Source organism: Accipiter gentilis, chromosome 14, assembly GCF_929443795.1.
Source record: "Accipiter gentilis chromosome 14, bAccGen1.1, whole genome shotgun sequence".
In the NCBI taxonomy this organism is placed as follows: Eukaryota; Metazoa; Chordata; class Aves; order Accipitriformes; family Accipitridae; genus Astur; species Astur gentilis.
Window position 1 is genome coordinate 19,262,220 of NC_064893.1, and position 54,870 is coordinate 19,317,089.

The following is a 54,870-nucleotide window of genomic DNA, read 5'->3' on the forward strand; positions in this document are numbered from 1 at the left end:
TATTAATGGCTGATCCTGATTTACATAGAGTTTCCATCTTAATGGGCATCAAAATTGCCAGCAGGGCAACAGCACCACTTATGGTAATAGCAAGTAGTAAACAAGTCCTCAGCCTAAAGATGTCATAAACCAAAGTGTTAAACGGCCCTATAATTACAGCCTCTCCCACATCCAAATGAAACTTCATATTATTTTGCCAGTGGCCTTTTCATAAAGACAGAAAGCCTGACAAGCTGGAGTGAGGCATCTGAAGAAGCACTTAACTCTGATGCAGCCTAAATATTTTAGTAACGTGCTCTGTCCATTTGGAAGCACCACTCCCTGCATCTTCTTTGATTTATTGCATCAAAGCCTATGTAACTTGTATGATATTATGTGCACACCACATTAATATTCCTCTAGTATATGCCACAGCCACACTGAAAAGCACCCTTTCCCCCAAATAATTTCTGCCCCACCAGCTGTATTTGTGTTTATTAATAAACACACAGGCGATTGCCACACTACCACCTGGAAGCCACTGTTTATCCTATGCACAGGGGCTGGCTGGATGACACCCTGAGCCATGGCACAACACTCTTCCCTCTGGCAATGGGAGCTGCTCCCACTCGGCTCTCGACAGCCAGTTTTCTCAGCCCCTCTGTGGCGGGGCGTGCGGTGGCAACAACAATGTCACCTAGCTTCAGTGGGGCTTGCAATAACCTACGGCTATGTCAGGAGGCAGAGCAGCAAATGCTTGGGAGAAGACAGCCCCATCTGCCTCCCAAATCCACACCGGGGTGCTCAGCTGCCTAAAATGCTCTCAGAAACGGTAAGGAGGGTGATGACCGCTGCACCAAAAGCGTTTTTTTCACAACCAGCTCAGTTTTCATCCAGCTGGCTCTCCCAGCCACTGCTCTCGTGCCCATCAGTCCCTGGAGCAGCGATTCAGTCCCATTTACACCATCCTCTGCTCACCCCTTGTTTTGGTCTTTGCTATTCACAGCCATTGCAGGTCGAGAGACAGAAAGCTCTTTTGCGATGGACAGCTCAACTCTGTTGTAGGTAGCTACATTTTTTTCCATTAAAATATTGTACAAATGCTTAGTGGTGTGCAGGGAGTAGTTACCACGCTTCAATTAGTGCAATTAGTGCCCATAACGTTGCCTTCATGGAGTCTGCCTCCTCCATGGCCATGGTGGCAACACGCTCCCACCTTCCCAGCTCCCCTTCTGATGCCAGTGGAGAGACACCATATGGCTCTGCCTCTGTGTTGTCCCGTTTTTCTTTCAACTCACAATACTATATCTGTTTCAAAAACACTTCAGTCAACTTTTAGAACTCAATAACTGACTTTGATAGCAAAATTACTGTATATGGTAAATGACAGTGGTCTAGAACACTGTTAAATTTAAGTCTGGAAAATGAACTTTAATAAAATGCGCTCCAGTAATGTACTGTGACAGCTTTTAGTGAAATCAGCTCCAATAGTTTGATTCTCCCAGGAACACAGCGAGACATACTCCAGCAGCCTTGAGCCATGGAATAAGAAAGCAGACGGCTTTATGATAAATGGCCCCAGAAACCTAAATTACAGCTACAGCAAATCAACAGTATGTCGAAATTACTCGGTGGCTTTTTGTTGCCTCCAAGGAGCAGAGCTGCGGGCAGCTGCGCTGGTACACGAGTGTGTACTGACACCTAGTGGGACTGCCCCGGGTGAGGACCCTTGGGGTAAAGGGGGTTTATTAAAGAACATCAACAACGGCCAGCCCTCCCCGATGCTAAACACCAGCATGAGATGACACAGCATTGGGTCATTTGTGCCCCTTCCTCTCCTGCGAGCAAGCTCGTTTAGTTTTGTTTTCTACACGCTGCACCTTTGCCAGGCAAAGGACTGGCTTATCACTTCTGTTCTTACTTCTGCTCTCCCTGCCAGGGTCCCACCTCACTCCTCCTCACCCATGGGCACGCATGGGGGAGAAAGAGAAGGATTTACCACGGATCGATCAAAGTCTAAGGATGAAGGTGTAGAGAGAGCTCTGCCAATTGCTCTGATGTTAACATGCTGGTTAAACAGCAGAGTACTAAAATCAGTGTAATCAATCACACTGGCACTATGGACTCGGAAATCTTCCCTGATTTGAATCACAGCACCGATACTGCCAGACGACTCATTCCTCTTGCAGGAAACCAGGCTGCTGCAACCCTGGCTGCCTTGGAGCCAATCCTGCTCTGACACGGGGGAATACACCAGGATTCGAAGCCCGCCTCCAGAGCCGGAGGGTGACACGATGATATGGCTCCACGCACAGGCTTGGATGCTGGCGTCTCTGAAGCAGGTGCTGATGCGTCACACAAAACTTACCAAAAGCTGGATGTGAATTAGGGGGAGGAAGAGGATGAGGATGGTTTGTCAGGAGGAAGGCTTCCAGGCCAGGAATCTCCCAACTGCTTCACAAATACTCTGGGCCATTTTGAGTCTCACTTCTTGACAGGAATTGCACAGAGGCGGTGCCAGGAACCACCTCCTCTTCCCACACGGGACAAGCACCTTCCCGGGTAGTTGGAACCATCGCTGGTAACGCGTCACTACTACAAGAGCGTCACAGTATTTGTTATATTTATTTTCAGGTCTGAGAGTTACACCTCCAGTGCTGCCAGCTCCCCCAGTGCCTCCCGACCCGCCCAGGAGGCTCATTTCTGCCCTTGGGCGTGTCCCTCCTCCCCCGCTCCGTCCCTGCGACGGGAATTCACACCCTCCGGTGAAGTAAGGCAGGAACCTCTCCCCCTTCTGTAGGAGGCAGCTGCCGTTACTTCCAGCCCTGGCGGCAATTACCGCAGTAAGAGCCCCACTGCCTCGCCGCCATCGCCGCTGTCACCTCCCAGCCCCCCGGAAGCAGACGCGCAGCGCAGGGCGCTGCCGTCGGCGTGCGCATGCGCCGCCCGCTCCTGCCGCTCCCATTGGCTGGCGGCCGGGGGCGGGGCGGGGCGGCCGCCGGCGAGGCGGCGGCGGCGGCGGCGGGCGCGGCCATGCTGCGCTCGCTCGGCCCCTTGCTGTGCCTGTGGGCGCTGCGGCTGCCGGCGCTGCCGGCAGGCACCGGGGCGGCCGCCCGGGGACTGGACGTCGCTTCCTACCGGTGAGTGCGAGGCCGGGTAAGCGGGGCCGGGCGGGAGCGAGCGAGCCGGACCGGGGCTGAGCCGGGCTGTGCTTGTGCCTCAGGGAGCGGGTGCGCGCCATGTTCTACCACGCCTACGAGCACTACCTGGAGAGCGCCTTCCCCTACGACGAGCTGCGGCCGCTGACGTGCGACGGGCAGGACACCTGGGGCAGGTAGGGACCGTCCCCGCCACGGGGCATCGCCCCCGACTGCCGCGGGGCCGGGCCCGGGGCGCCCCGCTGCTGGGTGCCCTCGTCCGCCTCCGCCAGGCCTCACCTCGCCTCTCTCCTCGCACAGCTTCTCCCTCACGCTGATCGACGCCCTGGACACCCTGCTAGTGAGTACGAGCTGCCGCCCCCCGCCCCAGCCGGGGCTCGGCCCTGTGCCTGCCCGCGGCTGCAGCCCGGCCTTCAGCCCGCTCAAGGCCGCCTCGGCCTCCTTCTCCACAGCTGCTTTTTACGCGGTGGTGACAGCAAGTCATTTTATTGATTGACCAAGGAGCTTTTGCGTATCACTTTGCTCCGGCCCTGGGGGGCAGGTGGCCACGGCTCCCCGACTCTGACACCTTCTAACTCTGACATGAAGACCTCGAGTGTGTGAAGAAAACATTTTGAAATTAGGTGAAACTGTCAGTCGCCTCTTTAGTACTATTTGTAATTAATGATTTCACAAAATAGTAAGACAGAGCTAGGATTATCCCCTAACATTGAATTGTGCTTTTGTTTCCCTGTGAACTCTAGCCCTTATTCTCTGTTGTCCTGCTCCCCCTGCAGATCTTGGGAAATGTTTCCGAGTTTCAGCGAGTCGTCAATGTGCTGCAGGAGGGGGTGGATTTTGATATTGATGTCAATGCATCTGTCTTTGAAACTAACATTCGAGGTGAGGTGGGTTTTTCTGTGGCGTTCATGCTGGATTTCCTTCCTGTACGAGTCTCTGAACTGTACACAGAGGTAATGCAAGGGAGTGGTCAGAGTGAATTTGTAATGCAGTGTAACAGGACACATAAGCAAACAGAAAAATCCCAAACAAATGTCACTCCCTTTTTGTCTTTGCACATCACCTTTTTACTTCCTGCCTCAACACAAACAGAAGTCGACGTGGCAGTTTCGGTACTCTAGCACCAGGTTTTGAGCTTTGGAATAAACATCTCTTCCACTGAAACAGTACTAATAACATACAGTCTTTTTTTACATACTGTTTTGGAATAGAGATTATTAATTTCTTGCTTTAGCATCATGATGTGAAACTTGTCTTTTTCTTGTTGAAAATTGCGAAGGCCTTTGGAGTCTTGTAACCGGTTGAACATCTAACTGCTTCAGTGCCATCCAACTAAGAGACGCTGTCAGGGAACAAAACTGTTACTTATGCTTTTTTTGTTTCTCCTGTCAAATATTGCTGAGCCAGTTTTTTGCAGTGGTGTAATTTCTCTGTGTTTGTGCTTGTTATGTGACAGTAGACAAGCCTGTGAAAAGGGCTAATAACTCCCTGCCTCTGTCCATCATGCTGAAATTTTTTACTCTGGCCTAGACATTTTTCTCCAAGGTATTTAAGAAAGTACACTGTCTTACTTTACAGAAACATAGTATTAAGCTGTCTGGAAGAAATGAAACAGAATTCCTCTCACAGAGGTTTGTGTTCATTATACTGTTAGCTTCCTGACTGTCTGCAGGGCAGTGCAGGTGTAGTAGGGCAAGTAGGATATGATGCTTCTGAAATAATGGAAGAAATATATCTGCTACCCGTTGCAAACAGGCAGGAAGAAACAAACCACTCTTCCTTTGTGGCATATTGAATTAGGCTGTTAAGGATGAGCCACCTGACTTTTTCTTCCCTATGAACACTGCCTCTGCATCATGGTACATACACTGGTATCTGATTTCATTCCTCCCCACATTCTTTAATGGAATTCTTATGTGCACCTTCTAGTGGTGGGTGGTCTCCTCTCCGCTCACTTGCTATCAAAGAAGGCTGGTGTTGAAGTAGAAGTGGGCTGGCCATGCTCTGGACCTCTCCTGAGGATGGCGGAGGAAGCAGCTCGCAAACTCCTGCCGGGTGAGAACTTGTCTGGTTTCGGTCGCTGTGCCATGGTTCGTGACTGGTGTGTTTGATGACAATGGCACTGCTTGATGTGTAAACTCATAAAACAGTCCTGTGTTCCCTGAGCTGAAAGCATGTTTAGCTGGTGGTGAAAACTTTGTGAAGTGCATGATACCAGTTGTATGTATGCGTGCCAAGTGTTGTATGTGCTTAACACATCAGTTTGTTTGTTGCTTGTTGAGGGGAAATATATTTAATATAAATAAAGGCTGTGAAAGAGCAGTTTGTAAAGACAAGAAGATGCAGCCTTATCTACCCCTTTGTGCGCTGCTGCTGGGATGTGTGCCCTGATAGCATGGCACTGTTCCCTTGTGTGGTGTGCACCCTGGGCTGCCACTGAGTAGTCACAAGCTGAGGGTGTTTGCGCTTTGCTGACCAGTGCGTGTAGTTCCATTTTGACCACCCTGCTTGTCCTGTAAAAAAAGTAGGGATGCAGTCTGCTGCTCGGGGCAAGGTGGAAGAGATCTGCAATACATTCCCAGGACTGTGTGTAGCTTGGGGTACACTCTCTGCCCCTCACAGGGTCACACTCTGCTTCTCATTTCATTCCTTGCAGTTACTGCAATTGCTCCAGTCCCGCTTCTTGCCTGTGTGCAGTGGAATGTGAAGCACATGTTTGCTTGACAGTCTGTCAAACGAAACAGTGAACACTCATGTGAACCAAAAATACTACGTTTCAGCTTTTCAGACCCCAACTGGGATGCCATATGGAACAGTGAACTTGCTGCACGGAGTAAACCCTGGGGAGACCCCGGTTACCTGTACTGCTGGAATTGGTACATTTATAGTGGAATTTGCCACTTTAAGCCACCTTACTGGTGATCCAGTGTTTGAGGAAGTTGCCAGGAAGGCTTTGAAGGCACTGTGGAAAAATCGCTCAGATATTGGGCTGGTGAGTGAGGAATGGACTTTGAATTTGCTGCTTTTTCTGTAGTTTTGTGGATGGATAGATTCTAAGCATGGAAAAGCATAAACAGAGAGGAGATAGAACTAGATAAATAACCACAGTGCTAGTAACTGGGCTGAAGTCGTGCGTTTGACGTTGTTCCTGAACACCTGCAGCATCCACATCTCTGCTTTAGTGGTGCAACCCAACATTATGTCATTGTTCTGTTCCATAACAGATGTGGTTGGGAGACAAATGCCTTCCTCTGGGTATTGCAGTTTTTCTAACAGCAGCTGTAACAGATTAAATAAAAGGTCTGTCTGATGCCTGGTGTGGCAACAGCCTATGGAAGAGAATAAGAGCACAGCAAGTGCAACAAGATACTCCCAGCCCTCTACAGCTTTGGTGTTTGGGGAGTATCCAGAGCTAGAAGCATTATCTCTGCGTTCATTATCTTCTGGTCAGTCTTTCTTCAGTTAGTTTCTATAGTTGCTTTTTGAACCTATGTGAGCTCCTAGTGTTGCATATGTGAAGTGGAACAGATTTATTCATATGCTGTATAAAGAAGTGTTTCCTTTTGTTTGCTTTGGCATCTTGTTTATCTTTTTTGTTTATGCCCCTGGTCCTTGTTCAAGAAAGAAACTGAATAGCTGGGTTTTTTCATCTTTGTTAAGCAAGTCACACTTGTGTATTATATTCTCCATCATCTGGATCTCTTTCTAGGCTAGAGTCCCAGGTTTGAAGGATCTATTTAAATATTAGCATGGCAGCTCTCATGCCTTTGACATCCTTGGCCTCCATCTCTGTATCTGTGCCTCTACATCCTCCTCTGCTCTTTTGCAGGATGTGAATTAGGACCAGACACATCATGTTGAAATTCTGCATTTTTGCAGTAGCATAATGGTGTTTTGTTTTGGCCAGCGCAGCATTTATATTGGAAGCATAAAATTCCTAACTTATATTTTCTACAGTTTGTACTTCTCTGATAATGATAAATGTGTCTTGTGATGGAGAAAATGCTAGTTGGAATGGACATTGTGAATCTGTGAAATGGGCGGCCTGAAAAAAGGTCAAGAGTTTCTTGCGGTGGTGCGGGGATTTTTTGAATTATAATTTAGTAGATTAGCTTTATTTCTACTTAAACTTCCTCTTTCCTCCTCTCCTTGCTTCTTCCAGGTTGGTAACCACATTGATGTGATAACTGCTAAGTGGGTGGCCCAAGATGCTGGCATTGGGGCAGGAGTGGACTCCTACTTTGAATACCTTGTTAAAGGAGCCATTCTCCTGCAGGACAAAGAGCTGATGTCCATGTTTCTAGGTGAGTAGTTTGTTTTCTGTGTGAAGGGTCCCAGGAATGCCTCCTTGACTGCCCCTGTAAAAATTCTGCATGTGGGACTGTGGAAGAAGTTGAAGAATCTAACAGGGTACATTCAAGACTGTTCCTGAAGCATTTGCTGTAATGCTTTTGAACAATCTGTGATAACGAAGAGTTACCAAAGTGAGCATCCTGAGAAGTCATTCATTTGACATGGCTCAAGTGAAAAAGGGGCTTTTCTCATTCTTAAAAAAAAGGTCTTTTGTTGGATAACCTACCCATCTATGTTTCCTTATAGAATATAACAAAGCTATCAAAAATTACACAAAGTTTGATGACTGGTACCTCTGGGTTCAGATGTACAAAGGAACAGTGTCCATGCCTGTTTTTCAGTCCCTGGAGGCCTACTGGCCAGGCCTACAGGTAAGAGCTGTCATACCTGTAGCATGTGGTGATTTTGTTCATCTTGTCTTGTGTCGGTCTTTAATATTAAAGTTACAGCTACAACCCTCATCTGTGCTGGTTTAAAAGTTTGTTTGATCTCTGGTGAAATCTACAGTAGTCTGACCCTGCAGAAGAGCAGATGTTGACTTTATCTATGGTGTATAAAAAAAAAGTCTCCCATTAAGCATGATGGGAGGGCAGTTTTGTTGTAGCAAACTCCTCTGACAGTGATCTTGTAATCCAGATGGGGAACGTAAGGCAAAAGAGAATCACACCTCTTTTTCCACCACCTCATAGATGCTTTATTTGTGTGAATATTTTCCCATTGAGAGGTTTGCTTTCTCATCAGTACTTACATTTGGTCTGGGACTTTGTTAGCCCCACTGAAATAGGCTGGATGCTCTGATGGACTAGAAGAAATGTTGACTGAAGAAACCCAGCCTTCCGTTAACTAAAGATGAGAGGGACTTCATATTATTTAGGTGTGTGGAATGTGAGCCGACGGAAAGGTAGCACCTATCTCTTTAGTCCTACCTATTCTTAAGGCATCATTCCTAAATGTTACTTACACCATTCAGACCTGCTGAACAACTCGTTTTCTGTCACTATATCTTGCTTTGATTATAGCAGTATTATTGCATCAATTCCTATGCTGTTTCTTCTTCACCCAGATGTTGCTTTGCTAATTGTTTCCTCTTTCTCAGAGCCTAATTGGGGACGTACAGAATGCCATGCGAACCTTTCTCAACTATTATACTGTCTGGAAGCAGTTTGGTGGGCTGCCTGAGTTCTACAACATTCCCCAGGGCTATACGGTGGACAAGAGAGAAGGATATCCACTCAGACCTGGTAAGCAGAAATAAAATAAAAAGGGGCATGGAGTTCTGCTTTTGCTCTGGTGTTAAGAATAGCAAGATCAAACGTAAGCAACACCTGCCCCCCAAAAGTTCCTCCCCAGTTTTGCTTTGAGTTAGTTCCTGCATGCATTTTACCCGTGATTTCCGTAGTCAAAGCTACACATCTTCCTTTCTGCCATTCACAAAGGCAGGGCTACCTTGTAAAGGAAGCAAACCATAGTGTTACTATATGAAGAGGACCTGTTAATGAATTGGGTTCACGATGTAGGATTTGACATGCTTAAGTGTTAGACTGTCTGACATGAGATGTTTTGAAGTCATGTGAAATGTTAATGGGGACTGCCTGTGTCCTTTAAATTTAGGAAGTGAAAGAGAGTATGAATAGACCACTAGTTCTGTTGAGTTCCTGAAATAAACTAATTCTAGTTGCCCTAGTAAAGCTCAACATCTAAGAGGGATTATGTGTTGTTTGTGATACTGCAATGAAATGATCTATCTTTTTTTCTGTTGTGGGTTTGTGGTTTTTTTTACAACTCTGACAAAAAAAAAAAAAAAAATGCACCCAATTATTAGGTCACTAAAACTTTGTAACTGAGAATAATCAATTTCCTTTTGGTCTGAGTGTTCAGCTGACATCCACATTGGACACCTCTACCAAATATACTCATCAACATTAACTTTCAAATGTATTAGAGCATCCAAAAAGACCTGTTTCTTTAGTAGTAAACACAGCACAGTGCATATGTTGCCTATACAGAGTATTTCCATAGTGCCTGTTTTCATGGTGTTTTAGGTACCTGTTACAGAGGCTTACGGTGTTTAAAAACTGTATTTTGGGGGTTGAATTTCTTGTTTGTAATCCTTTCTAGAAGCATCTTTCTTTTCTTCCTTTGACCACTGAGTTTAAATCCTTTTCTCTCTTGCTCCCCTCCCACTCCCTGAATGTGGGAGGGGAAGCATTATTCACTCGTACCTGAGCTGATGCAATCTGGTTAGAGTGAATTTCTTTGTAGCACATCCTTAATAAAAGCAAATATCTGTGCTTTGACCCAGAGGAAATACAAGGCAAGCTAGGCTGATCACCTGATCATCTTAAAGTAGCATTGTTAAATTAGTTCAAGGAATATCTTGTCTTCCCTGTGTATGTGGTTTGGTAATCTTTACACTTGCAAATGTTTGGGGTTTTTTTGCAGAGCTGATTGAGAGTGCAATGTATCTGTACCGTGCTACAAGAGATCCCATGCTCTTAGAACTGGGAAGGGACGCAGTGGAGTCAATAGAGAAAATCAGCAAGGTGGACTGTGGATTTGCAACTGTAAGTGCTAAATCAACTACTAGGTTGGCTATATGGCTGCTAAAATACCAGTTTTTAGAAAGTGTTCTCATGAATGTTGTTTTGCCATTGAGTCAAGGGATCACTTTGGTTGAAACATGACTTCTTTCTTCAAACAAACCCCTTGTATTTCTGTGAAGCTGATCTGGTAACTGCTGGTCATGTTTCTGGTAGTAACTTCCCTCACAGCCTGAGCAGTGGGACAAATTCTGTCATTGCCTGTTGCACCAGAGCCCAAAACATGGAAGAGTGAGCATCGGAAGCTTCTCCTGTATCTTGATAGGTACTAGGTGCTCCAGCTCAGCAGGAAGGCTCCTATGCAGGCTCTCTGCCTGCCAGTTTTGTGATGCTTCTTTTCCTCTATGCCTTGAAAATCTGATCAAACACAAGAGAACTACAGTGAGCGATTTCTCTAAAATCATTTAATAGAAGATTTAAAACGTACTATTAAGGTCTGTTTTACAAAAACCTCCTTATAAATATTGGGAATTAGGCCTTGTGATTTGGGAAGTAGGTAAAAGCCTTATGATTTTTTAGTGGGGGAAATGATGAGATGCTTGCTTACTCTTCTTCTCCTTACCTAGATAGGAAGTGCATTTCTCCTGATTGTTAGTTTCCTGTTCCTTATCACTAGACTATACTAATTCATAACAGCTGAAACCTTGTTGACATATTTGCATATAACTGTTTAAAATACAGAGTGAATTGGTGCCGTACTGTGCTGTTTAACTGAAATGAATTGCAAGCTGGTTTTACTTTGCCCCCTAAGTTCATAACTTATTGAATTTGATACAACTGTAACCCACTGTATTTCTTATCTTGTAGATCAAAGACTTGAGAGATCACAGACTGGATAATCGCATGGAATCCTTCTTTTTGGCTGAAACAGTAAAATATTTGTACCTGCTGTTTGACCCAGACAACTTCATTCACAATGATGGATCAGTCTTTGATGTAGTGATTACACCATACGGGGAATGCGTCTTGAATGCTGGAGGATACGTCTTCAACACTGAAGCTCATCCTATAGACCCTGCTGCGCTGCACTGCTGTAGGAAGCAAAAGGAAGAGCAGTGGGAGGTGGAAGACTTGATGCGGGAATTTTACTCGCTGAAGAAAAACAAGAAATTCACTTTAAAAAGAGCTTCTGACCATGGTGAAGGGGAAGGTGCAAAAGACCCTGAAGATGCCTCCTTAGAGAAAGGTGGAGAGAAGAGAAACTCTAAGAAGAATTCACACTCCCTCCTGAGTTGCCCCAGTCAATCCTTTAACTCTAAACTTGCAGTACTGGGACAGGTCTTCCTAGATAACACCTGATTCTATTTTCATTATCAGTTTAAATTATTGATTTAGACTCTGGAAATATATTTTTATAGTTTCATAATGGAAAGTGTTGTACCTCACAATGTGAATTGTCTTATGAAGTGAAACAGCTTCCCATAAAATTCTGCTACTGCTGGTTCATACAATGTGATATAGATATCAGCTGTTAATGCTGTGAAGTTGCTAATCTCAAATGGATTGGTTGCCTGGATAGCAAACAGGTGTTCAGAAAGAGAAAGAAAAGTCTACGGGTCAGAGGTGCCTTGTTTATTTCATTGTGAGTTTGTTTTGAAGTTTTACAGGTTAGTGTAGAGTCCAGAGCTTGCTTTGTTCTATAAAAATGAGCCTGAGCAGTCCCCTGTCATAAGGGGAAAAGCAGGGACTACTCGCTGCAGCTTCACTTCTGAGACTACAAGTCTCCTCTGCAATGTGCCCCACCTTTTACCTTTGGCCTCTTTAGGAATATGTGGTTAGCCTGAGAGATTGATGACCAGTCAAGAAAACCTTTTGATTTTGAGGTGGAGGCTCAGATTTGTAGATCTAGTATGTCTGTTAAGCACGGAGGGATAGCATGGGGAGAGGAGAGCAGTTGTTACATAGAAAATTGCTCAGTTCCTCTGCATGTAGAATCAGTGGTCAGTACCACCTGCCTGAAACTGGTTTAGTAAGTGTCCAGGTGATGTCATCTGCAAAGTGAGGTGGAGTGTGGACTAGCAAAGGTTTGATTTACCCTGCAATGGAGCTTGCTTGCTTCTTACTGAATCTAACACTCTTTTCCTATGAAATTTCCCCATTTCCTTCCTCTTTTAAACTTCTCCTTGGGGCCTTACTTGCCTAACTCCACATTAGCCATCTCAGCCAGTGAAGCTGGCCTCAGGGTGGACCAGCTGAGCTGTATGTGCAGTATTCATAAGGGTAGGGTGGAAGGGTACTTGGTTCAGACCAAAATGCAACTATCCCTTGGTGCAGGAGACAGCTGAACAGATGTTCATAAGCTGCTCCCTGAAGCAGGCACTAAGTGTGCTCCTTGTGGCCCTTCCTCTAATGGAAACCAGGCTGCATTTCTGTCTTTTTTCTGAACAGGTGAAGGGCATGAAACCTTTTGGTGTTCAGCTGACTTGACAAATCTAAACCCTGAAATGTGTTACTGGTGTCTTTTTGACAGGTATATGCAATGATCAGAAAGAGAGAAATCAGTAGTGTTACAAAGAGCTTTTTAAAGAAAAAGGGGGTGGGGTGCAGAAAAATTATGGGCTTTCTTCAAGCCTGCTGGAAGTTGAGGAGTCTGGAGCAAGCACAAACAAGCTATAGTCACGTGAGTGGATTAGAGAGACAGGATAAATAAATCCATGTGGCTAGTGAAATACTTAAATACAACTGGGTCAACGCCCAGTCTTTGGTGATGTGGGATTGCTTTGAGAAACTATTGGTTTTGTCTCGATCTGTACTAGTGCTATGAAGTTACATAAAATCTGCACTCCTACCCTTCAGGATGGAAATCCTGTTGCAGTTCTGCATGAACTACAGGAAGAGACACTTGCAACTTTGGACAGGCAGACACATTGGAAGGATTGGTAACCTCTACAGGCCCTTCTAGTTCTGTATCTCTCCTTTTAGCAGGTGGGACAGCTGCTGTTCTAGAAATACTGCATTGATGCAGCTGTTGCAAGGGAGGTAGTGAGTGTGGAGCACCCTAAAACTGAGGCATTGTTAGACAGAGATGGAGTTCTTAGTGACTCCTTGTTGTAACCATAAGGTTATCTTTTTCTTTTCCAGCTGTTCATATCTCATGCTATTCATTGTTTAAACCGTAGAACAACAAAATGCAGGCCTCTGATGGCTTCACTCAGTGCTTAGTCCTGATTGTCTCTCAGCTCTGCCCCACCCATGAAGCAGAGGAAAACAAAGGACTTATGGGATAGGCTGCAGGTTAACAACACAGTAGATCGCTGCTAACCACGGCATTTTGCTACCCTCACCTAAGAGGCTCCTGTAGCAGAAACAAGGGGTAGTAGCCTTAGGAGGGAAAATCTTTCCTGAGCACAGAGCTGAAAGAGCTCATCTATCTGTCCACAGCTACTGTTCTACTGTGAGTAATTAGATGGATCTTGATTAGTGCTGTGGGATGGATGAGTCAGAATAACACAAGACAGCCTTAATTTTGGTTTGTTCCAGTATTTGAGAGCGACTACCATCTTACTTTAACAAAAAGAACTGTGATATGATTTCTTAGGATCATTAGTGAGCCTTTACTTTAAATGGAAAACTGTGTGACTTGCCCTAGCTGCTGGAAGGCAGAGAGCACACTTGATTGACACATGTACAAGTTTTGCTATTTCATAGGCAATGTGATGAAGGATAGATGTTTGGGAATCTCTAAGGGATGGTGGGATAAAACCATCGGTGGCTGGCTGTCCTGCTAGAGATCAGATTCCATTCCCTGTATGTACAATGTAAGAGGTTCTGCTGTTAGTGAGAACTTGATGGATTCAAAATTACTATCACAAGTCAGCTGGGGGGTTGGGGGGGGGGGGGGGGGGGGGGACCAAAACAAAACAGAGCTAAAAGTTGTGGTCTCCTTGCTGCCTCTCCTCCCAGGAGGATTACCTCCTCCTGCCTCAGAATGAAGAGCATCTGTGGGAAGAGATAGCAGGTCTACTTTGGCATATTCCAGCTGGAGGGAGAGCTCGAATCAACCAATACAGTGAGCGCTTGGTCATGTTAACAGAATGTAGAGTTTTGTCAGGAACCCAAAATGAGATGTGTGTGAAACACAGATGGTAGTGGCAATTTTGAATGGCTTCCAAATGAGGCAGGTCAGCACTGAGAAGGTCCCACCTACAGTGCATGCTTGTGGCATCTGCCAAAGGCTGGAAGGAAACTGGATTTTGGTTGAGTGGTGAAAGATAGCACAGAAACCAAATTTAGCATTTGCTGTTGATGCCATGCTTGTAATTGTGTGAGGTTTTTTTCTCTACTCTAAGCAGCCTGCAAAGCCCAAAACTTCAGGCCAGATTTTCTGAGGTATTTCAAAAGTGATCATTTGGATTTGGAGAGGCTGTGGATTGATGAAAGGTCAGACAAACACCTTGCGAAAGACTATTTTAATGGAGCTAACAAAGGAGAAGATAGAGGAAAAAGTGCTAGACCTTTGCATGAATTGCTGGCAAAAGGCAAAAAACATACCAAAAAGCAAGGGGGGGTATGCAGAGGAAGCACTAGGAAGGGGGACTGAGAGCAGCCTTTTGTATATGAGGCAGCGTGAGTGAAAAGATTGTCATGTTTGCATTTCTTCAAATGCAGTGCTTGGTGGCTTTCCGTGAACAGCAATTTATCTAAACAGCAAGTCTTCCATTAGCAGATCTTGCTTTTTACAAATAAAACTGCGATCATCATCAGGCCCACGCATTATTCATGGTGGTGAGAGGTGTTGTAAGATGTGATGCTGGAAAACTTCCAAATATATCACCCAGATGCCATCACAGCACTGGTTGGGCAGTGTTGCTAAGCATCATGTTAATACCTAGTGTCTTCATTGCTTTCTCTTGTTCCTTGTACAACAAAGGGAAGTTAAAATGGAATATAAGCCAAGGTCCGCGTTTAAAGCGGTCATGATTTTGGGCACCCATGTCGGATGCTGCGTTCCTTGCCCTCTCGCCTAGGAGTGGAGCTGGGCTGCTCTGCCGGGCAGGCGACAGAATCTCTAAGCCTCTAGAGAGGCGTCAGTAAGCAAGCGAGGGAGTAGGGCGGCCACTGGTGATCGTTGTGCCTTTGGGACCGCTGTCGCCTCTCAGGTCCCGTGGAGCTGCTGCCTGTACCTTAGTCAAGAGCTCACCTCTGTCTTCCCAAGGTGCTCTGTCTCCTCTGACTTTCAGGGTGGGGTTTGGTTTTTTTTTGTAACCCTTGGAGGCATTACAGTTTTGCTTTGCTCAGCAGTTCGTGTGCCTGCAGCTTTCTCCCTGTCTCCCAGGGCAGAGCAGCTTTGTTTTGAAGGTCTGTCTGGTGGTCTGGGCTCTTCAGGCGGTCACCGGTCTCTGTTTTGTGGTTTCTTTCATTTGATTCAAACAGCTCCTTGGGTTCTGCGCTGTGGATTTGAGTTCTGCCTGTGTGTCTGGACCGCTCACCTCAGCTGGTAGTAGTAGAAATAAAACAGTACCAGTGAAGCACAGGGGGGCATTGTAACGGAAATAAACTTGGGCGCCCTCCTGTCAGGGCCCTGCCGCCTCAGCAGCCCCCAGGAGAGACCGACGGAGGCGGCCCGGCAGCGTGGGGGGCGACCCGGGCGGCCGCCTGGGGATGGCGCGGCCTCCTTCCCCCCCTGCTCCTTGCCGGGATGCTCCTCCGCGCATGCGCGCCACCCCCAGCCGGACTACATTTCCCAGCGGCCCCCCCCCGCGGCGCGCTCCGGCGGCGGCGCAGTGCGCGCGGGGCCCGGGAGGGGGCGCTGCGGAGGGCCTCTCGCGCCGCTCCGTACAAAGCGGCGGGGGGAGGGGGCGCTTCCTGTTTGTCTCCGTCCGAGCGGAGGAGCGGCCATGGCGGCGGCGGCGGCGGGGGGACCCGGGCCCGGCGGGGGGGGCCGGCGCGGAGCCCGCGCGGCGACGGCCACCAACATCCTGGCGCAGCTCCGGCACGGGCAGCTCAGCGGCCGCGGCCTGACGCGGGGGGCGCAGGTACGGGATGGGGGCGGGTGGGCCGGTGGCGCGGGCCCGGGGGTCGGCGCGGCTGGGGGCTCCTGCGGGCACGGGCGGGGCGCTGGCCTGGGGCTCCGGCGGTGGGCCGGGGCGGGCCGGCGGAGGCCTGCCGCACCTCCTGACCCGAGCCCACCCCCACCGCCCCCCCCGCCCGCGGCCGGCCTTGAGCAGGGCCTGCAGATCCGCCTCGGAGCCTTGGCCCGCAAGGCCTCGCTCCGTCGGGGGTTGGGGGCGGGTGTTTGGCGGCCACTCGGTGGGGCTGAGCACCGGCGCGGGGCTGTCGGGCCTCTCCTGGAGCCCCGAGACCGGGAAGAGCCCGGCTGGCCTGGCGGGGCCTGCCGCCAAGTCTGCTCGGAGGCAGTATCTGGTAAAGCGGCCTCTCTCCGGCCGGACCGGAGCGCTCGCTGGGGCTCCCCGTCCTCCTCTGCCAGCTCGGGTTTGGTCCTGGTGCTGGAGGGGTGGCCCTGCAGCCTCACGCGGTGGGGAAGAAGGTTGCCTCTGTGCCTTCGAGCTGCTTTTCCCTCCTTCCCACCCTCGGTCTCCCTGTAGAAAGAGTGTGGAGCAGGAGGAGCGTTCGCCCCGCTGCAAAAGAGCCGTCCTCCTCCGTTGCTTTGGTTGGTGATAAGAGGTTGTGGCTTTCTCCTGCAAAGAAAGGAAGCTCTGCTTGGAACTATTAACAATGCAGCGTCAAAATTTAAGCATATTTGGTGGACAAAGGCAACCTCGTGATACCAGGGCTCAGGAGACCTTTTAGCTTTGAAACGGGGTAGGCTTTATGCAGGTGGTTTTCCATGAAACTGTTCCAGGTCTGTTTCAAATTTGTCATCTTGCCCAGTTGATGATGCTGGGAAATACCAAGAAGTGAAATCAACTTGTTAACCTAGGCTTGTGCCTATCGTGTGCTTATGCTAGCTTTTTTTAAGAAGCTCCTCACGCATAATGGCCTATTCATTTCTTTTCATGAAGAATAATTGGCATTTATTTTACAGATTAAATGCAAAATGGTGCAAAGACTTGGAAACTGGAGTGTGGGATAAAGTGTTGCATTCAGGTGGTGATTTATTGAGCTAAAGTATCTTAAAAGAGTTACAACGGAATAAAAAGTGGGATTTCTCTAAGTGCTTTTCACCAGTGGAGACAACAGTATTTTCCTTGATTAACAAGGATTCTGAGTAATTACTAGGAGAAGACTTGTTCATCATAAATGTCCATGCTTCACTCTGTAGCTGAGAAGTAAAAGAGCTGGAGATGATTTTTAACAGCTCTTTTGTCCTTATCGTACTGCTTGCTTAGATACTAGTTTGGTTAATGCATAAGAAAAAGCAAATAATTTGCATGAATTTAAACCTGATGTTGTCACTTTTGAAGGAAGTTATTTCTGTGGGATTGTTTTAGGAGTGTATTTCATACGTCATGTAGACAAAGCGGCGTGTTGTCTCACTAACTTGCCTGTCCACCTCTATGCTCTTGCTTGCTTACTCCCCCACAATCATAGCGATTTAAGTCAGATAAACCCGTAACAACGTTCTGCACCAATGTAATCTGTTAGGATGGTACTTACCTCCGCTCTGGGCTTTGGTTTGCTTGAGAAATGCAGTGGTGCTGTGTTTTAATTTGGGGCTTTTATGAATTGTTGGAAATAACTGCTGAAGCAAATGACCAGGCTTTTACAGTAATTGAGAAAAATCCGCTAGTTGTATCCCCTTTCACATAAAGCCCAAGTTTGAGGTGGTTTTTGCTGTTGTTGCTGGAGGTTTGTTTGGTTTATTTTACTTTATAAATTTCAGTGTCACTGCGCTGCTCTGAAAGACTTAAAGCTTGGACCCCTAGGGCTCCCAGTGCTTCATAAATGCTGTAGGAATACATTTTTAAATCACTTAGACTAAGGGGGTGGGGGAACAACTTCCTGAATGATTTTGAACTTTGTAAATTATGTGTCTCTCTACTTTTACCTTGAAGCAGTTTTTTGTTTGCAGACAATCTAAATAATAAAACACTTTGATGTGTTAAAGAAGTACGAGGCAGTTTTGGGTGGTTTTCTTTTTTGAGTTCTACTTTTTGTCAAAATGTTTGTAGTTTTCTTGCAGTTGGCTTCTCAGTGGCAGTGTGGTAGCCCTTGCTTAAGTTTCTCAACTCTTTAGCTCCTGAAAAGCCTAAGTGCAGATCCAGTTTCCAAGCTGCTGTGTGTTGGGGTCTAGAAGAACAACTCTGGAGAATGTCCTTCGAGCTCTTTCTTCCCTTTCTTTGCAAGGACGTTTTGGGTCATATGTTGCATGGACTGCATCGCTGGTATCCCGTGAGGAAGAGAAACCCTTTTCAAGATCTTAATTCAGAGAGATTGGGAAACACCATTCCTTGCTGTGGTGCCTGCCATCTGAGTAGTGTTCTCCTGCAGTGTTTTCACTGTATTTCAGCGTCTGATCTCCAGGTTACAATTAGTATCCTTCTGTGGGCAGCAGTAGTGTTTATTCTTAAACAAAGGTTTGCATACTATTTTTAGGTGATCTCAAGATCCATTTTTGTATGAGGAAAGCAGGGTCTTATCTTTGGTAAGATATCCTTTGGTAAGGATAATTGTTGACAGGCCTACATTTGAAAGATCATCAGACTGATCTTATGGGGACATAAAAATATTTTTTATGGCAACGGGCACCTGAATATCTGGTAGTTTTGAGGCCTGCTAATGCTCTGAAATCTGGATCCTTGTGTGTTCTTGCTGTACTCGCCTACCAGGAGCCATAGCTTTCTTGCCGGTTGGTCTTTTTGCTTCATGATTAATAATAAGAAAGTTGATAGATAAAGCAGATTTCAGTAGATATTGTCATTATCTCTTCACATATCTATTTTAGCCATATTGCTAGCATCAGCTGCTGCCTGGATGCAAGCCTCAATCGTTGGTATCAGATTGCATAACCTTGTATCAAGGTTTGCCCTAGCACTGAGTACAGTGCAAGTGAAAGGGGCTTTTCAGATATTGGCAAACTAGAAGCAGACCAACTTTCCAGAAGTGACACACATTTTCTAATAAGGAAAAATATTGCTTGTGAACTGACGGGTCTGTAGTCCCTCTCCTGGCACATCTGTGCTGTGTGCACACAGGCACTGTAAATAAGACCTGACGGGGTTTATGCTGTGGTTCCTTGAAGGCAGAAGAACATTTTGGCTGAGCTGATCAAGCTCAAATCCCCTTAGCAAGAGGGCACACACTTCATCTGCTGCAAGCCAACTGTGAAAAGCATGTATATAATGTGAAACCAGAAGATGTTTAGGTGCGGCTATGCGAATCCCTGTAGACAGAGCGGTATAATAATGGACTAACCAGTGATTTGCTGGCAAACTAGTGTGCTTCTGGTGCAGTCCCAAGAGCAGATCGTCAGCACTGGTCTCAGTCTCACAGGATTGCCAAGGTTTAGCTGAAACAATCAGAATGGAAAAAAGGAGTCCATTTTTCCAGCTGTATTTCATGATCTGCTATCCCTAGGAAGAGATGCTTCCCTTTGCAGGATAGTCCCTATCCACTTTGAAAAAAAAATATCGCTGTGGAAGGAAAGCATTTTCTGCCTTGGACATCCAGATTTCCAGCTCCTACCATTGCAAGTTATCAGTAGCCTGTAGTAGTTTCCTAACTCTGAGAAAATACTTTCTTTTCTAATCAGTTTTATTTCCTCCTTACAACACCACCACCAACAAAACATTCACGTGAATGTAATCCACTTTAGTAGCTCTAATTGTATGGGTCTTAACAGGCTTATACCTCTTCAGCAGAGGACAGCTAGCGAGTATTGGAAAGCCTGGACATGTTTTTTTATGTAATGGGGACCAGAGCTCCGTCATACACTAGAATGCTCAAAAGTGGTAGTGTTGGACTTCAGTAGTCTTATTTTGTGTGACTGAAGATATGTGGGAAGAAAACTGTTGTAGATGTGATATTCCTTGCCCCTCTGCTTTTTCCTAGATATCCCTACAGATTTTGCTTTCTTTCAAAATGAATTAAAGAAGAAACTTAGGCAGTTCCAAGGAAAAAGTAATCACTGAGAAGTTAATATAATTTTACATATTAGTTGTTTTATTTTTCTCCGAGAGTAAGATCATCAAAACAAACATTAGTAGCTGTTATTACTATCTGGTAGATTCTGTAGTGGTTTTGAAAAGCTGCTGGTGTTAAAGATCTGTGTTGGAGTTGTTCTGCTCTTGGAAACGCTGTGGGGTTTTGAGATTGGCAAGACCTGTTCTTTGTCTTGGTAGGCTAGCTCTCCTTCTAGTGACAGTGAGTAGAGCAGTAGTTTGGGAGTCATGGGGATGGTTAGACCTGGGTAGAAGCTACGACAGGTTTTATCCTAGGACACCACGTCCCTGGGTTCATGCCTGGCTTTTGGGTTGGCAGAAGAAAGGATGGCGAGCTCCATCCAGGGTTGTGGAGGATGGAGAAGCAGTAGTTATGGGAAACTTGATACACACTTCGAAGAATCTAGGAGGTGGAGAGAAGCTGGGAAGAAGTGCTGTTACGTGGATTTCTCCCAGCTTAATATCACCAGTGGAGTTTCTTTTTATGAATGAAATTTGGGGGGCTCTGACATGTTCTTGACCAGAGCTATGTGCAAAAGACCAGCTGGTGACTGCTTGCATTGTTTACTGCCCCGCAGCTGCAGGGTAGCAGTTCACAGCTTCACCCTTGGAACACTTTCCAGAATCACTGTATAGGCCAGAAGTTGTGTTTCTGTAGTATGCTGTTGTGTTAAAATGAACACTTGTGAGGGGCTGTCATTTACCTTGGTTGTAGGCGCTTTTTTTGTGAAAAATTCTGTGAGGAAAGAGAGAGCTTAGGCAGACTGATGCATGTTTGTTAGCGACTGAAAAGGAAAATATAATAAAGAGCTGGGATGACGGGGCACTCCCCAAAATACTGAATAATCCTTCTCCTGGCAGTCTGTCAGAGGTGACTTCCTAAGTTATTACTGTTCAGAGGAAAATTAAATATTTAATTGCACAAATATTAGTTTTGTGTTTTTTAAAGGTACGGCCTAAAATGTTTGAAGGAAAGGATATGGAAAGGCTTCCATTTTATTAAAAATATGTAGAGACCATGTGCTTGCATCTGTTTCTTGAGATCCATAATCTTGTGCCTCTTTTCCCTTTTAAACTTCCAGAACATTTGAATATATACTTCAGAAATGGTCATGGAAAATACTGAGAATGGAAATTCTGGGGTTTTTTAAAGCATTTCCAATCTTACCTTAATGCATGATTACAACAAAAAATTGAATTAAGAAAACTCGCAACTGATGCGTCATAGCTGTAAAGTTTTATCACAGCATGAATCCTTTAGTGCTCTAAAGGATGCTTGGAGACACGAGTCATTATTTTTCACTTCTTGAAAGATCACAGAAAACACCCTCCTGTAGTGAGTGTTGTTCAGCAAGACAGTGAAATGTTTGGAGGGTAAAATGTGAAATAGAGACACAGTTTTCTTAGAAAACTGCTACCCCTACTCTGGAGAGCAAAGGGGAGGATTAGCTCATGGTATTTCTGCTACTGTCATGTGCTCATGGGCCTTTAGTTCGTCAGCAACTATGGGAAGACATGGAGTTGTGTCACTGCCCACAGCTTAGAAAAGGGTGGAGATCACGTTAGGAAAATAAGAGGTTTACTTTGTAGGGCAATGAAAATTGTCACAACGCAGGAACACAAATGGAAATGAAAATCCTCACTGGAAGGGGAAAGGATTTTGAAGCAGTCATGACTATAAGAGATCTCAGGCCAGTAACAAACGTTTCGGCAATGCTTGTAACACAGTTCTGACCACGTGCAGGGGCACAGGCACAAAGCAGCCAGGGAGGATAAGCTGCTTCTGTTGGAGAGGCTGTGCCTGGAGGATAGCAGTCATGGGTAGGAACATCGATAGCAAATACTGTAGCAAAGTGGAGGGGGAGAAAGGAAAGGGAAACTAAACTGATCAAGGGATGGATTTAGGTAATTATTGACATATAACTTGCCTAAATCTTCATCAAGTTATATTATTATTCATAATTATTTATTGACCATTATGCTAAGGGATGGTGGGGCATTTTAAAAGGATTTATAACACAGGAGGATTAGAAAGAAATTTAAAAGAAAGATGTAGATTTGTGTGTAGTGTCTTTGTTCAGACCTTCATATACTTTCAAGAAAAAATACGCACAAAAATTACTCAAACTCTGTAGTAGGGAAGTATTCCTACGGTAGTTATCAGTCTTTGGAGTAATCTCCCGGGAAATACTGGGTTCCAGTCTTTTGGGAGACTTTAAAGGGAAAACCACTCAGTGTACTCTACCTTGCAGTCATGGTTGTGCTTGATGACACATTTTTAACTGTACTTAAATCTTCTCCAAAGTCTTTAATTGCCCTTCCAGCAAAACTACTGCCATGGCTTCAAAGACACAGCTGGAGCAGGGAGACATGGCTGGTACTGGTTAGGTATCTGATCACTTGGCTGGTGAACTGCATTCAGTAAACTGCCAGTGTAAAACTGGCATCGTACAGACTGCTTTGGACTGTGACAGAGTTTGGGAGCTCTGTGCTTGGGCTTGAGCTAGCGCATGCCGCCTTGTTTCAGAGGCCTGCCTGGAATATAACTGCTTCTGGAGAGCCATAGCGTGCCATCCCCCAGGTTTCTCAGTTTGTGATACAAAACTTGGATATGTTACAGCAGACTTCTGATAAGTGACTGTGTAGAGTCCTGGTGTTTGTACCAGTTTGGTTTGCTGTACCTGGGTGGTAGGGAAGTTTTGACGCTGGTTCTTTTGTTTCCCCAGTAATTTGTACTTACTCTGTCATCTTCTAATGCCAGTAAGGTGTGATGGTTCATAACCCCAGCAGCCGTCAGTTAGGTAGGCCCTTTCTTTTAACTGATGCCATTTCCAGCTGGGCTTCTGCAACCTCCTCTTCTTGCTAGATAGTATCTAACTTCTAAAGCTTTGTATGCAAGATTTTAGATATTTTATCCAGAGCTATTCAGTGAATGAAGAAAATTTCTGAGAAGTAGTGTTGGTTTGCACTTATCCTGCTTGGATGAGACCAAAAAATTCTAGAGAGGGAAAGGGGCCCCAAAAGAACCACTGCTAATTTTGATGACTGTTCAATAATGTTTGCCCAAAAAGAGCAAGAAGGAAACCGACTTCACTTATAAATGAAAACTGTTGACTAGCTGCTATTACAGAAATCACGAGATGCAGTTTTTAACCAAAATGGTTGTAAAGAAAGACAGCTCCATACAATCTAATTGAATTTTAATCCCTCCACAGAATCCAAAATCTTTGCGTTGGCAAATACCGCTCCGCCACAATGGAAATATTCAGAGCCAGGGTAGCCTCATAAATAAAGAATAGGGACCACAAGCTAGAGCTTGCAATGAAACCAGAGCCATGTATTAAATCAAGAGAAAGAAAAACTTTACTACTTTTTTTTTTTTTGAAAGCAGTTAAAAGAAGATGAGAGCAAGGAAACATTTGCTTCATTCTTTCAGAATTTCACTTCTGAAAGTTTTCTGCAGATCAGTACAAGTGACTGCCTCTCTGAGTCTGGGACAGGGAGAGGAAGACCTACTAGTATAGAAATAAGAATGGAGATGGATCCTGCCCCAAACCAAGAAGCGTATGTGCGATTAACAAATGTGGTATTAAGCTCAGGACAAGTTTTTAACATCAGTTAAGGGCTTTGGCCTTTTCTTAGAGCGCTTGGATGCTGAATTCTGCGCTATGCTATTGGAACCTGAGATTTTAGCCCATGCACGTCATCTTTGCGTGTGGTATCTTCCACATCAGCTGGAGCCGGAGAGTTGGATTCTTTCCCTGGCATTTTGCTGCATGTTCTTTGCACTTTACCCAGCAATTAATCTGGTTCCTCCTGCCACTTGTGGGGTTGTATACTCCTCCCACACCTGAGAGGGGGTAGTGGTAGAATCCTTGCTGTCTCTTGTGCTGGTATTACAAGGAGAAATGGAAATTTGTGACTTCAAAGGAACTGACCCATTACTCACAGTGCAAATGATGAGAAGCCATTTTGACTTTCTGGTTTTGTCCTGCCATTTCTCGTGTGAATGGCCTCCTGAGAAGGAACTCTGTGTCACTCTGCAGCAGTGCTGGTTGATTAGTCTTATTCAGAAGTCAGAAAGCAGGGAAAAGTTAAAAACTGGAGGGAGTTTTATGTCGCAGGTTTGCTCACGCTGCTTCAATCACCCCTTGTAGCAAGAAAACCTGGTACTTCAAGAGCCTTGAAGTTCTTAGTCATGTACAAATTTGGGTATTTCATCAGGAAAAGAACACTAAGTATCTGGGAAGCTTAGAAGGGTGAAGACCCATAGCAGCTAGCACTGCCAGTCTGAGTTTTCATGTGCTTGCATCAGTTCTCTGGTATTCCTGTATGCTGCCTAACAAGCAGAGAAGAGTTAAATTCTCAATCAGAAATTGGAGTATATTTGCATATAATTGTCTAATCAGGAATTGAATGGCCCTTTGGAATTGTACACTGAGGTATATCTGAGAAGGATGTCTTGGCTGAAACAATAAGAAGCAAGATTTCCTGGTTGTTAACTATTAACTGAACATTTAAGCAGGCTGGAGGGAAACAATGCAAGTTAACCACAGAAAGGTTCGGGGAGTGACTTATGCAGAATGAGTGCAGCTTAGAGGTTTAGGCCTAGGAATAAGAGAAAATCCACACATGTTGCATTGAGGTGCACTCCTGTTGCCCTGGGGATTGGGGTTTTCTTTATTATTATTTTTTTTATTTGGAGGGCATATAAAAGTTTTGTAAAACCAGCCAGAAATCTTGCTGGCTGTAATTGTTATATTGTCATTGCTGTCCTTACCTTTCTGTACAAGGATAATTCCCCATTTTGGGGTTGATCTAGCTACGTCTGAAGTATTGTTAAGGAAGGGAGTTAAATTTTGGTCAGCATTGACTGGATGGTGAACTTTAATGAAGAGCTCCTCCTTTACAGCATCTGCTGGCAGTAGCCTGGAAGTGTTCAGGCTCCAAAACCTCTTTTGTCAATTCTAAGCAGAATATTTATTAGTCTTGTGCTGCTGCTTCAGGGGTTTTTAGGTGTAAAATATAGTGGTGAATATTGAGAATTTGTTTGTTTGTTTGTTTTCGGTAGAAGGAGGAAAATTGGAGAAGGTTTGCACAAATGTAGTAGCAAATGCTAAGGTGTTCTTTTTTGTAGTTGCAGCCTGCTTTCCAGAGGATAATGACAGTGGTATTGTTCTACTGATTTAGTTGTTGGTCTCCATTTATAACCAGCCCAAGACTACAGAGGAAATTTTCACTGTATCTTTGATACATTCTTCTGGAGCCTGCTTGTAAGTCTTAGTGGTTTGGGTCATTGCTATGACCAATAGTGGCTTCAGGGACTTGGCTGGGGAAATACTCATTACTAGCTGAATGTAACAAGTAATGAAGCCTTTCCATCTTCAGGGTTCCGTCTGCCTTAGACTAGTGTAATTTTTGATAGTGCGAAGGGCACCCGTTTCCTCATTCAGTGACCTGTCAGTTGGAGTTCTACTAATGGAATTATTTAGAGAGTGATGTGTTCCTATTTTAAAATATATGATCAATATAAAAATATGGAATAAGATTAAGTACTCTAAATTATAACATCTGCTTTCAGCCTGTCCTGCTTAAGATACTTTGACCATCTGTAAAATTTTGCAGCTACCAGTCCTGGATAAATTGCTGCATGGAAAGAAGTACTGGATTTCATAATGGTATTTTTTGTATTGGTACTCTCTACAATAAACTGTTTTTCTGTGATACTTGGATATTGATAGTTTGGGGAGGTGATAAGGTTGTTTTCCTGGTTATGAAGCATTGGACACATGGGAATTAAATTCTTCCTTTGTTGCAGATCACAGAGGCCTTGTTAAAGGAAAGAGATAAACAAGCAAAATGGAATGGGATTCCCTTACTGTTGCAAAAGCTGTATGAACATAGCCACCCAAACAGCGATTTCTCCCAGTGCCAAAGCATCTTAAAGGTACTGTCTGCACTGTTCTTCCTGAAAGCTAGGGGTTAATTTGTTGTTGCTTTCTTTAAAGTCTACTGTGATCATATTCTAACTAATTTTTGAAACTGTTTGCATGATAGTATCTGTGAATTGGCTGGTAGATAAGAGCTGGCAATGGGTGTAATTGATTAGTCAGTAGATCACACAGATAGTTGGAGACAATTGTGTTTATACTGATAAACAGTTTTCTTTAACTGTTTTGATTTTGTTTTTTTTTAACTGCACACAGGAAATTTCTCCACTTCTTTCAATGGAAGCCATGGCATTTGTTACAGAAGATAGAAAAGCTGCTCAAGAGTCCACTTTCCCAAATACATACACATTTGACTTATTTGGAGGAGTTGATGTAAGTGTGTTTTTTCAACAATATCAAAAGATTTCTTCATTATAGTCATACCACTGAGAAATCTAAGTGAGGTCCTTGAGACCTTTGAAGCATCTAAATGCAAGCTACAGAATGACTTCACCAATTTGATGTTAAGTATTAGAATTGTGCCTATTTCTATTAATCAAAATGTGAAAAGGGTGTATTTTCCAAGGCATTATATCATCAAAAGTGAGGTGCTTTTTCTTGTATGATATAGAAGATCTGACTGTTTGTTTGGGCAGTCAGTTTTTAACTGGTGAGACCTCTAGGTTCTCAATGAAAACAGTTTCAAATGATTTCTAGTTGTGAGATACAGTTGGTACTAGAGCACTGAGAATTTCACTTGCCACTGAAGGTTATGTGGTGGGTTTTTAAGCACACTAGGGCGCTCTCTTAGCCAGATTGTCTATGTTTATTGCTGGCATGCAATGCAGACTACTTCATCTGTGGAAAAGTTTTTAAACAGAACTGCAAGGTTTCTGTAGACATTCTGGCAATTTATCTTTTTGGTTCTTTTTTTTTTTAATTCTACATTACACAAATACCTATATTTGCTCGATTTTATGGTGACAGACTCTGGAATCTTAGCTTTCATTAGTAATGTATGATTTGTATTTTCCAGTGAACTAATTGACACTTTCTTCCTTTTTTTTTTTCTTTTTTTTTTGGTCTAATTAAACAGTGTCTTTGCTACTTCTCTCTTGTTACACTTAGCATGCCTTTTCTTAAGTAAAACTTGTATTTAGATTATGTTGTTTTGAAATTAACACTGGTTTAGTTGCTGGTATCCTGTCAACTGAGGACAAAAGCCTTCAGCTACCCAAACAATGTAGAAAGTTGTATGAAAATGTTCTAAATTTCCCTTCTTTTTAAAGGGAAATAGTGATACTTCCCGTAGAAGTGCTTTTAACATAAGAATGCACAGATTAAGTGGGGGGAGGAGGGAATATTTGGTTGGGTTTTGTTGGTTGGGGTTGGTTGTTTATTGCTGTTTTTTCTTGGGCTGGAGATGGTAAATATCAAATACACTGTAATTATCTGGTACTATGGCCAGAGATTTGGCTGATACAAGTGAGTTTAATGCAGTAGTAGAAGCCAGTGCTATGTGTTTTTGAAAATCCTACTCCAGGACTTGAAAGGGAAGTAGTCTAATCTGCTGGTTCTGTGTACGCCATGTGATGATTCTGTGTTGCAGTATTTTGAACTATGAAGCATGAGTAGCTTTGAAGGACACTAAATTTGCAGTATACTCTGTATATGCTATAATGTGTGATAGTATATTCCTTAAAATATTTTTGGATTCTGACAGCCTTTACATCAAGGAAGAACAAATGCACATTTGTGTCTCCTCCCTTTATATGAATACATGTAAAATATTACCCGAGAGTACAAACACATGAACTGATACACAAGCCTCGTGGACTTTGGATCTGAATGCAACCCCAGTCCAAGAAATAAGATCTCATAACTCCCTTTCTGCTCCTTCTGCCTCTGGTGAGGCACCCTGTTACCTATTCTCTTTCTGCCATTGGACTCTTGCGCTTCTTGCTGCATACTGTTGCAGTTTCAGTAGGATGGCTGAAGAAAGCCCTCTCCAAGGAGTGTCTCACACCACTGCAGTCCAGTCCCTGGAGTGTATGTGAGGAGCATACCAGTTCTGCAAGAATAAGGTGATAAATACATGGTGGGTTATAGTATTGACCAGGAAAAATAAATACTAGCTGAAAAGATCCACTCTGTGGCAAGGCAGGAGTGATCATGACTGTGGCCACCCCTAAAAGATAGACTTTTTTCAGTAGGTGTTCTTTCCCAGGAGAAGAGCAGGTGGCCAGCATCCCAAGTGCATAGGGATGTCTTTGGATGCTTATCTCGGGTACCAAGCCTTGAGTTGTGCATTCTCTTCCTAAAACATAAGCCATTAATATGAGCACTACATTACTGCTGCAGTTATTTTTTCTATACCCTATTGATGCTACAGCTACTATTACATATATTGCTGGAAAATGTATATTCCTCTTTAAAGTTGCCTATTTATTTATTTGTCAGTGCTTAAAATGTGGGCAGTGCCTCCAGTGCTGTCAGATGTTTTCCTCTGTGTCTGGGTAGGCAGTTCATTAGAAGAAGGGTAAAGTTAAGCTGGAACAAATAGGGCAAGTATATTATTGGTTGGGATGACTTCACTGGGTGATGCCTACGTTGCTCTTAACAATTTTAAACTGAATTTTAAAAGTGGGGGCTTTTTGCAGTGCTTCTTGCAGAATTCATCAATTCCTTCTAGTGGCTAACTCATTTTTAAATAAACTGCTATTTTTTAAAATGGTTTAAAGTAAACCAGTGGTATAGGCTAGAACTACTAAACATCAGTTCTACATCTATCAGAACCATAGTCCTAGTCTTGGAAAGCTGACTGTTACATTCCTTAAATAGAAATGAGACAACACTTCACATATCTGTGAATCTATATGTAAGTATATATACAAGGTGCATGTACACAAGCAGTGGCTTGCTCTTTGTTGTTGAGATTAAAACCTGGAGCAACTAAGTTCTGTTATGTTGAGACCCAAAATGTATTTTGAAGCCCAGCAAGATTTAGTGAGAGCCTTTGCAAAATTTGCATCTCTTTGCAGATTATTGCTAAAGATTCATTATTTTGAGAGATGTGTGATAGCCATCCTTGATGTTAGCTGGATGCATGTGAAATTAACATTCTTTGCAGACTTAAATTCTTTAAAACTTGCCAGTGGGAGATTGTTTTATGTAACTGTTATTATTTCTTCAGGGTAAATACAACTAATTTTTTGTCAATGTAATTTTGACACCAGTGGGGTTTTGATTGTAGAGCTTCCATTTTTCACCTCTGTGACTTCAGCAGAGACAGGACTAAGTTTGGATTTGTCACTGACAAATTAATTGGCTATTTGTATCTCAATGACTATTCCTTTAATTCTTTATCTTGTTATTACAGCTTTTAGTAGAAATTCTTATGAGACCTACTCTTATTACACAGAAAAAGAAACAGAAAAGTAAGTAAATAGGTATTTTATCTTGTTTTCCATTTTTGCCTAGTGTCCTTACTCAGAAATTATTCTATTTTTCTGTTATTCTCTTTCCATACCAGCAATTTCCTGTTCCTAAATGAATCATTGGTTTCTTTGTTCTCTGTAGTACTTATTCGTGATGGGGTTTAGGATAGTCACCTGCTGAAAAGCACAGCTCGGGAGTATTCATGCACTCAGCAGCACGTACTTCTCTCCATGCAGTAAATCTGCAATCACTGGAAACTTATTGTTACCGTGGCTATAGCTACATTTAACAATTATTACTAATAAGTCACAAAACATTGTTTATGTAATAGGAGTTACAGAGATTGTGAGATAATGAAAAGTATGCTATTTTCCTGACCTTGTCATAGTGACTACTAATTTCCAAATTGATATAGGGAGAACTTGTCAGTGGGGTGCAGTAGCTTCAGCACAACTTTCCTGCTGGAGCAGCTTTGGTTTACTGTTTTCATTTCTCCTGTCTGTGATTCGGCTGGTTCCCTGAACCAGCAGAAGGAAATGTCATGGTACACTCCATGCCTGTCAGCCAGGGAACTTCAAAGGTGAAGTAACTTGAACTTGAGCTAGAGGCAGCTGTTGTATGTCTATACAGAAAACATACTTTAAATATTAAAATGCTGGAGTAAATCAGATTGAAAGCTTTTCTATGAATTGCTGATGCTGCATGGAGAAAACTGCATGAACTGTCCTTTTTTTTTTTCTTTTTCCTGTGGAACTAATAACATGTCTTGGCAGTTTCTCATATTGACAAATTTTGAGTTGATCTGTGATATTTTTCCTAAAATGCTGTTTACAACTCTATAGTTTTCTTTTGTGTGTGACTAAGAAGTGCACTAGACCACAAATATATCTCTGTCTGTGGTCCTAGGCAGTGCTGATAGTAGTTTTGGAAGAAAGCATGTGAACAGGTCAGGTATAGAGTGTTTCTTTGTCTGGTTTCTATCCTCCAAGGCATTTGCACATATGATCTGAGCCAGTTAGCCTGAAATTCTCACCTACTTTATAGCTATTCACATCACTACTGTTGGACATTAGTGTTCCTTGGCCACATATAGCTAGTGAATGTCTGTTTTCTCCTTTGCAGTAAGTGATGACCTCATCAAGGACTGTTTAAGCATACTGTATAACACGTGTATATGTGTAAGTACAATTGCTGCGGGAAAGTGTTCTGCTGGTCATGTTTTACATGTGCCACTTGATAAGACAACATACAGACTCTTTTAAGAATAATTTAAACTTACTTTTCAAACTTACTTTTCATTAAAATTCCTTCAGTTAAATGTAGGACCGCCCTATATTTTGATGTGTTACTCAAATAATTTCTGTTTTCTTAGCCACATTGTCAAGTTTAAATCCTCCTGTTTGGATCTGTCTGTATCTGTGTTTCCGTAGGAAAGCTGTGGCAGCCTTTGTTGTATTCAGACTTAAAATTTGAAACTGGAAATGAATGCCTGCTAAGCCAAGCTACAGCTAGTCTTGTTCAGTAATGGTGCTGGCAAAGTGTTTCAAGTTTGATTCTGCAACTCCTTCATGTGCTGATTATTAATTCAATTCAGTTGATGGCAGATCAGTGCCAAGGAAGATGCTGGGTTAAAGGCCTATTGAAACACATTGCCATTAAAATTCTGAAGCTAAAAGCGCATGCCTCAGATTATGCATGCAGGGAACATCCTCAGGATTGCTTTCTTAATCACACATTGTATTATGTAATAACCTAGGAAACATTGTTTAACAAAAATTTAGAAAAAGGCAGTTACTATCTAAAGATATCAACCTAATCTCAAAAGTTTGAGTCTTAACAGATGATGTTCTCACTAGTAAGTATCTGTGTACATATGGCAGGGGGAAGAGAGGGGACACTTTTTTCCTTGACTTACATGATATTATTTTTTTTTAAATACAGGTAATGCAACTTTTGCAAACTGTGAATAGCTTCATGTGCTAAGAAACCACTTTGCAATTTATAGACTACCTGCTGTTTTAATTCACTTCAGTATTACTGCTCTCTCTTGAATGAGAAGTTTAGGATCACAGAAATGTGTGCAATATTAACTGTTCTTAGGCTTATGTTTAAATATCCAGGAAGTGTCTAAGCTAGTCTAGTTCTGCAAGCGCTGGTAATATGTCAGTCATATATAATACACAGCTTTGCAAGCAGTAAGGATGTAGTTTTAAGTTTCGTTTAATTTCAGAAAAGACTGGCTGTGCTCTCAACAGAGATCAGAGCGTGAAAGCTGGCCTTAATGAACTTGGTGATGAACCCAAAAGTCATGCTAAAGCATGAACTCAAGTTCATCACCAAGTTCATTAAGGCCAGTACTTGATTGTCGTTGCTCAGACTCTGCCTAGCTGAGCAGCAATGCTGGCTGTTTAGGAAGAATCTGGGGACTGCATTTACATACCATAAAATGGAACTCGTTACAATTTGTATTGGAAACCAGAAACAAGCCTCTCTGACGTATTTCCAGGCATGCAGTGTTTACTTTTGATTCAGGCAAGTAAACAACTGCCTTGAGATGAAACCTCTCATCCTGGAGCCTGTAGTTTTTGCAAGCATCACGTTAACTTCAAGCAAGGACTGGAGTTAGTTTTGGTCACCATAAACACAATGTTTCCTGGTTTCAGGAATAGCTGATTTGATAACACATCATCTGTAAAACTGTCCTGCATGTGCCTGTAACGTGCGACTTCTCGAGGTGGACTCTGACTTTGGGTCTGCGTGTGCATTTGCTGCTTTCTAGACGGAAGGAGTCACAAGGCGACTGGCAGAAAGAAATGACTTTGTGTTGTTCCTGTTTACACTGATGACAAACAAAAAGACATTCCTACAAACTGCAACACTCATTGAAGATATCTTGGGAGTTAAAAAGGTTAGTTACTGGTTTCTTAAATTGTATTTGTATGGGTTTTCAGGCCAGTAGAGGAAAGAACTCTTTCTTTGGAGAGTTGCTGAAGGTAATTGTCTAAGCTAGCATTCTTGCTTCTTGTAGCTTATTTGAAACATGACTGTTTACAGTGATCATTAACTTCAGCCATGTTTCATATAGAAGCCAAATTACGCGTGTGGTCTCATACTTGTAATGCTTTTGTATAGCTTGCAGAGGATGATGGAGGGCGAGTACCAAGCTGTCATTAAAGTACAACCAGTATTTCAAATAAACAAAATGAACCTTATATAAATTCACTTCTCATCCTTGCCTTCTGATTATACTTCAAATATTTTAGTAGTCTTCCTGACATCAGGAAGGCTTCCCGTGCTTGTCTCTTACCTTGAGGTTCATCACCTCTGAGAAGTTGTAGGCTGGGGGAACGGGGCACTTAGGTCTTCTGCACAAACTAGGTTTTTGAACTTGCTTGCCAGCATCATTACAGCTTAGTGCCCCGATGTGATGCAAATAAAATATTAGAAGTGTAAACCTGGGAAAATGCTGAATGAAATGTGTCTCTCTACATTTTGTGGAGAGGGTCAGGATTCTGTAACTTGTCACTGTTTTTTTAGAGTAAAGTCAAGGATGATGTACTTCCTGAGATATGAAACAAGCTTAGTTTATCTGAACATAAATGCTTTTGGCTGAGAACTGTTTTCAACATCTTTTTACTAAAAAGATCTTTTGATAAAAAAGACTGAGAAAAATAATCTAGAAGTCGCCTGTCCTGGTTTCAGCTGGGATAGAGTTAATTTTCTTCCTAGTAGCTGGTATAGTGTTATGTCTTGGATCCAGTATGAGAAGAACACCGATAACACACTAATGTTTTCAGTTGTTGAACAGTAGTGTTTAGACTAAGTCAAGGATTTTTCAGCTTCTCACGCCCTGCCAGCAAGAAGGCTGGAGGGGCACAAGGATTTGGGAGAGGACACAGCCAGGGCAGTGGACCCAAACCAGCCAGAGGGGGGTATTCCACACCCTATAACGTCATGCCCAGTATCTAAACTGGGGGGAGCTGGCCTGGGGGGGGGGAATCACTGCTCAGGGACTAACTGGGCATTGGTCGGCAAGTGGTGAGCAATTGCATTGTGCTTCACTTTTATATTCCAATCCTTTAATTATTGTTCTCATTTTATTGTTATTATTATTATTTTCTTCCTTTTCTGTTCTATTAAACTGTTCTTATCTCAGCCCACAAGTTTGGGGTTGGGGTTTTTTCCCCCAGTTCTCTCCCCCATCCCACTGTGGCGGGGGGGGTGGGGGGGGTGGGGGGGAAGTTAGTGAGCGGCTGCGTGGTGCTTAGTTGCTGGCTGGGGTTAAACCACGACATGCTTCTCATCTGTGAGTTTCAAAGGAAATATAGAAGTGGAAAACAATATTGAAACTTTCTAATATCGAAATGTAATTTGTGTGTTAAATTTGGTTTTGGGTTTGTCTGGTTGGGGGTTTTTTTAATAAAAAAAAAAGGCCCCCAAATTTTATGTAAATACTTAGTCTTTAAAATGTGGGTATCTATACTTTTGGAATTGGTAAACATAAGTGACACCAGTTGTAAATCACAGCTGTTCTCAGACTTTTCACTTGTCACTGCCTGCTTGCTTCTCTTTACTAACATTGAACAAACACAGATCTCGCCAGGGAAGAGCTGTATCTGAAGCCGCCTGGCTGTGTCTGTGTTCACTTATTGAACGTCACGTGTGACTTAGTTGATGTTGCCTCCTCCAGGAAATGATACAACTGGATGATATTCCCAATCTTGCAAGCCTTGTGTCCAGTTTTGATCAGCAGCAGCTTGCAAACTTCTGCAGGATCCTTGCTGTCACAATTTCTGAACTTGACACGGGAAGTGATGACAAGCACACGCTTCTTGCCAAAAATGCCCAGCAGAAAAAAAACTTGGGTCCTTCTCGAGCTGAAATTAATCAAGGTAACTGTTACATTGTGAGCAAATGCAGAAGAATCTCAACAGTGTGTGAAGTTTCCCTCCTCTCGATGTCACATCTGTAGCCTTTGTTTCTAGAGGATACTGTAAGCATTCTGTCTTACAAAGCAGTTTTCATTATTCACTTTCCTCAGCCAGTTTACTGGAAACAATCTTTTCTGTTAATAAAACTTACTTTGTAGCTTTCAGTTTCATATGGTGTTGGTAATTAGGTGAGTTAATTTCTGTCATTTCTCAGCCCTCTTTGATGAACTGAGTAGCTTAAAATAATTGGGGTTTTTTTCTATCCCTCAGTCATTTTCACAGCCTTCCCTTTAGTAACTCTCAGTAATTCTGTGTCCTCCTTAAGAAACACGAATTCCTGAACTAAAACGGCATGCAGCGTGGTTGCTGGCGGAGCAGTTCCTTCTCTGATTTTATCTGACATTGTCCTGAGCAGGATGTCTTTCTTTGATAAAATATGTTTAATATTAATCATGTTGCCCACCATTACCACACCAGCCTTGGAAATCTGTGGGCCTAATCTCAACTTAAACTTTGGGCACAGTGCAGATTTCCTTATTTTGCTGAGTACTTCTTAGATGCAGAAGTCTTGCCGAGAAGGATGAGTATGAATTTAAGAGATTTAAAGTACCCTCAGATGTAGAATCTGCTCTTACTATGCTGAAAAGCTTTTGGGCCTCTGAAGCAGGTGTTTGCATAGGCCCATGCCAAACAATTTTGGGAAGTGCAGAAAGGGATTTTGGAGCTGGTTCTCTCATCTTCTACCATTTTGTGTTAGTCATGAACAGCAAAGCTCCATTTGTAACTGCTGCCACCTCTACAGCATCCAGTGAGAGATGGATAGCATAATACAGCAGGCAGAAGCTGAGAAACTTTAAAGGGGGATGTATTGTCTTCTGCCCTGTGATTGCCAGAGCTTACTTGTAAAGAGCAATGCACAAGTATGTGTAAGTGTGGGTACAAAGTTTAATTCAGTTGAACTGAATAAGCTTGGATCCTACAGAGCTGAACTTAGCCAAGCAAATGTTTAACTAATCTTTTTTTGTTTGTACAATTAGAGCATGTGTCTAGGGCTGTAAAGCATATTCCATTTTAAAAATTTTATCAGGGAGCTTGTTCTTTCAGAGATGGTACCCCTGGGCAGAATCTTGCAACTCTTTCACATAGTGTTCATGGCCAAATTCTTTGTCCTTTTCTACTTGCACCTGCAAGTGTGAAGACTTAGCCATGTATCTATAATAAACAGGTCCTGTAATTAAGTTATTCTGTGAAAACTTTAGGACAAAATGCAGCTCCTAGCACCTCCCCAAGTATTTTGCAGACCAGTGACTTCTGTCCTTGAACTGCTGTTTCTAAGGGTGCGGTTCCACAACAATTAAAACCCTCTGAGTTGGGGCTGCTGTCATGTGTTTCCCATCTGTTTTTCTCTATGATGAACTAATTCGGGAAACTAGTGCTTAAAAAGCGGAGCTTTATGCCCAGCTACTGAAGTGAGCTAATTCAGTTTGCTATGACACACCACAGGAGGTAAACTGAAGGAGGTAGCATTGCACAGAGGAAAGGGGAGGTGGAGCTGCCCCTTCTAAGGACTGCTGCTTTATTTCTGCCAGCTTAATTTTCAGCCAAATCAGTTCCTTGATGTTGACTCACTGTGGACTGGAAAACAGCAGTGCCAGCAAAAGGGAATTGGCTGGAAACAAGCAGTTAGAGCAGGGTAGAACTAATTTTTTTCCAGTGTAAGTCCAACACAAACCAGTTTAACACTGATTGAATTATGCCTAGGGTATGTACACTCTCTTCCAGTCCTTAATAGGAGATTGCACCGACTTCTTCCATCTTTGGATGTTTTTAACCAGATGGAATTTATTTCTGTGTAGTCTTCTATATTACTAATGTAGATGTCTTGGTACCTTGTGGTATAGAGGATTTGATGATTGTTGTGTTCGTGATTTTAAATCATAATACAATTATTTTTCTTTTTCAGCTACACTTTTGAATATTCCAGGCTTCATTGAGCGATTGTGCAAACTGGCAACAAGGAAGGTGTCTGAAACAACAGGTACTTCCAGCTTCCTCCAGGAGTTGGAAGAATGGTACACCTGGCTGGACAATGCACTAGTACTTGATGCACTGATGAGAGTGGCAAATGAAGAGGCAGAGCAGAGCAGTACAGGTATCTGGCTTGCATTCCTCTAGCCATTATTGGTTGATGTATATCTTAACCTTCGTCAGTGTTTGCCATGTATTGCTTTTCATTTCAACTGGTATTGATTCCCTTTTTCTTACATGAAAAACTGACGTATCAGGATTTAGGTCTGATTCCTGTTTTGTTCTCATGTAGCACTGATATTTTTTTTCATGAACTAAAGTTAGCAAAAGGAAATGTCCTATGGCAAACTGTGCCCTTTGCACACCTAGATAGCACTGTAATACTGTACATCCTCAACACTAATCTCCCCTGGAGTGACAAAAATAACGCACAACTGAGGTAAGTGACTTTACCAGCATTTTGCTCTAGAACTTAGGCTGATGGCTTTAGGTCTAAATACTTCATACCAAACAAGTGGTCACTTCTTTAAAAAGGAAAGGTAGTTCCAGAAAAATTAAATAAGTTAATTGCAGGAAAAAAAAAAAAATGTTCCAGGAGAGCATATGGAAGTGTTAATGCAACCTTAGGAAAATGCTTTGAAGCAAGCATGTGGTTTGTTTCTTCACCCTTCAGTATTACAAAAATGCAGTGTATGTCTTGTAGAACTCAAAGTACTTAGTAACGTAATGAGAATTTTTCCAAAATTTTGATATCTAAATCTTTGCTTCTGTGCTTCTTTGGAAACATTTCTTCCTTATCCAGCTTCATTAGTTTTGTAGCAATGAGTTACTAAATCTTCTGAAATTACACAAAAAAATGAAATTTGTGAATGCTCCAACAGCATCTCAGGCATACCTTTATACACACCAACTTCGTGGAAACTGGAGAACGCTTGGTATTTTGGAACGGAATTCACAAGGCAATTTTGCTGAGGTGAAACATGCCCAGTCAGAGCTCTTGACCCACAACATCAGTTAGCAAGCAAACCTAGGTGTACTTTCCCAGAATACTGCCTCAGTCTCCAGTGCCTTGTGGCTTAGGGACTTCTGAGTCAGAGGTGTTGTCTATGCTTTTGAGCCTTTGATGGTTTCCTTCCTTTGTGTGTTTGCCTAGTTACTGTTTCTTCACATGGGTTCAAAAAGCATTCACACTATCCTGTGGCAGGGTGGTTCATCACTTAGTTATGTATTGTGTAAAGAGCTAACTTCTTTCTGAACTGTAACCTACAAGTTTCACTGTGTCCTTACTTTCTCTGTTTCACTCATGATTTCTGCCATGTTTTCCACTTGCAATCATGGTGTGTTATATCCTGTTTCTGCCCTTAGCAGTATAATTCTAGATAGGGCTATGAATATTATTTAACTGTGGCCTAAGTATACTGGTACTGAGGTATGAAATGAAAGTAGACTAATAATAAATGCTTCTGATAATCTCACCCCTACTTTTATTACCTTTTCTGCTATGTCCTTTCTGGTGCAGTAATCTATTAATTCATGTAGGTGATCCTACTTATTTTAGGTAGATGATGTCATTTAGCTTATTATGGAAAAATTAAATTATTTTTAAAAATCTAATTTTATCTCCTCTAAAGTTTCAGCTGTATTTTCTCTCTTCTGCAGCATTTATTTTAAAATGGTTATTTGTTGTATGTCACTACTTTTAGTTGAGAATAAGATTCAAGCAGGCATGCTGGTCTTATCTTCAGTGTTTCAGTGTAAAAGTAATAACTGTAACAAATCCTTTCCTGTTGAAGCTACCTCAGGCTCACATCTTTGCCATCTTGTTCAGAGTCTTCAGATGAAAGTGGATTGGCCAACACCTCAACAAGAACACAGCTTCCACAGTCCATGAAGATCATGCACGAGATTATGTATAAGCTGGAGGTGTTGTATGTTCTCTGTGTGCTGCTCATGGGGAGACAAAGGAATCAGGTGAGCACTTGTAAACAGTCACACATGTGGAAGTTGATGTCTCTTTAAACCTAAGTGCTCATTAATTAGGTCACGGACACAGAAACATGAAGGGCAAAGCTCAAGGCATAAAGCTGGGCAAATCCCATCATTGCAGCGATCCACAAACAAACAGGCAGTGTTTCATTGCTGAGAACCAGAATGAGCCATTGGGCAGGGCTTGTCACGAGTTGTGCTGACCAGTGGGGTGGAGGGGTGGTCAGTCTATGCAGAGCTGCTGCGCTGCTGCAAGATGGATGCAGGAGGATGCCTCCTGGATGAGGCATCCTGCCTCTGTGTGAGGAAGTGTGTGGGGTATCAGGATGCTGTGGGAGCTGCAGCCAGGCATTCTTCCCCTTCCTGGTGCGCTGGTCACCTGCTTGGACAGAGCCCTTTCAGGTCTTCCCCTTCTTTGACTGCTTTCACTTTTGGAAATCCTCTGGGGTGATTTGTGAATGGGTGATTTTTGCAGTAGGTTCCCATGCGTTGGCTTGAGTGTGAGCTTGTTGTTAAGCTCTCAGCTGGGAGGATACACTTCAGTGCTGTCTGCACTGGGTGCTGCCTAGAAATCCCACTTATCTGTTCCTTTGGTATTTCTTGCTTTCAAAATGAAAAATTTGTTCCCTGCTTCACATAGCCTTATGGAGAACCAGTCACTGCAGCTTGGCTGTAGTTTGATTTAAATGGGTCAAAAGCATATTGTGAAGGGAAAAGAAAAGCAATCCATTGGTGCAGTTTTGACAGGTTTCCAACATTAGCAGTCTGCTCAGCTCAGCAGAGCAGCTTGGAATAGCAGGGGCATTTGGATGCCCTAGAGACTGGGAGGATCAAATTGTTCTGAGTTGTTGAAGGGCTGTTGTATTAGGCGAGAGTAGATGTGTTGGGGAGCTGTTGCTTGAGCATATTTATCTTGAGTATTTTGTTCTTTGCTAGTAACCTTCCACTGTACAGGAGTCACAAACACTCACCACAGGCAGTGTCTTAAATCTCTTAATCTGAATTTAAAATAGAAATGTGTTTGTAGTACAGTCTTGAACATAACTAACCTGTTCACTCTGAACCTAAAAATGGACACTCAGCATTAAAAAGTAATAGATTCTGTATAATAGTAACCAGAGGAAACTAGCAATTCTTGCAGAAACCACAATTGCTACCATAAGAAACTCCTAATCCTGTTGTCATTCCTTTTAGAAGTACTGTTTATATTGGGCATAAAACAAAATTTAAAAAAAGTCCAAGACATAACTGGAACTACCAGAACATGGATCTGTTAGGACTTTTTTTTTTCCATTGTATCAAGCCAGATAATTCATCCCTGCCTGATTTCACCACAAGAATGCAGTTTTATAGATACTGCAGAAACTTACTTGCAGCTTGCCCTCATCCTACTGCCGCCTGTTCAGGGAGCTGGAGATGCTGTCTTCCTTAACTACCTGGGTCGGTTCTTGTGTTTTATTGTCAAATGTGACGAGGTAGAAAGTATGCTGCTGAAATAGCTAGTTTTCAAGCTGACTTGTTTGTTTGTTTGTTTTGTTGTTGTTTGTTTTTAATTTCCTGGGAAAACAACTTTGTTCTTCCTCTGCTACTTCTGCCTCCATGCAAACGGGGAAACTGTGTAAGGATACAGGTGGTATGCAGTTCACTTCTCCAGGGCTGATTCAGGACTGGAATTGAATTCTTGAAAGATTTAAGTTACTTCATTCCCAAACACTTCTTGTCCAGAGCCAGGTCTTTTTGTAAAATCCTCTGCCTTTGAAACACATGATATATCCTTCATTCCTTAATCTATGTGAAGTTTTCAAAGACTTGTGTGGCCAGTGCAAATCCATTCTCCTTTCTGAGAGACAGTCAGACTAAGAACTAGAGCTGAGTTCTGTGTGGAAAGCTCCAATAAGCAGGGAACGGCAGTGTCTGCCATAGCACTCTCATTGATAAGCATTTCAGCTGCTTGATGGTATCTCTTTCTATGAGGGAATAAAAGCACAGGATCTGTGATACCAGTCTTCCAGTCTGAGCAGCCAAAGGTCTTACTGGTTTTATAATGGAATAATTTTGCATAGAATTTCTAAAAGGCATTACAAACCTGCTTCGGTCCACTATGATAATCAACATAATGGTCTGCATTTGCTTGAAGCATGATGCAGCTTCCCAACAAACTCAACCCATTGCTGAATGTTTACTCTCAATTCTTGGTTTAAACTTGACTGCTGGCTAACCTGCATAAATTGACAACTGTGCTAGCAGCAACTTGGCTCCTACCTGCTGTCACGTTGTGAATGATCACACCCTTGGGGATAAGTGGTGTTTCATTGCAGATCTGTCCTTTGCTTCCTTCTCATTATGGTCACACCCTAAATTACTCTCCTTATATATTTTTCTAGGCTGTCTTGCATGTCTGTATTGTGGTAAAAGGCAATCAGTGGATTTACTTGCTCCTGCTATAGGGAGCCAAACTGCACACAGCAGAAGCTCATAATAGTTTTAGTAGTAAGAAAGCAATGGAGCAATTCATGAGCAGCAACAGGAAAAAGTCAAAGGAGTTTGAAGGATGAATATAGAGCAGGGGTTGTCTTGGCATCCCCAGGCTGAGTAGTTGTAATGAGTTTGGGGTCTGGGAGACTATGATCCAAAGGCAATGACTGCGACTGAGGAGCTTTGTCATGCAGCTGTCTGTCAGGTGAGAACTTAGAGTTATGCAAACTAAAAGTAAACTGAACACATTTTAAATTAGGGATGAGTCATCTGGAATAAGCAGTTTATACTCTTTATGGAAAGGAGCAGATTCATGAGTTAAAATGATGAGTATAGAGAGCTCCTCCTTTAGTGAGGGGCCAAGGCTCTTGCAGGCAGCTCACACGCTTGGTTTCATCCTGTTGTGCTTGTGCCATGCTGGCCACTGAGGGATGGTGGGACTACAGGGAGTGCTTTGTTCAGAGAGATTCCTCAGAGCTGTTTTTGTTGGAGGCCTATGACTAGATCAAAGTGTCTGAGAATGTTTTAAAGTAAGGGAGCACTGAAAGACTCCAAGCTTGGCAATCTGTTAGGGTAGTATGCGTGAAGTGGGAAGAAGCTGCATACTTCCTCAGATGTGATATTTGGAGATGCCCAGCAGCGGGAATGTTGGTGACTACAGCCAAGAAGAATGCAAAAAGCCATGAGCTATGCTGCAAACAAGAATAAGAACGAAAACCTGTAAAATAGCATCAGCTTCAAATATTTTTGATTCATTCAGGTATTTGAGGAAACAGAACAAAGTGGAGTCATCTGCTTGAAATACTGCTAGTTACAATTCTGCATCTCGGGGATGACCTCAGTTATTGTTTAGGTGACTTGATTTTAAGGAACACGTCCATTACTGCTTTGGGAGCTTAATTTTTACAGCATGTTGGCCTTCCCAATTGTGTGTGGTTTTCCTTTGCACCACATCTCAAGGGATACTGCTTGTCATAGGCCTACAGCTGATGAGAGTCACACTTTGTATTTCTCCTATTCCTCATTTTCCAAACTGCTTACATCAAAAGTATCAAAGCTTGTACTGAAGGTATTTAACAGCTGTTCACACCAAAATTATTAGCTGTTTTATTTGAGTAACTATAGTCTGTTTCAAACATGTCATGAAGTACCACATCCTAGCTTGGCAGGCAGACTGATAAATAAACCTGAGTAATTTGGCATTTTCTTCCCTTCTGAGCATTCTCTAAAGACGTTCAGCTTCCCCTTAACCTGAAGGAGCAGTGCTTGAATTGCAGTGTGGTTGTGGTACTGCTGGACTCTGCTTTGCTCAGAACTCCTGCCGCTTGAACAAAAACAAGACAGTTTGTGCAGTCTTGAGAGGACTACCTTAGCTTCAGCTGTGTGAACTAGAAAAGCAAAGGATGCTCAATAGATGACTGGCAGCAGAATATTCACAGCTTAGTTTTGTGATACGTAGAAGTTGGGTATAGGTGTATTTTTGATGTGCTGGAAGTGATCTCCTGATTTCCAAAGCTGCTTCCAGAGGCACATGGTTAACTGATGCACTGGCTAACAGCTTTCTCCCAAAATGTCTGTTTTCTATCCATGTCCACCAAATGGAAACTACTGTAATGATACTCTGTGGTTAGTGTGCATGTTAACACAAACACGTGCTGTTTGATAAAAGAATTCACTCTTTCTGTTGTCAGAAGATGATGTAATTGTGCTCATCTGTTTACCAGACTATGGTATGTACTTCTCTTGTTTTCCAGGTTCATAAAATGATAGCAGAGTTCAAACTGATTCCTGGCCTCAATAACTTGTTTGACAAACTGATCTGGAGAAAACATTCAGCATCAGCCCTTGTTCTGCATGGACACAACCAAAATTGTGATTGTAGCCCAGTGAGTAACTTTTTAAATTCTGTATTGGATTTTTATCCTATCATATAGTTCTGAGGAGTTGTATTGAGTAACCAGGTCCTTCTGTAATAAATTGAGATGTGGTAACATTCAGTTTTTTGTGAATTATTGTTTTCACTTAAAGATTTATCTTTGGCTCATGCTAGCAATTTAGCAGAGGGCAATTTAGCCTCTTTCCCTCTCTTCCAGTTTGGGAACTGGGAAAGGGGTAAATTCTGTGGTCCCTGGAGGCCAAAGGTAGAAGATGACCAAAGCTTAAGGAAATGATAGCTAGTGGGTCTAGGCACAGGAGGCACAGAACATAAAATGGATCACAGACAGATTTCTTGGGGGTGTGGGGAGGGGTGGTTTCTTCCCCCCTCCCCCCCAAACCTAGATATTCTACAGTGATGAGCTTTTTTGCCTTTGCAGTGAGAAGGAATTGTTCACTGTTACGCATATAGGGTTGGAGGCAGTCTCCACTTCTGTTCTATTTTGGGAAGCCTGCAAAGTGCAGCCTTCTCCATGTATGCAAGTCACTTGCTCTGCTGTCCAAATGGGTTTGATTTGGATAGGTTTTCAATTCAGCTGTTTCATGTCAGCTTGGTACTTAATGATATCCAAAAATACTAAAGCAAAATTTTTTCACCTTTCTTGTCTCTTTTTAGGACATTACTTTAAAGATACAGTTCTTGAGGCTTCTTCAGAGCTTTAGTGATCACCATGAGTGAGTATGAAAAGCTGTGGTAGGTTGTGGCTCGGTGGTATTGTTTGCTGGGTTGCAGTTACAGTGGGTGTCCTAGGCACGGTGCAGGCTCCCTGTGAATGGAACATTGTACTGTCCTTAAACTCAACTCAGATGTTCACGTGCCTTTCGGCTCCTGCTATGAAAAGGCTAAGGATGTGCTCTCCAATGGGCATGTCTTAGTATGTCTGTTGATGATTAAAAATAGGCCATTTTGCTTCCTGTTGAAACAAACTGAAACATTTATATGATGAGTTAACACTTTATGGCTGAAGAAATAAGGAGGCAGCTTTCATGATGCTGTTTATCTGTCTTCTCCCTGAGAGTTGGTAGTGAGCCAGTGTGCTTACAAGAGCACGTGTGCCCTGTGGAGACACGTTCAGATTTAATTCAGAGTGGAACAAGCACAAAACAAAGGCTGTTGGAAGATCAGGGTGAAAGACAGTGTAACTCTGAAGAGGTTAATCAATAGTCTTTTGCCGTTGTAACATGATTGCTGTATAAATGCCAGCAATGGAGAAGACCTGATTAAACTGGATGGGAAAATGTTAGGGGAACAATTATTTGTCAGCTAGCCATCAGGAAGCTATGTTGGAGTTAGGAAGAAAGCTTTGTTTGCCTTCAAAAGGCATACTTACAAAGCTTGAGTCTGCTGGAGTAGTTGAGGGGTGATGGAGTTTGCTTGGGTTTTGTTTTTGTTTTTTTTAGTTCTCTAGTGATGATAGAGAGGTACTTGTTCATCTCTTCTGACTTGTAGAATAGTATCTTGCATTCTGTCAGTGTCCTGTTGTGCTAATTCAGTCCTGCAAGATGGTGTCCTATTCCTTACAAACATCTGCATTTGAGGCATATTGCACTTCTTGCCTACCTGGTCATATCTGCAGCCAGGGTGATGTTTTGTGTAGGTTTTATCTAGTACTGTTAGATATGCATATTGGAAGTATCAGCCTTTTTGATTGCGGAGTATTAGCTTTAAGAATGGGGAGCTGCTGGACATACTGTAAACATAAGGGGAAGGCTGACCTATTGTAAATCCTTCATGCGAGACATTGTTTGCCCAGGAATCACTCCAGGTTTTCCAATAAAATCTCTTTAGATGGTGTTCCTACTTAAGTGGCTACTACAAAGATCTCAGGCTTGTTTAAACACAAAACAGCTTTCAGCTGTAACATTTGATCAGGTGGAACATGTGGAATCTGGTTAGGGTTTTTAAACAAATAGCTACATGAACTTTCTATGAAATCACAGATAAGCTGAGTTAGCCGAGGATGAGATGAGAGCAAGTACTTGTATACTAACTTCAGTAAAATTGCGTACAAATCAAAATTGCCTAACTGTTTGTTGCATGGAGAGAGAGGCTCTATTTTCATTACAGAAATGTGTTGATCCAGATCAAAAGAAGCTTCATGTGACAGCCTCAGTGGGCACTAATCTGGAAGATAGTGTTTGAAGCAAGAAGGCATCCCTGACACCTTTCTGGTCTAATAATTTATCTTCTGTGTAGTTGCTATGTTTTGATGAATAGGTTCTGTTTGCACACACTCACACTCATCAGTGCATCCTATGCTTCCTGTGACCTAAGGAAATAAGTCTTTGCTGTCTGATTCTGAGCATGTTGAAGTAGGAGGGCTCTAAGGGAGCACGCTGACATTGGACAGGGACTCTGTCAAAGGGAGCCTCTGGACTACATTTCTACTTTGTCAGACTTTTTCTGCATTTAATTTACTTTACAGATAAATTAATTAATTTTTCATTATGAAAAGATCAGTATTTGATAAAGAATTTCATGCAAATTCCTTGGGTTTATATCCATTCCTGTTCTGTTTTCTACATTTCATGAAGTTTTTAAATATTTCCAGAGTAAACAGTTTGCTCAGAGTAATAAAATGCCAGGATGTTTGAGTACTTTTTTTTGCAGTTTCTGCTTTCTAACTGAGATTTATTACTGGCAAAGAGCATGGTCAGTATAAGGCAGGGAAAAACTGTAGGAAGCTGTGAAAAAGTTTGCTATTTAAGTCTTCTGAAATTCAGCAAAATGTTGCTGAGATTGTAAAAAACCAAGTGTTTCTGGAAACAGATATTTGCAAAACAAGCAATAAGATCTTGAACAGGTCAGCAAAGAGCCACCATCTCAAAGCTGGTCAGTGTTGAAACTTGTGTTTGGTAAATTTTGGAGGAGGCTTGCAAAACAGCAGCTAGCTGGCCTGCCTTGGGAGTGTGCTGTGGTGGAGAACAGTAGAGTGTGAATGGCTGTGAAGAGCTGGAGAGGTGAAAGCTGATTGCCTAGTCCTGCAGCCCTCATAGGCGTGTGGCTTTACTGTTGATGGAGTTGCATGTTTGTCTGCCTCTCGAATTCATCATATGTTTTTCCCCTACTTCCCAACTGTCTTGCTTTAGGAACAAGTATCTCCTTTTAAACAGCCAAGAACTTAATGAGCTGAGTGCAATCTCCCATAAAGCCAACATCCCTGAAGTTGATGCAGTTGTCAACACAGACAGGTGAGTAGGGATACAGGGTTTAGGTCAGCAGCTCCTAGCGTTTTACAAGCACTTATATTGGAGGTTTGATGTCACCCATTTTGTTTGAAGTCCTTCTGTCCACCACAATTGCTTCGGTTTCAGTGAAATGTTTAAGTGGGAAGTGTCTAGGTTTGTATGATACTTATGGTCATTGGCAAATCCAGAGTGTCCTTGTGCTCAGAGTAAGGCACTGTAAAAACAAAAGCAACCTAAAATGTGGGGTTTGGGTTCATGGCCCAGACTTCATTGGGATGTGTGAGGTCTGCCTGTTTGTCTGGCTTTTCTCACTGCAGGCATTGCAGATGGACCTGGAAAGTAAACTGGGATGCCTCTAATCCATGAATTGCTGCTACTAATAAATCCTAGTTTTAAGATTCAGGAGCAATCTGTGCACGCATAATGTCCATTTCCAGTCTACGTAAACAGATCTAAGTGTGTCTGCTCAGAGTCTTTATTTGAAGAGCAGCTAATAACTAGAATAAGCTAAATTAGATTAACGTGCTAAACCACTTAGAGAATCTCTAGTGTTATATTGGAGTATCTGTTAGATTGACTATTTGGATTTAATAAGCTCTTTAATACATGATTCTGATGTACAAACCTCACAAGATGAAACACTGCAGAATTTAGTTGTCGGAATGCTCCCACAGTATCAGCAGGGACTTGGTCTACACAGAGCAGATTTATCTTGCTTCAAAATGGAATTCTCTAAGAGGATTTCTAGATTATAATTATTATCATAATACTGTGCCTAATTGGGAAGAAATGGTGTCTGTATTACTCAGATACTTTTCTTCTAAGCACAGGTACCTTTCTGGCTTTGTTCAAAAAGGAGTAAGTATTTAGGGGGGAAAATTCACCCTGGTAGGAGCGCAGTGAAAGGAAGCAGTGATCAGGGGTGTAAATAGCTTTTTCTGACCTGCAAAGTTTCTCATCTCTCTTGAGTGGTAGTAAGCACAAGCTGTCATGCTGCAAGAAATCCACTTCCCACAAGGGCTTTCTCAGCTGGCCATTGACTGCCCCGCAAAGGTGCTGATACATTAGCTGTTAACCTGGGTGCATCTGCTGAATATGCATGCTGGGGTGTTCTGAGTAGAAGAGTGCCACTTGAAGCATCTTATTCTACCTCTGCAGGATGGTTTGTATAGCCAGACAGGCAGTATTGCTCAGTTTCTAAACTTATTTTCTTTTTCACCCTTAGCATTTTGTTTCCATGTTGCTTTTCTTGATACATGAGATCAAGGCATTGCTTCTGCAGGAGATGAGCTTACTGTAGGTAGATATTGCACTGAAGATGCTATTTAATACAAATAGTATTGCAGTTCTACAGCCTCTATACTTTCACTAGTACATACAGAAGAAGACTACCTCATGTAGCATCTAGGTTTCTGAACTGTGCTCTGCCTCCTAACCAGAACTTAGAGCTTCCTTTACATTTGTTGAGGGGAAAAAAAAGGCATGTGTTTCATTCCTAAGCTCAAATGTGGTATATGTTTTTTTCCTAATCTATTAATTCCTACAAGTTGTGAATTGGTATTTCTGAAATCATTAAAATTTTGAGAGAAAATGAATAATTTTTCCTTAGGATTTATTTGGAAGTCACATTGAAGGTATTGCAGATGTTTTCCAAAGGCAAGTGAGAACTCTTCCACTGGTAGAACTAGTAATGAAAGTTAATGAGTATTTGTACTGTACATTTAATACTGGGATTTTGATCATTAAAAGCTCTGGAGAAGAGACAGGATTCAGTGTTCTGCAAGGTACAGTGTTTGCCAGCCTTTCCACTCATGCTGTAATTTCTTCACATGCTCTAGGAGTCTCGTTTGTGATGGGAAAAGAGGTTTGTTGACCAGACTGCTTCAGGTCATGAAGAAGGAACCAGCTGAATCCTCCTTCAGGTGGGTTCACTTTGCACTGTAACATGTTGTTTTGAGTTGACTGGGAAATTGATTTGTTTTCATACAGCTTATAGCAGTTGAAAATGCTGGAAAATCATAAGCTGTGAAAAGTTCTGGCTTTGTTGCACTTGGCTACAATGGCAGCGCAGGTGAGGGAGAATGCCAAAGCTTGCATTGGACCTCGTACCCAGTACATTCAGTGATTTTCTGTACAATCGGGAGGTCTGACTCCAGCTTCAGATTGGAGTGAAACAGATTAGGAAACTTGATTTAAATTATAGTATATAAAATACTCCCCTTGCTCCAAAATTTAAAAACCTCATTTCTTCTATTTCTCAGGTTTTGGCAAGCAAGGGCAGTTGAAAGTTTTCTGCGAGGCACCACCTCCTATGCAGACCAGATGTTCCTGCTAAAGAGAGGACTCCTGGAGGTAACTAAGTATATGTTAAGCTTCCTCTGTATTGTAACTCCATAGCAAGCAAGAAGGATTCATCTGTAATGATTTCAAAAGAGGGTGAAAATGTAGTGTTAAATATTCACTGGGAATAGGGCAATTCTTGAAAAGTATTTGTGAATTCTGCTTGTGGCAACCAGGTGTGGGGTGGCCAGTTGGGTAGCCTGCATCAACTGGGAAGTTAATTTAACAGAAGACTCATGTGAATTGTCATGTAAGAACTAAACCTGCAGATAAATGTTTTAAATAGTGATGAAATCAGAGTCTATGCTGTACTGCTGGCTTGGGCTAAACTGTGGCAATAACATGTTTTCCTCCCATGCCAGCATATTCTCTACTGCATTGTTGATAGTGAGTGCAAATCACGAGATGTGCTTCAGAGTTACTTTGACCTTCTGGGAGAACTGATGAAATTCAATATTGATGCATTCAAGAGGTTCAACAAGTACATCAACACAGATGAGAAGGTAAATATTTGTAAAAGCTGTCCCCAGTGGGTCAAATTACATGCTATTCTAACCAAATGTAGCACTGAGAAACTCAGATTCATTTGCTGATTTTGGTGTGATTGTTGAGCTTGGTGCACAATAAACCCTAAGGAGTGAGCTGCCAAAGTCTCTTCACAAGCAGGTATGTTGCTGCATACACTCATGTTTTCAGAAGTGCTCCCAGCTGTTCTGAGTCAGCAAACGCTGAGCTGTTCAGAAAACGTTGCCCTGTTACATGATCGGGCAGGTCTAAGGTCAGGGCTCAAAGATGGTAGAACATTTCCTGTGAAGTCACTGGGGTTTGGGTTAAGCTGATAGTTGAGGACATTGAGACAGGCTCCAAAAAATCTTTGATTGGAGCTTGGGGGTGGGGATCTTCATGGAGATGACTTTAAAGTATTCATTAAAATTTGATACTACAAAAAGACATATCTTTGATGTTACTTGAACTTACAGTCACTTTAAGAAGTCATGGCTGATGTAATTACCTATAAAACTTAGTTGCATATGGAGATCAAGAATGGGCATCTCTCTATGCAAAGTGGTTTCATGCTCTTGTGCACTTTGTGCATGTAACATCAGCTGTTTTGTAGGTTTTGAATGACCTCATACTCTTGCTTATGTTATGGTAATTTTTCTGTGGTTGCTGTTAGGTCTGGCAGACCTTGGAGAATAGAAGCAGAGATGTATTTAAAAGAAAGATGTATTGAATTTCAGGTTGTTTTCTGGTAAATGGACTCACACATTCTTGAGAAGCTCTCTTTATACTTTGTGTGTGCTTCCTATTTATTGATGTATAACTTTTTTTAATTCTCATGCTGTATGAAAATCCTTACTGTATTCCTCCCCAGCACTGTCTGCTTGTACAAAATAAGCATAGGGAAACATGGAGCTGGAGTAACTATGGAGGCCAGCAGCCATGCTGTCTTGCCTCCCTCTTTCAAAACAAGTAACATATGAAATCTTGGTCTCATTGAACTGACACAGCTTCAAAAGAGTTTTTAGTGGTGCCAGGACTTTGGTATTTTTCTGTTCTCTAGGGTTTTTAAGGTACTTGCTATAGGGATCCTTTGGTCGGCCCTTGGTGCCAGTATTGGCGTGGGCCGGATGAGGCAGGCTCGGGAGTGTGTATCTCCTCTTATTTTTGTTAGAGATAACAAAAAGGTAATGACCCTGAGTATTTTGGCATTCTGAACCTAACTTTTGTTTCTGAAGGAAAGGGAAAATTGTCCACATCTGTGAAGCCTTATTTTGGTGAAGTGCATGTTTGTGCTCAGAATTCAAGGCGATTTCTCCCAGTAACCTTCAAGAACTGCACTCCTTCAGTGTCAAAAATCTGGAGAACACTTACTGTTGCTCTAGTCGCCAAACCCTATTCATAGCTCTTCCTACTTGGGTTTGCTGACCTCTTCCCCTTGTGCCAACAGAGTAATTGATTTAGTACATCTCTTGGCCGTATGCATTCTGAAAAGGGTATGAAATGCTGTTCGGTCAGACCTCATCTATGAGTGTTCGTGTAAGATGAATTTTTTTGTTTGTTTTTTTTAATGCAACATTTAAAAGTATTTCTCTTTAGTTCCAGGTATTTTTAAATCAGATCAACAGTTCGTTGGTTGACTCCAACATGCTTGTTCGCTGCATTACACTGTCCCTGGACCGATTTGAGAATCAGTCTGATGCTAAAGGTAAAGAATAAGAAATGGGGGGTGAGGGGGTGTTTGGTAGTGATAATGGTTATGTTAAGTCTGGGCTTTGAAAATTTGGGGTTTAGACAGAGAAATGCCACCTTGCAGGTTTGTTGCTATAGTCTGAGCAGCAGTTCTTACTGCCATATTGCAATGTGTCTGAGCTTTAAGCACCCAGTGATTGTCTCTTTCCTCTTGCCGCAGTTGCAGAAGTCCTGTCAGAGTGCCGCCTGTTATCATATATGTCCCAGATGTCCATGAGAATGTCCTTTCTTTTCCGTCTCATTAATATTATTCATGTACAGACACTTACACAGGTAAAGAGCTGACAGTAACTTTGCAGTTATCTTGCTGATACTGTGTAGTGATGAACTGGGCTGGGAGCAGGGAGGAATCTGGCTTCTCTTGAGGAGACCCATGTCCCTTCTTTCTTGATACATGTAGGAGCACCTCCTCTGCATGCTTACCACGAGCACGTTTTTCAAGGATATGTGTACAACCAATATCTTGATTTGGGGGGAGTGTTGGGGTTTTTTTGTTTTGTTGTTGTTGTTGTTTGACCTACTGTGTCTTTTTTACTTTTAGGAAAATGTCAGTTGTTTGAACACAAGTTTAGTTATCCTAATGCTGGCCCGAAGGAAAGAAAAGCTACCTTTTTATCTGCGCACTTTGCAACAGATGGAATATACAGAAAAATACCCAGGCTTCATCCTGAACAACTTCCACAGTCTCCTGCGATTCTGGCAACAGCATTACCTCAATAAGGATAAAGACAGCACATGCTTAGAAAATGTATGTGTACCTCTTACCATAGCAAGAATCAATCATAGCACTCTCTGTCTGCTAGTCACCTAGCAAAAATGGGAAGTGAGAGGTTGTGAAGGGAAAGAAGGGAGCAAGTTCTGCCCCGCAGTGTAACTTTCTGTAGTGTTTGTCACACCATCTTAGCCAGTCAGGTCCCTTCTGCAAGCAGTCAGACTGCCACAGGGTCGGTGCTGGGTTTCTGTATAAACAAGACCTTAGGTCTTGGCTCTGGCACACGGAAGTGGGACTTGCCAATGCTGAGCAGGTTTGAGAGGCAGGGCTGGTGAGATGGCCAGCCCTGCACAGGGATGTGGAGACAGGGCAGAATGCAGCTCCCAGACTAGTTAACACCTTAACCAGACTGTCCCCTCTTCCTGGTGTGGCAAACAGTGCAGGAAAAGTATCTGGTGTAGCTGCCAGAAGAGAAGGCAGCTGTCCTGTGGAAAGCACCCCAAGACTTGCTGGCGTGGTGGTCATCCTGTGCTGCTCTTAGCAGGGCTATAGTTGCCACAGGTGCAGGGAGTCCCTGCCTGTAGCTGGATAGTGGGAGGCTGGTTGTAGAAGGTGTAGTTGGTTCAGCATCCACCCCTTCTGCTCTACACCCCAGGAAGGATGGGCTGAATGGTGAATCAGAGGTGTTAATCTGTGTGGCTGGGGAAGTCAGGCTGAATAGGAAGTGATTTTCAGTTCTTTCTGCTGAATGCCTTTGGGATGTGTCTTCTGCTGCATGTTGGTGCCTGTGGACCACGCTAATCAGCCTCTTCATCTCTTTCCACAGAGCTCATGTATTAGTTTTACCTACTGGAAAGAGACTGTATCTATACTGCTCAGTCCAGACCGGACATCCCCCTGTGCCATAGTTAGCTACATCGACGAGGCATATATGGACATTGACAGAGACTTTTCTGAGGAGTAGTTCTTCGCTCTGGCTTCTGATGGACAGCGCTTGGAGGGTACCTCGCAGCCCATGGATTTTCAGGGATACGCTGTGTAGTGTGTGTGCGTGTGCGGCTTGGAACTGTGGAGCGTTACTGCATTGTTAAAACCCCAGTCCCCTCCTGGTCCCTATCTCTGATCTCTAACGGATGAGACTTTGAAAGCTCTCTGGGCAACACATTCAGGGATGTATCTTCCAGTTGTTCTGGGATAAAAAGTAAATCACCTGCAAAAACCAGCCTCTTTTTTTTTTTTTTTTTTCTCTCCCACTCCAGTGTTGCTGGTCAGAGATTTTTTTTTTTTTGCTGACAGATGAGGATACTCTGTATGTGCCAATTTAGTTGTGGCTCTCTTTCATGGCTACCAGAATTAGCAGGTCAAAAAGCACAGAAATTGCCCTCCAAATGTGAGGTCCAAGGAGCCAGTCTGACTGGGACCCCGACACACCAGCCACATGCAGAGCCACCACATGGACTCCCTTCATGTGTAACTCTTCTGTTGGGGTTTGGAATCAGGGGTTTAGGGTTGATTAGAGTGTGAGTGTGTGTGCGCGTGTGTGTGCTTTTAATTCCTGAGAGCCCTAGCTCCAGTCACCTCTTTACCATCTACTTTTGGATCATTTGGTACTAAACCTGTCTGTCTGTGCGTTAGGAGAGAACCTCTGTTCCTGCTGTCTTTCCTGCAGATCCTTCCCATTTGAAGGCATTTTACAATGCTGCGGAGAACAGAGACATTTCAGCAGTGGTGGAATTGCAACAGGGGTTGGCTTTTTCACGGAGCACTAGCATTAAAATGTACTAATTTTTTAAACTTGCGGCTTGTCCCTTCTTGGGTAACTAATCTGGTTTTAAAATCCTTTTCAGGACCATTGCTCTTGATGCTAACCTGCTATACCTGGAAGTCTTATGTCAGTCTCTGCTTTCAGTCCTTAATATCAACACACACATTAATCTTGAAGTGCAATATTGACTGGAGATGTCAGTTTTTTCCTGGATCTATTTTAATCAGAATGTGTTAAATGCTGGGAACAAACACTCCTGGTTGAAAGTAACTTTGTAGGATATGTTGGGGAAGGGGAAATTGGGTTTTGGCAGTCCTGATTGCCAAACCTGCATATGCCTCGCCTGCTCACCAGTGTTAACTGTGTTGCTCCAAGACAGTCAGATTCCCAGGAACGAAATACAGTCTGAAGTCCTGAGCTACTGCATATAAGTCAAAAAAAAGAAAGAAAAAAAAAAACCAAAAAAACCCACAAAAAAACCACAAAACAAAACAAAAAACCCAAAAACAAAACAAACTGTGTCTTGCAGCTCCAGCTAAAAGAAACCCGTTTTCTTTGAAACATGCATCTGAATTTTTTTAAATTTTCTTAACTTATTTGATGAGATGACTTCAGCTCTCTCCAGGCTCTGGCGAGGGACCAGTGGCGAGGATGTCCCAGAGCTGTAGCATTTTGTCTTTAACTGTTGCCAGCAGAATGAAACCCACTCTGAGGCTCCCTGTGCTGGGGCCTGGATGAGTGAATGAGGCTTCCAGCCCCAGGTGCAGGACTTGCTCTCTAAAAGTCACCCTTCTCTCACTCATCTTGCACTTCCGTGTCCTGCTGTGGACTTGCAGTCAGTACTTTGCTTGCAGGGTGGTCAGAGCTGCTGAGCTCGTGCATAAACCTGGAGCCTTGCAGGAGCTCCTGGGGATCCTTGTGTCCCTTCCTGGGGGGCTGAATGCCCTGGGCAGACTCTGCCCGGCTCCAGTGAGGTTACTGTGGTGGCACCCTTTCTGTGCGGGATCTCTTTGCTATGGTAGCTGCAACTCTCTGTTCTTCATCAGGTCACCCCCACCTGGCCCCCTCCCTCCCAGAGCTGATTTCTTTCTCATCTGTACTTTTTTTGTTCTTGGGTATTTGTGTTTTTGGTGTATCTTTGCTTCTTCTTAACTGTAATAGATGTACACTTCAAATAAATGCTTCAAATTAAAAGGCTTTTAAGTTAAGGGATGCCTTTTCCATAGTCTAGTTAATTGGTGCATCCAATGATTGCTGCTATAAACCTGCAGAGTCTCATTTAAATCTCTGTATTTATGTAACGTACAGTTAGGGTCCAATCGTGTCTGTCCTTGGCTATTGGCCTGTGTGAGGCTGAGCTGAAATCACGCCAGCCTGCCTTCTGGCTCGTGGGTTGCTCCTCCCCCAGCATTGGGAGCACAGTAACTTTTGGGTGCTCGCCTGCTAGAGGCAGCTTGGCTTTGCTTTCGCCTTCAGGCTGACGCAGGAGGCCAACTTGGCTGGCTGCAGAGAAGGGCACAGGAAAAAACCCACAGCAGCTCCTCCAAGGAGGGAGCGCACTGGTCTCCAGAGGAAAGGCTCAGCCTGCGGTGGGCAGGGGCATGAGGGTCACAGGCAAATTTTAACTGGGGGCCGCATTCCTGTGGGCTCATCTGTCCATGCCAGAGGCCTCAAGAATCTTATTTTGAGAGGGACCAGACAGCTCTCTCCTTCATCCTTGTTTTGTCTTATTTATGG

At 43.0% G+C, this 54,870-nt stretch overlaps 2 protein-coding genes across 2 annotated transcripts; both read left to right on the top strand.

Moving 5' to 3' along the window:
* Positions 1–3,002: 3,002 nt before the first annotated feature.
* Positions 3,003–14,793, top strand: EDEM2 (ER degradation enhancing alpha-mannosidase like protein 2). Its single transcript, XM_049817413.1, has 11 exons — positions 3,003–3,119; positions 3,203–3,313; positions 3,438–3,477; positions 3,914–4,019; positions 5,067–5,192; positions 5,918–6,129; positions 7,300–7,441; positions 7,737–7,861; positions 8,587–8,731; positions 9,933–10,054; positions 10,898–14,793. The coding sequence occupies exons 1-11, from the start codon at positions 3,013–3,015 to the stop codon at positions 11,387–11,389; spliced, it is 1,728 nt and encodes a 575-aa protein (XP_049673370.1). The 5' UTR covers positions 3,003–3,012; the 3' UTR covers positions 11,390–14,793.
* A 229-nt stretch (positions 14,794–15,022) lies between these two features.
* On the top strand, positions 15,023–53,623 carry TRPC4AP (transient receptor potential cation channel subfamily C member 4 associated protein). The gene is made up of 20 exons (XM_049817087.1): positions 15,023–15,116; positions 15,608–16,065; positions 25,970–26,098; positions 26,358–26,474; positions 29,461–29,518; positions 30,642–30,697; positions 32,299–32,427; positions 34,210–34,411; positions 36,414–36,602; positions 38,307–38,449; positions 42,694–42,825; positions 43,491–43,549; positions 45,965–46,066; positions 47,902–47,985; positions 48,325–48,415; positions 48,766–48,906; positions 50,504–50,612; positions 50,817–50,929; positions 51,198–51,404; positions 52,195–53,623. Exons 1-20 carry the CDS (start codon positions 15,023–15,025, stop codon positions 52,330–52,332), a joined length of 2,751 nt encoding a protein of 916 aa, XP_049673044.1. The 3' UTR covers positions 52,333–53,623.
* Positions 53,624–54,870: the final 1,247 nt, after the last annotated feature.

What these genes read in the sequence shown, in the direction of transcription:
- TRPC4AP (XM_049817087.1), top strand. Translation starts at nt 15,023, where the DNA reads ATGTCGGATGCTGCGTTCCTTGCCCTCTCGCCTAGGAGTGGAGCTGGG. An exon ending in AGTGCCAAAGCATCTTAAAG is followed by an intron (nt 26,099 to 26,357) that starts GTACTGTCTGCA and finishes AACTGCACACAG; the next exon opens with GAAATTTCTCCACTTCTTTC. An exon ending in ATATCTTGGGAGTTAAAAAG is followed by an intron (nt 32,428 to 34,209) that starts GTTAGTTACTGG and finishes TGCCTCCTCCAG; the next exon opens with GAAATGATACAACTGGATGA.
- EDEM2 (XM_049817413.1), top strand. Translation starts at nt 3,013, where the DNA reads ATGCTGCGCTCGCTCGGCCCCTTGCTGTGCCTGTGGGCGCTGCGGCTG. An exon ending in ACGCCCTGGACACCCTGCTA is followed by an intron (nt 3,478 to 3,913) that starts GTGAGTACGAGC and finishes CTCCCCCTGCAG; the next exon opens with ATCTTGGGAAATGTTTCCGA. An exon ending in CTTTGAAACTAACATTCGAG is followed by an intron (nt 4,020 to 5,066) that starts GTGAGGTGGGTT and finishes TGCACCTTCTAG; the next exon opens with TGGTGGGTGGTCTCCTCTCC.